The sequence below is a fragment of the Asterias rubens genome, chromosome 1 (genome assembly GCF_902459465.1).
Source record: "Asterias rubens chromosome 1, eAstRub1.3, whole genome shotgun sequence".
NCBI classification, from domain to species: Eukaryota; Metazoa; Echinodermata; class Asteroidea; order Forcipulatida; family Asteriidae; genus Asterias; species Asterias rubens.
This window is the reverse complement of record NC_047062.1, coordinates 3,781,357-3,844,732: the sequence shown is the minus strand read 5'-3', so window position 1 is coordinate 3,844,732 and position 63,376 is coordinate 3,781,357. Positions and strand designations below refer to the sequence as shown.

General features: G+C 37.5%; 1 long non-coding RNA gene across 2 annotated transcripts; it reads left to right on the top strand.

The window, feature by feature from the left end:
• The first annotated feature begins 21,330 nt into the window (after window positions 1-21,330).
• Window positions 21,331-52,162, top strand: LOC117294978. 2 transcript variants are annotated; one of them, XR_004519605.1, is made up of 3 exons: window positions 21,331-21,425; window positions 28,890-29,906; window positions 52,099-52,162. It is a non-coding gene; the product is annotated as an uncharacterized LOC117294978 (long non-coding RNA). The 2 variants fall into 2 exon arrangements; XR_004519606.1 differs by lacking the exon at window positions 21,331-21,425 and adding an exon at window positions 26,387-26,470.
• The last annotated feature ends 11,214 nt before the right edge of the window (window positions 52,163-63,376 follow it).

The following is a 63,376-nucleotide window of genomic DNA, read 5'->3' as shown; positions in this document are numbered from 1 at the left end:
TATGCATAATGTTGAGATACACCAAGTGAGAAGACTGATCTTTGCCAATTACCAATAGTGTCCAGTGTCTTTAAATTGAATCAGTGGATCCTGAACAGTGACTACCACTGTGTGACTCGTAGGCCTGATGATACCCTGTGTAGAGAAGGTGGTGAAGAAATATTAGTTTTAGTTGTGGGAACAGAACCCCAAATATAGTGAGAACCAATGCAATCAGGTAGGTACTGTAACCCCAATCCACATGCAAGACTCTGGCCAGGGATTTGAACCTAGGTCTACTGAGGTGGAAGGCAGGAGAAGTGCCTCTATATTCTACTTTTAATTGAATGTTGTAATCTTCTCGGTCAAGTGGGGTTTTGTTCCTGCTTACTGTGCGTACATGTTGATCCCTTATTCATAAATACCTAAGACAGTTTATCCATTCTGATTGGTCGAGAGGGCATCACATGGGGGTGTTCGAACAGATGATAAAAAGTGTTGAAACATGGGCGTGACATGCGAGCTTGCACCTGTGCTTATAAGACAGTTTCTTCATTCCTATTGGTCGAAAGCAATGGCTGGAACAGTTGTGCCACATCATGCGATACGCGCGACGTGCACAGCAATCTCCTTATAAGGAGTTGTTTACCATTTCATAGCTGGAGGGGTGTTGTGTTGAAAGAAATTATTTAACACATATAATTTTTGCATTTGTTTTACTGTTTGACCAAAAAGTGTTGATGTTTTTTGACCGAAAAGGTATTTATGAATGGGAATCAAAATGTGTTGAATCGGTTTTCAACCAGGGGTTTAAACCCGCCTGGTTTACACCCGCCTGGTTTAAACCTGCCGAGGCCTGGTTCTTGCTAATTTACCTCGACTTTGTCTCGGTAAAATTATCAAAAACCAGGTCTCAGCGGGTTTAAACCGCTTGTTGAAAACCTCTTTACCACACATTGATTCCATTATCAATAATACCATGAGTGTATTATAATGTTGCTTCACAACTTTGTTGCTAAGGGCCGCATTTGCTAATTCTTTCCCAAAGTTTATAAACGCATGAATAGTGAATTTACACATTGCTTGTACTAGCAGGTCTGTAAACAAGGTTTATCTATCAACCCGGATATGTATATATGCATTTGTGCAGAATAAATTTCATTCTAGACTTGAAAAAAAAGTGTTTATATTTAATCACACTAGTCTGTCATATTTATGCAACTAATTATGTTCAGACTTCTTTTTTTTTTTGGGGGGGGGTATTTCAAATGGAATCGTTACAGAGACTTATCTGCAGATCTCATTGTTTAATGAATAGTTTTACCTTGTGTCAAGTTAATTCCTTCCACACAGAACTTCATACGTTTCATCTTTCAATTTCAAGCCAAAGTTGCATATTGTGAACCAAACCGCAGTTGTAGTCCAAGGACTATTGTTTGATGAATATACTTAAATGATTTTGAAATGACATGATTTTCTAAAGATGTCAAGCAATAAACCATGGAGGTCAGTAAATTTTTCTGTGTTCAAACCTAAATTGATTACAAGAAAAAAGGATTCTGGTGGCAGTCTTTGGTTATTCATAGATGTACCATCTCCCACCACAGAGGGCGCTATTGCTTAGTGTAGAGCTGTGCAATAATATGGCTCTATCTGTTGTTGTTGGGTGCACCATGCTGAAGTAGCCTCTCATAGCAACCAATGCTAAATATTTGGAAATACAAGTGTCCAAGTCTGTCGCGAAAAGATGAATCAAATATATTTTGTTGCGATTAGACTGCATTTTTCTGTTCAATTTTGTGTAGGTTATTGGCACGTTAGTAGGTTAATAATTAGTAGGTTGTTATTAACTTCAGAGCTACAGGCTCATCTAAATAAAAAGAAAACCTGAGCCTGAATGAGCAACCTCGTTCCCAGGGGTGATCTATCTAGCCGCGCCATTTTTTCCCAGCATGCCTTGCTTGATCATAACCCCTGGAAGTGTAACTCCAAAATATCCAAATATAAGGGATATTACAATTAGTCCTGTGGTTGATCCGTTCTGTGAACACCAGTCTTCTCACTTGGTGTATCTCAACATAATAAGCACAAAATAACAAACCTGTAAAAAATTGAACTCAATTTGTCGTTGAAGATGCGAGATAATAATAAAAGAAAAAACACCCTTGTCACACTAATTTGTGTGCTTTCAGATGCTTGAAAATCTAATTCTGAAGTCTCCAAATCAAATTGGCAGAAAATTACTTCTTTCTCAAAAACGTTGTTACTTCAGAAGGAGCTGTTACCCACAATGTTTTATACTATCAACAGCTCCCCATTACAAGTTACCAAGTAAGGTTTTATGCTAATAATTATTTTGAGTAATTACCAAAAGTGTCCACTGCCTTTAAAGAAACAAATTTGCATAAAAGGGTGCATATTTGATAATGTACTTTTATTTTTATGGCGTCTCTGAAATCAAAGTAACTTTTGTCAGAAATGCTTTTTCAATTAGGCCTGGGTTTTTTGTACATTATTTTGTTCAAAATATTGTTTTAAATTTCCCCTTTCGCTTGGCTATTGAATTGTTTTATCTCAAAATTCCGCTGAGCATTTTTAGAAATACTCCAAAATACCAAAATACTCAGGTCAGAAGAGATTTTAATCTCTTTATTAAAATGGTTTTAAGTACTTAATATATGGAATTTGAGGCATTGCATAGTGAGGTATCAATATATATTTGGTTTGCTGTAACACCGCGTTTGTATCTACTTGCTGGGTATATTATGTTCCTTTGAGAACTTGCTTTGTATTCTACTACTGTGGAGTATTGAAAGGTTTGCGGAAACACCATGTTATGACTATCTCTAAATGAGTTGGGGTGGTTCTGAAAAGTTGGTTTCAACAGTTCTTTTCAGAACCACCCCAACTCATTTAGAGATAGTCATTACATGGTGTTTTCAACCATGCAAAGTTTCAAATCCTACTGTGGAGTAGATTTTTCAGAATTTGTGAGACTTCTCAGTTCTGTAAAGAACTTTTCTGCTCGTTAACTTGGGCGTAAGGTAGGAAATTGGTCGGGACTACTAATTTCGCTTTAGTTGATCGAGGGGACTTCTATTTATTATCTTCAGTACTCAACGTTTCGACTAGCAAGTTGCTCTAGTCATCGACATATTGTGTACTTGTTGATGAAACTGTATTTTTAAAACAATTCAGAACTTATAGAAATAGTCATCAGCCAACAAAAGTCATCATCAAGAAGTCATCTTTCACTTCCCTTGACTTATATTTGCCTAAACATATTTGCCTAATTAGTGTCTCACGAGCAGTAATGTACTTCGAGAGGGCTTCCTAAAACAAGAGGAGATAGTAATGGCCGTTCACTACGTAACACACATTTTTTAGTGTAATTCTTTACATGACCAAACTCCTTAATGAAAATTTTGTTTAGTTTTTACTAAAATGTTTTTTGCAGTAATATTTTTTCTACTCTTGCGATGTCCTGTGCGCTTTTTATGCCCCCCCCCCCTTTTTTTAATGTCAACCCCAATTTTACTGTTTTCACTGTAAATTTCTGAAATTCAATGTAATTTTGCCTGTGGCAACTAAATTAAATGATTTAATAAACCATGAATAATAATACAATAGACCAAAATAATGGAACACTCTCCCCAACCACATCATGTTAAAGGCAGTGGACACTATTGGTAATTGTCAGAGACTAGCCGTCACAGTTGGTGTATCTCAACATATGCATAAAATAACAAACCTGTGAAAGTTTGAGCTCAATCGGTCATCGAACTTGCGAGATAATAATGAAAGAAAAAAAAACACCTATTTCTCACGAAGTTGTGTGAGTTTACATGGTTGATTTCGAGACCTCAAGTTCTAAATCTGAGGTCTTGAAATCAAATTCGTGGAAAATTACTTCTTTCTCGAAAAATATGGCACTTCAGAGGGAGCCGTTTCTCACAATTTTTTATACCACCAACCTCTCCCCATTACTCGTCACCAAGAAAGGTTTTACGCTAATAATTATTTTGAGGAGTTACCAATAGTGTCCACTGCCTTTAACACTATTCACATTTTCAAGAAACTCCTTAAAATGTTTTCTATTCCAATAAGTGTATCAAAATTAATTTCATCTAACAATCTTGATCGCCTTTGAACAACTTTGGTTGATTTTGGCGCTATATAAAGTCCCTCTGATTGATTGATTGATTGATTGAGTAGGTTTTTGAGAACTTAGCAAAAGGTTTTGGTTAAACATACAATACATGTCTTAAATAATTTTTGTTTGATTATTTTTTATTTTGGGTCACACAGCTTGCGGATGCTTGACTTTGACAATTACCAATTTAAACATAATTAATTGAAGCATTCAAAGTCAAAAGAAAGAATCACAAAAACTCCCAAATCAGTACACCACTGTGATGAAGGAATTTGTCAACTACAAAATCCACCATATTCTATGTATTTTCAGTTAAGCAAATATGAGTTTTTACCAAAAATCTTTCCAAAATTTAAAAAAACACGACCACCTTATATTATTGCAGCTACCTTTCATATGTGATCCAAGTAATATTACACTGAAGTTTAAATGTGTTTAATTGCCTTGTACATTGGATAAATACATGGCTTGACAAATGGGACTTAAACCATTTGTCTTGTGTCAGCTTTTCCCACAAGTGCACAGATTTGTTCCACAGATTCATGGATTTCATTAGAAGATTGCAGTCGTTTCCAAAAAGTGAAGACTGCAATACTGTGATAGCGCCCTCTATTGTTGGTGTTAGTCAAGTACTGAACTTGTGTGAGTCAATAACTTGTTTGTGTAGGAGACTTGCTTTGCTTTGATTTGAAGGGTGTGCACAACATTGGTAAGATTGAAAATAGATTATTCACAGAATTACTCATAACTTACATGGTTTAAAGAATGTCAAATTAAAAAATTCCCATTATTTTCTTTCTTTGCATTAAAAATACCGTGCTTTTGAAGAAACTAGTAAAATAAAGTTTTTATCTTGCGGGTGCAATTGTGTTGTTATCGATGTCAACTTTTAATCAGGATGAAACTATTTCATGTCAATTTTGTTGATCACTAGCCTATATAAGTTCATCGACCGTGTTTCAGCAAGAGGTGTGTTATAATAAACTGTAAATCTTCCATTCATTCTTTTTTTCCAAAAGATCATGAGTATATCTCCTTTTTTTGTCACGTTCTGATAACAATGATTAGCGCCGCAATCACCACAATCATCAACTTTTTGAGATGGAACGGATGTCCTTATAAAGAAGTGAAATTCTATATATTTTGATTACAGGCAAACAACCTGGGAAATTCCAATGCCAAAAAAAGTGTTGCAAAATGCCAAATAACTGTGGAGTTGAGTTTAGAAATATCAATTTTTTAAATTAAACTCTATCGCTTTGCTGATTAATGTTGGTCTTGTAATCCCAGTTATGCAGACCTTCTTAGACTTGCTTGATCATTTGATTTAAAATGTTATCAATGTTAACTTTTTACTTGGGATAAAACTTACAAGTTATCCTCGAAGTGAGTTAATACCTAAATGGTGCAGCTGTCTGTAAGAACTACCATTCATAAATACCTAAGACAGTTTATCAATTCTGATTGGTCGAGAGGGCATCATGTGGGGGTGTTTGAACGAATGATATAACACCAGTAAAAAGTGTTGAAACATGGGCGTGACACGCTACTTGTAACTGTGCTTATAAGACAGTTTCACCATTTTTATTGGTCGAGAGCAACTGCTGGAACAGTTGTGCCACATCACGCGATACGCGCGACACGCACAGCAATCTCCTTATAAAGAGTTGTTTACCCGAGGGCCTTACCATTTCATAGCTGGAGGGGTGTTGTGTTGAAAGAAATCATTAAACAATTGTAATTTTTGCATTTATTTTACTTTTGACCAAAAAGTGTTAATTTCGTCTCGGTAAAATGATCAAGAACCAGGCCTCGGCAGGTTTAAACCACTAGTTGAAAACCTCTTCACCATACATTGATTCCCTTATTGCCAATAATTTGGTTATAATCACTGTACCAATATATTGGTACTTTCATAGCATTATTGAAAATCTATATGACACAATCAGTGTTCAATTATCAACAGTCTTCCTGAAAAAAAGTAATTTCAAAATAAATAAAACCAAATTTTCCGCAATACATTTTGGGTTTTTCCAATTGACATTTACATGTTGATTTTCTTTTCTGTACGGTTTTCCTGAAAGGTGTTTTGATTTCAACACACCATTTCCAGAAACCCCTGATCATGACACATTTTCTTACCACCAGTCCATCCAGGGTAATCCGCAATAACACACAGGCCCCTTTGACCTTGCATCCTTGATGTAGAAAAAGTGCAAAGCAACACTACATTTAGGATGTTGATAAAAGTGGCTCTTTTTGATAAAGGATTTTTTTATATTTTTATTGTCCATGAAATTTGTGTTTTCCTTTTTTTGTGAGTTGTAGGCATCAGATTTTTCTAACAGCACACTCTGTGAAGCAATTATCGTTATGCAGCTGTTGTGATTTGTCTTAAAAGTAAAGTAGTTTTTAATTTTTTTGGCAACAACTTTAGTACTTCTTTGCAATCATTGCCACTAAGGAAACAAATACCTGTGGTTAAGCTTGCTCTTTGGGTTTACGGTGCATTGTTCCTAACTGTTGGCGTGCAAACGTAAAACCAGAAGGAAAACAAAAATGAAAAGAAAATAGAAAAGCTTCTATAATACAGTATTTTTTATTCTTGTACAATTTTAGAAAAGAGTTTACGTTTCACTTGTGACCACAGAACTACATTATAAATGACAAGTTCACCCACTCCAAAATAAAAACATTTATTGTTGCAACCAAATTTAACAAAAGAAGCTTCAACTTCAAAAGCATAACAGATTCAAAACATACTTTGTTTTTACTCTTTGTTCTGTTGTCATTTGCCATTATGTTACGATCAGTGTCTAGTTATTGCTTATAATTTATTCCATTTGCAGTCACATGATGTCATGTGAATATAAATGAATAAGCCTACTTTACTGTGTTGATTTTCTTATGAGAACTGGTCCTGCTTATTGTTCTACTTTACTGTCTTGATTTCTTTGAGAACTTTGTCCTGCTTATTGTTCTATTTTTCCTGTGTCAATTTTCTTTGCGAACTTGTCCTGCTTAGGCCTATTGTTCTACTGCCGGCCCGGCGAATGTATTTTAGTCTTTCTGATGTGTTCTTCTTCATGGAACCCTGCCAAGTCAAGACAAAAAAAAGTGCCCAGTAACTCTTTTTCCCGCCAAAACGTTGACTGCTGGCCATCTGGATGAGTGCGTAAGCTTCCTCTCCAGGGAGATGACTTCCCCTTGGCCTGTCCTGTGCCCTAGCCCTTATCAGGAAGCGCAGGATGTGCCTAGCTCCCACAATCTGCCAGACCTGGATTATGAGTCTCTTATATCAGCAGAGCTTGGCTCTCATATGTTTGCAACAATTCTTGTTGAGTTGGAAGACTTTCTTGTTGAGTTGATAATACCCTAGGCCCAAAACACTCAATGTGCTTCACAAGTCCTAACTATTCCGCCGATACAGGGCGATTCTGTAAGCCGCGATCCCGCCAGCAAGAGTGTGGTGTTGGGATAATCTGGAATTTTTGCTATGCAAGAAATGACCAAGGTGCCAGTCGCAGCAATTGTTGGCTTGTAACTAGCAGATCTAGGATCAAATTTTTCTTCCCCTTTACCACAATTTTGTAATAAAGAACTTTTGGCGGTGCTCTGTTTTGGTTTAGCACTTGTCATAATTATTAGGCTTTGTTACAACTGAACGGTTACACATATGGTTATACTACACTCTTAAATCTTCTTGGCAGAATTGAACCAGAATTTGTAAAGTGACCCAAAAGCTGTTTCAACCTGACACAGAATCTGAGTCAAAAGCCACAAGGCTGACCCAGAATGGGTGACTGTACTACTGGGGTCAGGTATTCTGGTCAATTCTGACCTAGGTGTCTTTAGAGTGTAACCATGCGGAAACAATTAAAATATATTTGTCTGTGTTTTGATGGGTTTTTTTAATCTTATAAATAATAAATTACCAAATATTTTGAAAAGGCAAATCAAATCAATGCACTTGTTCCATTCAGAAGACTCGTGTTTTGATGACCTTCGACCTAATCATAGTCAGTGCATGACCAGATAAAACCAAACACTTGTGGCTTCCAATAACTTAATAACATTCTAGATTGGTTTATTAATTTGCGGTGTTTTCCATTTATTTTCTTCATGTTATTTTCTTTTCTTTTTTTCAGGGGGGAGGGTATGGTAAGGTCATAAGACAGCTGCAGCAGCAAAGTAATGATTTTGACATTAAAAAAGCATGTAAAAAGCAATTGATTTAAATTCCCTGTAAACCTCAGCCCTATTTGGCAGCCTATAATCATGAAATAATCCAATTACTGAGCTCATAATGTGTAATTTAAAACTGGAGAGGGGAGCCCCTGAGTGATTTATGAAGGCAGCATGTGGTTTTCTTCAAAATAGAAAACCACCAGTTTAGTAGGATGTGTCAATCAAAACAAGGCAGTTGTTCTAGGAAATGTATTCTCAGCTGGAGTACAAGAATGTTGTATTTCTCCTCTCAGGACTTAACATGGCCAAGTTATGAATATCTTTTCCTTCCTGATTTGATTACATAAAGATACTACACGTAACTTCTTCTGGCACAATAATTTGAATGAAAACGTGTTGTTTTTACGTAGTGGTGAAAGTTACTAGAAGAAACATTCCGTCTGTGTTTATTTTAGTTGTAAAAAAAGGGAAATGAGCTGTGATCTTGACCCAATATAATCTCACCTGGCTGACCCATGCTCATACTTTTTTTGCTGAAGAAGAATCTGTTGCTGACTTAAAAGTCAAAATAATGTGGGCTTATGTGTTATTAGACTACAGTGGTGGCCATTTGTGTAAATTTTTACTGTTGATGTACAATTGGAATTTAAATTTCACCTGATAGTGACAAATAAAACAATTAAATTCCATTGAATTCAATTCATGTTTTAACATGAATTGAATTGAATGGATAACTATTGAAACAACTGCGGCCAGTTGTTGAACAATTCAATTTTAGTTAAATTTTAGGGACAAAAATTAACTAAAATGAAGTAAAAATTTATTTAAAGGTAGTGGACACTATTGGTAATTACTCAAAATAATTATTAGCATAAAACCTTACTTGGTAACAAGTAATGGGGAGCTGTTGATAGTATAAAACGTTGTGAGAAACGGCTCACTCTGAAGTGGAGTAGTTTTCGAGAAAGAAGTAATTTTCCACGATTTTGATTTTGAGACCTCTGATTTAGAATTTGAGGTCCCGTAACCAAGCATCTAAAAGGCACATCTTCGCGTGACAACGGTGTTTTTTATTTCATTCATATCTCGTTATTTTGACGACCAATTGAGCTCAAATTTTCACAGGTTTGTTATTTTATGCATATGTTGAGATACACAAATTGGGAAGATTGGTCTTTGACAATTACCAATAGTGTCCAGTGTGTTTTTTTACCGGAAGAGATGGTAAAATGTTGTCATCTTGGAAAATCAAAAAATCTGAGGAAAAATACTGAAGAAAAAATACTGGAAAAACTTCCCTGAAAGTATTGCCATTGCAAAAATGAATAAGTAAAAGTAATTTAAATTTTTCATGCAGAAGGTATTGTACAATGAGGTCATCTTGAAAAGAAAAAAAGAAAAAATTTGGAGGAAAACTACAGTGAAAAACACTGAAAATAAATGCATGATTCATCATCTTCAACCCTAATGTACTTCAGCGTAGTAAAGTATACACTTTACATGACTCAATGATTTCTTTACACCAAGTCTGGGTGTGTGATAAAAACGTGATTAGTTTTCAATGACCAGAGCTATACAATGGGCCAGGGATGTGTTTCAGTCTGTTTCAGTCTCTGAATTTCGCAACATTGCAAACAGCTTTTGTTCCCATACACATTCCAATTTTTTTTTGTTTATGTTTGCATTGTTCACTAGAGTGGAACACAGCCCCAGGCAAATAGATGCACTTTAAAAGAACACATTGCCTTGAATCGGTCGAGTTGGTCTTTGCAAAGCGTTTGTAACCGTTTGTTATAATGGGTAGAAAGATGTTGTAATTTTAAGTAGAATACAATGATCCACACAAACATGCCTCCAAATTGCACGGTTTTCCGTTTACCTCATTGACTAACACGGTCGGCCATTTATGGATATATGGCCGACCGTGTTACTTTGCACGGTAAAAGGAAAACCACGCAATTTGGAGGCATGTTTGTGTGGATCATTGTATTGTACTTTTAAAACATCTTTCCAACCATGTGCATTTTAGTCAAACTCGTCCGATCCAAGGCAACGTGTTCCTTTAATGACTTTCTGTGATTTTACAGAGAAGCAACCTGAAGGCCTACACGCTCAGAGACGCTTTTCGCTTTTGCTTTTTCGTAGCCCTTTTATTAGGACACTACCATGTTTTTGTATAGAAGCAACAGTCGGACGCTTTTATTTATTTATTTATTTATTTACTCAAAACCTCCAAAAACAGAGGAGACAAAAAACAGTAGATTTACTATTTCTTTTTTTTAAGTCCATGAAATACAGTTCAGAGCCCTGTTAGGACTCTATCATTGTAATTCTTCAAATGACTGTTTTCCATGCGGGTCAAAAGTCCATGCACCGGGCACTGGCAAGAGTACAATTTCATTGGCCTCACAATGTTCTTAGCCTATCTGTAGGAGCATGATGATATTAAAGCATTGACGTTCAGGTTCAGGCAAAGTTTAAACATTTCAACTTTTTGTTCCCTCCAAGTCAAGTTATGTATGTCATTAGTCAGATAAAGAGAAATAGGGCATGTGATCCTATATATTTCAATTTAACTACACTTACTTCTTGTTCCACATTGGCAATTAGGGCTTACATTTAGATCAAGAAGGTAGAATTCCATGCTTAGATGTAGGGTATCTATATGTGACAACACCCATGGGGTCAAATTAACACCCTGTTGCATTGTACTGTCCCACTGGGGAAATTCATGTGGCATGACAAGTACAAAAAAAGGTGTAGATTAGCGTTGATAGGGATTGGAACTTTTACATGTTGAGTGAAATTTATTTATTCATAAGTGAAAAGGTCAACAATAATAATAGTAATATTAATAACAATAATAATAAATTCTTATTTAGCGCATTTCACAATAAACCGTATCAATGCACTTTACATTAGTCCCCTTTGTCATTGGGCCAATAACATCCCTCTAGTTTAATCTTTCTCGGCGCCCTGTATAGAGAGTATACAGCCCCGAGCTGCTGTGCCACTCCGAAGTCGTTTTCGTTCACATCATCAACCTCTACCCTCGCAGGTACCCATTTATACCCCTGGGTGAAGAGAAGCAGTTATAGTAAAGTAACTTGTTCAAGGACACAAGTGTCACGACCGGGATTCGAACCCACACTCCAGTCAAACTTTCTTAGGAATTTCTTGGAAAATTTCATAAGAAATTTCTCTAGCTAGTGGGAAAGGAATTCTTTGTCTCACTCCTTCCAGTGTTCAAGGGTACAACCAGTAGTACCCAGATTTGGTTTAATATCTTAAAAACATATAGCTTTCTAATCAGATTAAGTGTCCCAAAAGAACCAAATAAACTGTATGCTTGTGTATGGTAAAATCATGGAGGAAGAACACATCTTGTACCTCCCAAATCACCCCCCCCCTTCTTTAGAGGTCATGAGAATTAGGGTAGGTGTCCCATTCATCAACATGGTTGTTGTGATTGAACAAGTTCCTGTGGTCTCTAAGTGCTGGGACAGCTTTGCAGCGTCTGGTAACAATCTCCTGGAGTGGATGGAAACCTGATGGAATATAAAAATCTGATCTTAGGCAGAAATTACCAGAGAGTCATCAGATGGTTTATAGTCCGACACATGGTTGGTTTATTGAAAGAGTTCATTCATTCACTCCAGCTTTTCAAGAAACACAATGCAACCTGATAGAGGAAGAAATATAACCAGTCTCTTTAAGCCTACGTGTAAGTTGAGTGCGAAGCTGTGGACATTTTGTTTTGTGTTGAACCGGTACAAACTTTACCCAAACCCTTTAAGAGGAAACATTTACCTTTGGTTGTTAGAATTCTTTTCATCAAATATTAATGTACCGGTAGATAAAAACCTGTGAAAATTTAATTTCAAAAGGTGGAAGCATTTTTAATATATCGCCGAAAAATCCGAACCGTTGTAGTCCACGCAGAAAGAATAATTCTTAATTCAAATCACCAACCATAAGATTTAAAAATTTAATAGTTAAGAATTGATTGTCCGCTTTATAAAAATACCAAAATTTGTTTTCATTGGCACATAAGAGTAGAACAATCGTTTAGTTAAAAGTAAGACACTCAAACAAAACATTGATTGACAAAAAAAATAATGAAAGGTCAGTAATGCAGTCCACCTGGTTCTTTCTTTGACAAGTAAACAATAGTTGAGTTTTGAAATGGGTTTAAAAATCATTGGGTCTGTTTTTATTGTTTTATTGGCCATAAAATGAATCGGATTCTGATGTAGGATTAGAATGGAATCGAAACTATGATTACAATCAATTATGGAGTTTTGTTTTCCACTGAAAAGGCATGTTAAGTTGTATTTAAAAAATATATAAAAAAATGACAGACTGAGCGAAACACAATTTATCATGTCCATATGTGTCTCGTTATTTTAATGAGAAATTAGAATTAGCTGTGTCTTAACTGCTTACCAACCAAAAGGACCTTTGGTAATAAGTGCAAAAAAAGGTACTGGACTGATGTTTTGACCGTGGCCTTCAAGACAAAAAAATGCAAACAGTTGTGGCCTGATGTTAGGACCCTAGCAAAGTCTTTCTCGAAGGCCAGGGGCGAAACGACAGGCCATTAACAATTGTTAGCATCATTTTAATAACGCATTTTGATTTCCAGCCAGTAACCTCAGGTGAGATGTCACATGGAAGGGTGAGCCTCACACCTTCTCATTATCCCAGAAATCCCAACCTGTGACTGGTGGTACCACTTCAGTGGGTTCAAAAGGAAGTATTTCCAAGTAAAGTCAATGTTATTGTAGGGCATTGTACTCTATTCTAACCACCACACAATGTGGTGGAGTTCCTCAGCAAGCCACAGAAGCAGGATCTCCTGTGTAGTAAGCTTCCCTGGATTGGGTAATGATTGTGGTTTGGGACCCTGGTCTTGATCTAATATCCACCCCCATGTTTGGATCACATTGACAGCAGAGGGTCTGTGGGTGGAGAGAGGTTCAAATGTAGAGTGTTCTTGTGTTGTTCAGGACTGTTGCATGAGGGTTTTAAAAAAAATACTCTGTGTGGTTATATTTCTTTGAAAGTTTTGTTCCATATTTTCATAATTGTGAATGAAGAGAGCAGTGTGTCAGAAACCTATTATGAACACTTCTTTTTGAGAAAATCATCAAGTTGACATTTTTCTTGATAAAAGTTTTTTCCAACTTTAAAAGTGGCAAAAAAAAAAAGTTTCTGTTTTGTCTCAATATTTCTACCTCGGTTTTAAGAAGTTATTTTCCTACTGAAAAGGTGTATCATCAAAACTTTCCTGTTCAATGGTTCATTGCTATTAGGACTAACTGTCTTTCCCGTTATTAGTGACTTTAATTTTTTGTTTCTCTTGATGTGGAGTTATGTTGCTCCGTTTATTCAACAATATCATACATCAAATAAACACACTAATAAGATGCTCCAGTAAATACTTCTAATATATACCAGGCACAGTAAGTAAGTAACAGGAAGTAGCACAGAAATATAAGAATATTGATATCAAACAAATTAATTAAATAGTTAAATGAATGCCTTTAAAGACAGTGGACACTATTGGTAAATGTCAAAGACAAGTCTTTTCACTTGGTGTATCTCAACATATGCATAAAATAACAAACCTGTGAAAATTTTAGCTCAATCGGTCATCAAAGTTGCGAGATAATAATGAAAGGAAAAAACACCCTTGTCACACGAAGTTGTGTACGTTTAGACGGTTTATTTCGAGACCTCAAGTTCTAAATCTGAGGTCTCGAAATCAAATTCGTGGAAAATTACTTCTTTCTCGAAAACTATAGCACTTCAGATGGAGCCGTTTCTCACAATGTATTATACCATCAACCTCTACCCATTACTTCTTACCAAGTAAGGTTTTATGCTAATGATAATTTTGAGTAATTACCAATAGTGTCCACTGCCTTTTAAAAGCCATTGGACACTTTCGGAACAGGAAAAGTACTGTTTACCGAAAGTGTCCAATGGCTTTAAGAGCATTATTAAACAAAAACAAAAAAACAGCAAAACTTAAGTAAAGGCTACAGACATACAAAAACAATTTAGAATTGTTGCCACAAGCAATCGTACAACAAAGACAAAGGTTAAAAATCTGGGCCAGCAGCGACGAAAAGCAACACATTCAAGATTGTTTCATAAATACCATGATCAAAGTTGTATAATTAGGATGTCAATGCAAAAACATTGACCCTGTGATTGTGAAACACCCCAGCAGTTTCTGTCTAGTCAGAGAGTGGGACTCTTGTGTGGGTCAAGTGGTCATGGGTGTTGGAGGTCTGTGGTTGATGACAACACCACTGCCAATCAAGCTTGTGGTCACTTACTGGTGTCCCTGGTGGCCTCTGCTGGTCACTTACCATTGGTATGTAGCATTTCCACACACCTGCTGTGTCTTGTGAAGTCATTGGATTAGTGGTCACAGCAGATTCTCTCAGGATCAATGAGTCCATGAAGTGACCATGAAGACAGTGATTCTTTTCACAGGGTAAAGGTAAAGTATTTTGCTTTCCTCCCAAAGTGATTCAACCTAAAATCTGTTGACAGTGAAGTTGGTGAAATCACTCAAACCAAACACAATTCTCTACATTTGGGTGGCATGGCTACCTAAGTGCAGAAAAGCGCTTGCCTCTCAGCAGTTTTGCCCGTGGCTCGATTCCTGGCTAGAGTAGAGACATGTGCCAATAGTGCGTTGGTTTTCTCCTACGCCTCAAAGGTTTTTTTCTGGGCCTTCTGGTTTTCTGTTTTCTGGAAAAATAGTGAAACATTTGATCTCTGGCTTTTCTTTGTGGTCATGTTGGGACTGGTGGCTGGCTGCCTAAAGGCGCCTTAACATGCCAGGGGCTCAACCAATTAAGCACCCCTGGTAGTGAGGATGATTAGCCTTGCAAATTATTGTTTTATAAGCTGACTTGTTGTACAGTTCACATTAATGTTATACTGTTGACGTTTTTCTCGAAAAAAAAAATGCAAAGCTTCGAACACCATTTACTGTTGACCTTGTCTTTGTCTCGTGGTTTGTTGTTGGTGTTCTTGTGTTGTAGTGTCTGCTCATTTGCCCTGGCTAATTGCTTGGTGAGGAACCAGTAACTTTAACTATTTTTCAAAAAATTATTTTATTGTTTATAAACATATACTCTAATGTTGGAAGAAGAAAAAAAATATATTTCCAAGTGACTTTATGACTTTTTATGATGCTGATTATTCTGATTGTGAAGCCAAGGACTCTCGAAAAGTGAACTTGATCAATGTACTTAACCAATAACCCCATGGAGAGAAGACAAGGGAGGAAGTTTCATTTTTAGATGTGGGAGGAAAACCCTAGAGAAATGTTCCAGGGGGAACACACGCAGCTAGTCAGGTAGGGACTGAAAACCGAATCCCGCAGTGGGATTCGCAGTGGGATTCGAACGGGGTCAGAGGTGGAAAGTGATGAAAGATACCACTTCATAAACCAACAGCCAAAAGCAAAATTACAAAAGTACAACAGAAGAAAAAGAAATCCAAAAGTTAGCAGGCATGATAGTCTTCCTGCTTTTCCGATTTGTTTTTTGCCCTGTGAAAAATCTGAAAAGATTGTGATTAGAGGCAGTGGACACTATTGGTAATTGTTAAAGACTAGTCTTCACTGTTGGTGTATCTCAACATATGCATAAAATAACAAACCTGTGAAAATTTGAGCTCAATTGGTCGTCGAAAATGCGAGATAATAATGAAAGAAAAACACCCTTGTCACAGGAAGTTGTGTGCGTTTAGATGGTTGATTTCGAGACCTCAAGTTCTAAATCTGAGGTCTCATAATCAAATTTGTGGAAAATTACTTCTTTCTCAAAAACTATGGCACTTCAGAGGGAGCCGTTTTTTAAAAGGTTTTATACCGTCTACCTCTCCCCATTACTCGTTAGGAAGTAAGGTTTTATGCTAATAGTTATTTTGAGTAATTACCAATAGTGTCCACTGCCTTTAAATAGCCCGAAATGTCTATAATAAGCCATACATGTAGGTCAGCCCTTGTACTCGATAGTTAAAATATTCCTACATTTTCCAAGAACCAAATATATCATGCCTGTGTTTATCAAGAGACTGTTGAGCAGCAACCAAACGTGAAACTATGCTTTGGATTTCATAAAATTATTCATTCATTCTAAAGGCTTCAATCGGACATTGTGATGGTTTTCCTAATGTTCCTATGCAATTGCCTATGCCCTCATAGGTCAGGTTGGAGTCTTTACATAGTTGGTTGATGCATGGAGGTAGAAGTTGATGTATGTATTGACAGGCCTTACTCTATAGAAAGGTTTGCGGTAACACCATGTATTGATCTAATGAAAAGAACCGTTGGTTTCAACTCTTGAAAGTTGAAACCAACGGTTCTTTTCAGAACCACTCATTAGAGATAGTCATTACATGGTGTTACCGCAAACCTTTCTATATCGTATTCCAACCATGCAAAGTTTTAAATCTTACTCAGGCCTTACTCTGCTCATCTTTCCATGTGTTGTTTCCCACAGCACCAAATCTGATAGCTTCTCTTGGGATGCCCAGCGAGTCCCCTTTTTCAAATTTTGTAGTGATTTCAGGTAGTTGTCCATTCAAAACTGTATCAGAGTAAAGAAAGTTTTGTGCACGTTTCTTCCCCCACACTCCCCCCCCCCCCCAAGGAAAACCCAGAGATATGTCCTATTTGAAACATGAACCATCATGTTATTATGGTTATCCCATATGGACCCTCTGCCCCAAAAATCTCACTTCACTTCTACCCAGAGGTAGTACCTGAAAGTGTCATATTTTACCATCTGGCTGGGGTGCCTTGTTTCTCTTGCAGTTGTCTATCACCACAATGTGGGAGTCGCCTAAAATAGAAAGGAGGTGTGGCTTAAAGTTTTGTTGGGATGGGGGTGTTTACTTCCTTTTCCTTTCTATATATGCAAGTTCTACTTAAAGTTTTAAGGAGCCAATGCAGTGACAGCATTAGTCTTAGTTCCAAGATGATGGTTTTTTGCGCGCATCACATGCAATCAATGTTCAGATCCAATGCAGTGACAGCATTAGTCTTGGTTCCAAGATGATGGTTTTTTGCGCGCATCACATGCAATCAATGTTCAGCTGTACTTATGTAAATGTACACCCCCACTGTATGTTTGTAATGAATAACCATAGAGGGCGCTTTGTAATTCTGTTCCCCAGATCCGGATGGCGCCTTCTATGTTTGTTCATTTGTTTGTGCACAAATATCTGTATGTTGGTTGTTGTGTTCGCGCAAACACCAGTTTCTTGGAACCAAGACTAGTACAGCAGGTATGTGTACATGTAGGCCCTACATGTGTTAAATATACATGTACATGTACATGTTTGCATTCACAACATTGGACATAATATAAGGCCCCTAATGACTTAATGTCAGAGTGAACGATTTTAGAGAAGGTTTAAATGAACCAGCCACTGTGCAAACAAAACAAACAACTTCGGAACTCCAATGTCATGTCAATTCATCTCACATAGATGTAACAGGTGGGCGTATTTAAGCTGTTAACAGAGTAGAGGATCATATCAAATTTTTGAGCCAATTATTATCTCCTTGTTAGAAAGGGGGCGTTAGGTGCAGAGGAAATTATCTTAAAGCGTACTTAAAGTTGTATCATTGTATAGGCCTCTGAACATCCTGATAAGTCATACAGTCTGACATTATGTCAAATTTGATAAGTTGTGAGATGTGCCCTTACAAAAAAACTCTATAGAATTCTATAAAAAAAAAAACTATAGAAATTCTATACAAATTTCTATAGAAAAGGGTATAGAACCCTTGTAAATAATTTCTATAAAATTTCTATACAGAATATATACAATATCTATACACATATCTATACAAAATCTATACAATTTCTATACAATTTCTATAGACATCTATAGCAACCTCTATAGAATGTTTAATAGAAATGTATATAGATATGTATAGAGTTCTATTTTTTATCACAGCACTCAGGAAAGAAATTAAATGTCCAGTAGAATGAAAAAAGCCAAGAACAAATTGAATGATGCAGTGTTCCTTTTTGTTTCTCATTGTTTTCATAGTAATGGTTTCTTTAAGGTTATATTTGTATAGTTAATTCTAAATCCAGCCAAGTTGTGCAGTGGGGGTGGGGGAGATAACAACTCAGTCTATTTTTCGTGTTATGCTGAATGATTAGAAAATGGGAAAGCAATAGGCATCTTGAATGTCCTTTGATTTTATGATGGTCCAATCGTGGTGGGCTAATTACTCATTAAAATTGAGATTACACAATTACAAATTAAAACGCATCTAACGTTTATTTTAGTCAATTCGCTCAGTTAGCAGCTTGGGTTTTCAAAAATCAGTACAAAATCTATTAAAGAAGACTTTCTCTTTAGAGAAATTCAGCGCTTTGTAGAATTCTATAGGACATTTTCTTTACTGCAATATAGCACTACAGAGAATTCTATAGAACATTAATGTCTTTACTGCAATAGCACTACAGAGAATTCTATAGAAAATTTTCTTTACTGCAATAGCACTACAGAGAATTCTACAGAACATTTTCTTTACTGCAATATCACTACAGAGAATTCTATAGAGAATTTTCTCTATAGAGATTTTGCCTTCACATTTCTATAGACATCTATAGAAAATAATTATTCTATAGATTTATTTTTGCCTTTCTATAGATTTTCAGGATTTCTATAGAGCTCTATAAAGCTCTATAGACCCTTCAATAGAGTTCTATAGAACTTTTTTGTAAGGGTGGGTAGACAATAATAAATCTGAAAGTAGATCATCAGCATGAAAACCATTTCCAATGTAAGCAAAGTTTTTTTATTGATCACTTTTTGTCAAGTTATAGGCCGTAACCACAAGGGGACCACTTTTTTGTAACATGTTTTGAAGCACGTACACACTTCTGGTTGGTGCCTTTTCACTAACTGTTGGTTCCCCCCAAAAATATCTGAGTAAATCAATTTTCTATATTGGTTAATTACATGAAGTCTCAACCTTCTCTGGTAATAGATTTCCAATGCCACTAGATTGGAGACAAATTCGCACCTATTAAAAAAGTTGTATTTTACGGTACTTTTCATTTTTCATAAATCCAACAGTTGCAGCTGTACCCATGCTGTACCATAGTGCATACTTATACATGCAATACATTCCTCCACTGGTAGCGCTCTTGCCAGGGCCAATTCATGGTCATACATCACAGGCAATGTCACCCTGGGGAGATATCCCCTGGGGGTGGGGGACTGACCCAAGGGGAAACGTTGCCTCAGCAACTCGTTCTCGTTTCCCACTTTGATTTCCTTCAGGAACCCCAGAGTAACTACCTTCACTATCATTCATCAGAGACCATCAAATTAAATCAACTATTGGACAGGACAGACACACTACGACTGTTTCATGTCGCATCACTCAAAAAGTGTGATACGTTTAAGTCGTTTTCCAAAACAATGAAACAGAACTTTTGAAATACTGAGCTGAGGGCTTTATTTACAAATGCCGTTTGCTAGCGGTACCTAAGCTTGGAAAAGGAAATTTGTTATTGCAGACATTTGTTATTAGAGCTAAAGAGACAGGTGCTTGGAAGGCAGTTCATAGTGGGTGCTATGCAGGGCTATTATTGCTAATACACCCCCTTCCCCCCACTCTAATAACAAACAAACAACTTTTTGAGAAAACATCAAATGTCATATAATAGATGTTAAATTTGCATCAGGGATAAAGAATATTGTTTTGTTTTTTACCCATACACTGATGTGAGTTATATGTATCGTTGCGGTACCCGCTGCCAAAACATAGGATTCGAACTGCCTCTATCTACCGGGCAATCTCGGTAGTCTAGTTGGTAAGACACTGCTCTAGAATTGCAAGGGTCGTGGGTTCGAACCCCACCCGAGTAATATGCGTGTGATATTTTTTCAGAGGACTCGGGGGAAAGTACTAAGTATACAGTGCTAACACACATATCGGTGTATAGGTAAAAACAATATCCATCAAATGTCGTTTTGCACATTTGTGTTTTAGGTACCCTGTTTGCATGTACCACTTTTTCCGGATGTTACTGTAAGTCGGATTTGGAATCATAGTGGGTGTACACCCCCTTCCTCCCCCACTCTAAAAACAAAAATAAAAATGTTGAGATACCATCCAACGACATTTTGCAATTATGTTTGCGTTTAGAAACCCTGTTAATAATAATGTGTTGTGGATGCAGTTAGAAGTGAACGTCATCAAATAGTTCAAGGTGTCTAAACATAAAGCAGAACAATTGAGTGCGGCATATGACATGTGTCGTTTGTACGCCCCCACAGGACATGAACTTCACTGGAAATCTTCAAGAAGTAGACTTTCAATGAGTCTTGTCAATTACCCTCAATAAAAAAAATAGAAAAGAGTGTATGATCGTTGCTTTACAGTATGATAAGGGCTTTGCATCCTTTGGAAAAGGTGCTTTATAAATTCGGTTATTATTATTGTTATTATTATAATACCCTAGGCCCCGTAGTACACTCAAGGCTACACACTTCACGACTATTCCACCAAAGGGCGTTTTCTGTTCAGTGCGATTCCGCCAGCAATAGTGTGGTGTTAGGATGCCAACAGCGCCATCGTGGGATAGTAATGTTTGGGGAGTGTGGTGTGGGTGATCTGGAAATTTTCCTACAAACTTTGAAAAGGGTGGGGGGGGGGGGGGGGGGCGCGGATTGCGATTGTGATAGTTGAGTGATAGTGAATAACAATGCTTGCATCAAGACTGAAGTGGGTTTTAAGTGTTTAAAAGAGACATCCAGTGTGTGTTTCTTCCATGGTGTGACACTGTTTTGTCTTGGTGTAAGACAATGTTGTTTATAACACTCTCAAACACTCCACTTTCCACAATGGAATACAAGAGTTGTTTTCAGATAGTATCCCAAATAAACTGCTTGTTATAAATCCCTAACCTACAAACAAATTCCTCTCTTCCATAACTGCAGTTGTTTCTGCTCATGAATGCTTCAGGCCTGGTATTGAGGAGCACTGGCTTGTGATTATTAGTAATGCAAGAATGTCCTGTTCTTCTAAGACTAGCCACAGGTATGTCGGCGCTATCTGTTCTTCCTACTATAAAGTCTGATTCCAAAAAGTCCATTAAAACCTACACCACGTTGGTCAGAAAATGTTCCTTCTTTTGTCCAAGAGCCAAGCCTGGGCTGTGCCAGTGAAATACCTTCTTGTAACATGTTCTATGAGGGAAATGAAGTCTAGCATTGAATTCAGTCTGTTTATAGAGAGCAAGGACCAGACCTGAGATTCCACACTGTATGATTTTCTGTGCCAATTTGCAGCTAATTTATTGTTATTGGTCACTGGATATGCCATAGTTAGACCACCTGTTGGCTTGCCTAGGGATTCTCCCATGGGGGTTAGTGGCTCCCAGAAGAAACAGATATTGGATGTGGTTTCCCCTTTAATTTAGTTTGAAGGAATTTCAATGGTAGAGAAAGGTGCTTGTTATCATACCACGGACCATGGTTTCCACCAATGAACATAACGGGCAGTTTAAAGGGAAGACGCAGTATTGGTTTTGCTAAATAAATTTTAAAAAATTCATTCCATTCAAAGTATAACAACTTCATAAGCCCTCGCAAATATTGTTTGCAAGAGGTTTTCAGACCTTTGGAAGCAAACATGCTACAAAGAGTGACATGTTTTGGTATGTAGGATATTTACTAGGATAGTGTTCGAAAAATTGCTTCGGGACTCACTTTTCTTTAAAATTGAAAGCACCCAAAATGCTAATTTCTACCTCTATGATGATCACACCACAGTCTACCAATACTGCTTCATTTAACTGTAAGACACTTTGCAATAGTTATGCATTTAATGCTATGTTAAATTTGCATCATACATATAAAAGAATATCAAGTGTGTAGGTAGCACTATACTTTTTCATAAGTCCTGTGAAAAACATTCACCGTAGGCATATCCCATCTGAGTGTACATGTTGGTGTACCCGTTAAAACCAAATGATGTTGGTTATAACTTTGAAATCATCACAGAGGAGTGGGTAGTTTTCTTCTTAGTGATTGCATTAACATATGTTAATGTAGCAACACAACCTGTTTAGGTATCATTATCAAGTCATGACCAGATGATGTGAATAAAATTGACTCTGACTTTTATGACCTTGTGTAAAAAGGGAAGACATGTTTTCTTTAAAGAGAACTTGCTGAGAGATTTGTATAGGCTATGGTAACTACTCTCCTGTTAGCTCTACCATGGCTCTACACAGCTCTACAAACCCTATGGACTGTAATCAGCTTTTCATTCTTGAAGGCTAGCAATTAGTGGTCATGTTGGTTTAATCCAAGCAACTCTTAAATCATTTTAGCAAAAAGGGGCAAGGATGGTGTATGTGTACATGTTTTGGGAACTGTGCTAATTGCAGACATCAATTTGCAATGTGTGTGTCTGGACCCATTGACATTCATCAGAACCATAATTGAGTTTTGGTTACTTTTGAAAACTGTTTTTTTTGTAGATGACTGGAAAAAACTTCAAATGCCTTCATTTTTTTGTGAGAGTGCAACGTCTCCTCCATGGTACAACTATAACCTCTTTTGGGAGAAGTGTTGGCTTTCTTAAAGTAAAATGGAGCTGTTGTTGTTTAAGATGCTTGAAAAAAAAACAAGGTCTGCAATTTTGTTACTCTTTTCATGAAAGTCATGTATGGGCCTATGCGCCAGATTTTTTACCATGTGAGGGCGCTCTCAAACATTTTGTATCACTTCTGACATCAAATTCATCATGGACAATAATACCTTCAGAGGAAGCTATACGATATTTATACTATTATTTTTTTTATATCAGAGGCTACCTTCATGTGTGATAAAACATTTTTGTTTACTTTCTCAAAAAGTCTGAAATGTTTGGAGGTAGTTGGTTGTATAATGATTATTAAAATCTAGCTCTGCAGATAGGAAGGAATTCACTTCTCTACAATGTTTCATACTTTTCTAGATCTCTTCAGATAACAGTGGACACAAATGCCAATTCCTTTAATGGAATGACTGTCCTTTACATTTGTATGGATAAGGTTGAGACCACAGTTGCTTCGAGGGGTGTCATTAGTTGCCCCTCCATGCATGCTGTGCAAGGTATCAAATGTTTCCCCCTCTGGCAAGGTGGGAGTCCCCAACTGTTGCCATAGACCACATGACATCAAATTTGTTTTCCTCATCATCAGCGTCTGCACACAGTTGACAGTGGTAGGTTGTGGCCAGATGAAAACTTCTTCATGTTTCTCACAAAATTCTCGAGAGGAGCATGAGAAGTAAAACTTTTGAAAACTTCTGATCACAGCAAAACTGTAATTTAAAATAGAAGCCAGCATTGAGAGCCCTTTTCACAATAATGGGATGCTCATGGGCAGATGAGTTGTCCTGTGGTATGCGTTTGAACTTGTCAGTTAATTACTTCATTAAATGGAGGTATAATTTTGGTATTTACTCAAAAAAGTACTTTAAAATCCCGCTTGGTAAGAAGCTATGTAGCTGTTGATAAAGTATGAGAAATGATTAATTCCTTAAGGAGTTTAGAGAGAAAGAGATTACAAACATTTCCAATATGAGAAACGTTTTTAAGATTGTGAATTCCAATACCACGAGGTATTCTTCCTACTTGACATAACCGCTCCAGATTTTTTGTGATATCTCAAAAGCGCTACCACCATTGGAAATTGTATTTTCAAACATTCTATTGTATTAGGGGCCTTAGGCTTTATAAGACTAATCAATCAATCAATTCCAAAACCCAAAGTATTTATTGCCTATTAAAGACATTGGACACTATTGGTAATTGTCAAAGACCAGTCTTCTAGCTTGGTGTATCTCAACATATGCGTAACATAACAAACCTGTGAAAATTTGAGCGCGATTGGTCGTCGGAGTTGCGAGATAACTATTGAAGAAAATGTTACCCTTGTCACACGAAGTTGTGTGCTTTCAGATCCTTGATTTCGAGACCTCAAATTCTAAATCTGAGGTCTCGGAATCAAATTCGTGGAAAATTACTTCTTTCTCAAAAATGTTGCCACTTCAGAGGGAGCCGTTTCTCAAAATGTTTTATACTATCAACCTCTCCCCATTACTCGTAACTAATTGAGGTTTTATGCTGATAACTTTTTTGAGTAATTACCAATAGTGTCCACTGCCTTTAAGAAGTTAATAGTCAACCCATGAAATGTACTTTTAGTAATGATAGAATGATTATTTATTGCCTATAAATGGGTTGCATCCAAGGACGTTCTAAACCACAAATGAAGATAAATTAGTGGTCTCTGGGCCAATTTGTCTGCTTTTAATCTGCTTGGGATTTGTCCTTTCTTGATGAATTCTGCAAGATTAGCGCAAGGAGCTCAATAATGTTGCTGCAGCAAAATCTAAGTTGTTTTGATTATCATCATTCAGCAAAGACTTTGTGCGTTGCCGCCTCATCCTAAAATTGTATAATGGGGGCGCACTCCTGGAGTCGCCTTCATCACCTGATCTCTTCCAATCGCTGCTCTTCTCAGATCTCCTACGCTTGAACCACTCTTCTTTGTAACAATGTCTATCCAGCACAGCTTAGGGCGGCCTCTGCCTTAAATTGTACCTGTAGGCAGACCATAGGTGTTTTGGATTTATAAAAATAAAAATAAACTGTGAAACAGATCTTGCTGAAATGTCAGGTTTTTAGAGAAACACAACTTTCTGCAAAGGTATTTGGGCTGACACTTGGTGGGGTTTGATTCATATTGGTGTAAGATTACATAAGCAAAGGGGAGATAATAAAGTTACTTCAGTGAAACCAGATGACTATTTGATTTGCGAGATAAGATCAGACAGTCTCAACCTGAACTTTGATTGTTTTTTACTTGGAAGCAGATACCCCGTTTTTTTTTAGAATGGGAGTCCTGTTCAAATTCAAGACCAAAAGCCACATAGATCAGTGTGGTAAACCATGGAGGTAGAAATCGTACATGGGTAAACCATGTAGCTATAGCTCCATGGGCATGGGTTAACGCGGAACTTCATGAAATTAACCTAAACCTTATTATACTGGGCTCTCGCAGAAGTTATGGACACAGGCTAGATGATTTTTGTAAAGCCTTAAAGGCAGTGGACACTATTGGTAATCACTCAAAATAATTGTTAGCATAAAACCTCACTTGGTGACGAGTTATGTAGAGAGTTGGATGGTATAAAACATTGTGAGAGACGGCTCCATCTAAAGTGATGTAGTTTCGAGAAAGAAGTAATTTTCCATGAATTTAAATTTTGAGACCTCAGATTTAGAATTTGAGGTCTCAAAATCAACCATCTAAACGCACACAACTTCGTGTGACAAGGGTGGTTTTTTTCCATTATTATCTCGCAACTTCGACGACCAATTGAGCTCAAATTGAATGCATATGCATATGTCGAGATACACCAAGTAAGAGGACTAGTCTTTGACAATTACCAATAGTGTCCAGAATTGTATTGTAACATATTGGCTGGCATAATTATAATGTAACATATTGGCGTGTAGTGGCTACACTGGTCTAAGAGTTCAGCACAAGATATTTGTTTTTAAGAATCAGGTCAAACTCTTTAAAAAATTAAGGAAAACATTCCTTTCTAACTATGTCCTGCAGTTTTTCAATTTTTTTTTCTTCCTTTCATTTTAAAAGGTCTTTGTACTAAAAAGTATAGTCATATTTGAGGCCCTAGGCAAAAACAGACTGGTGGTTATCTGTTAACATTATTTACTTTCTACGCAAGGTCTCAGAGTAATTGTAAAAGGGGGAAAAGGACAAACCATGACGCTGTCAACTTGCTCTAAAAACTTCTGTTGACCCGTGACATTTGAAACTGAACACAGTCATAATTGAAATGAATTCCAAACGAAAGACATGAATCATTCTTTGCTTCATGTGAACACACCCAACAGTGGGCTCATAAATATTACAGTGTTGTCAATGAAGAAAGTCACATAACACATTTCGTGATGTCTCACACAGGCTAGGGCTGGTCTTTCCTCCGTCCAGCCATGACAGAGAAGACTTTCAAATGTTGTTCTGCTTTATGTTTTGAATACAGGTTTCTTAGCAAAAACAGGTACAGCCTTACTTGGACAAAAGTTTTAAAATAAATCATGTTATGGGTGTGAAAACTTCATTCTCCTAAAACAAATATCGTTAACTTGAATTTTTTTTTTTTCAATTTTCTTTTTGATAGTCTGACCTTTTTTTTGTACTTCAGTTTATTAAAGACAGCAGTTCACAAAGCAGTTCACCTTTAAATATGTTGGTTTTTGTTTGTTTGTTTGTTTGTGTGTTTGTTTGTTTGTTTGTTTGTTTGTTATTGTTTTTTTGAGGGGGGGGTGGTTCCTTCACCCAAAGTCGGATTGGTGGAAGGTGTGGGAGGCGGCGGTGCTGCACCGAAAGTCGGATTGTAGTATTATACTTATCTGTTTGTTTTTAAAGCAGTCAGTTTTGTGAAGCAGGACACCTGGACGCTTCATTGGTCCTTCAGACCTTTATGTATTTCAACAATGAATATTGTTTTAGGATTATGAAGAATCTGATTGTGGTACATACTTGGCTAGTATTTTTCTTAAACAGTGCTACAGGCTGAGATGTTTCAAGGGAAGTACATGTATTGTGCCTTCTCAGGCCTAAATAAATGTTGTACTGGAATAGATCAAGCTATAACTAAACCAACTAACTTGGATCAGTTATGTCATAGGTTTCTAAGAACATGAGAGATATCTAGGCATACTGTATTTGAACAGTGGTCTCACTCCAGTCTTAAAAATCAGTAATGTTGACATTTTCAAGCATTTTGACAAGAGCTGGTGCACAGTTCCTTCCTGGACATCTGCCCTTCCCCAACCGGTAAATTTACCCTTCTATGAAAATGTAGCTCTCAATTGGCAGGATATCCTGTCATTACCATCCAGAGAGTAGATAACATCAGTATAGCGTTAGCGCCCATGCATCTGTCATAGCAATGCCATTGTTTGGCTGGCCTGTTTTGTCTAGTCAATGCTAGATAGTAATGGCTCATGAATGACTCCCACTATGTACCAAGCATTTTTTGAGATTACAATGCACAATTAACATTGTAGTGTTGGGGCAACATGACCATTACACTTTTTGTTTGGTCATGTACGTGGATGTTCATCAAGTGGTTTCAAGCATCAGAGCCTGCAGCGAGACACAATAAGCAACTTACAGAACATTTGAACAATGCACGTTTTTCAGCATGTATATACACACTGTCCTTAATTTGGGTTGTAACAAAATCTGTAACAAAAGTGTTTTGTTGTTGGGTTTTGAGGGGTTATATAAAGGGGTTGAGATGTTTGAGGGGGGGGGGTCAGATTTAGTTTTCTTGAATATGACTTAGTTTCAGAGGGAATATTTCACACACAAAAATTGTTCTATAATTGAAGCCCAAATCATAGTAAAGGACTTTTATTACAAGTAAGTTCGGGTAGGAACGATGTTGGCAAAATAAGATGGTCACACCGTGACTTCAACAAGGACCCAAGAGGCGATGATGCACATGAAGCAATAAGTGATAAATCAGGAAATGTACATTCAAAACCAATTCCACTTGAAAGAAAACATACAAAAACCACATGTCAACCAAAGGTTGGTATAGTTAGGAAAATGAAAAGCAAAAAAAAAAAGAACCAAAATTAATAAAAACAAGATGTGTGCATGCAACTAAAAAAATACCTGACACTGACTGGTATTTCATCTGAAATCCTTGTGACTGGAGACAAATTGTGGTGGGAAATGTGTCTGGAATTGAAATCATGACTGGCTCCAACAAAATGAAAGTTTGTTAATTCGGAGAATACATTTTTGTCTGTATACTGTACCAGTAAACGTGCTGAATTGGTATCTTTTTCTAGCACATACTCTATGCTTAGCACTATACATACCATTATGCCACCAAACATTCATGCACTAACTTTTATGGTGGGTGATAATTTGTAATGTAGTGTGTCTTTCATTTTACTCTTGTTTCATAAAAAGAGGCCACAATTAAACTTGTGATAGAGAAGCTCAATTGAATGACCCTTCACCCACACATGTTTCAAAATATTTTTCTTGGCCCATTTTCTCTCTTTAAAAAGTCCAAAGGTTAGCAATGATTGACAAAAAATGTTTATTGTTTTGGTGGCAATTAATTTTCATTAATTGAAACCCTCTAATTTTGTTTTCCCTTTCCAGTTTTATATTCTCCTTTCCTCTCATACTTCATTCTCTGGTCCTGTCCCCCACCCCCACCATCTCATCCTCATCAACCTCCACCCCAATCCAACTGTCTTTCCATCTCCCTCAGTGTTGGTAATAGGACACTGCTCTACAATTGCAATGGTCGTGGGTTCGAATTCCACTCGAGTAATGTGCCTGTGGTTTGTTTTCAGAGGACTCAGGAAAGTACTGAGTGTACAGTGCTAACAAACATCGGTGTTAGGGTAAAACCAAAAATTAACATCCCTTAATTTCATTTCATACAGATGCTGGAGAATGCATCCCTCCAACCGTCAACCTTGGCACCGATCCCGGTTTGCAGAAAATCCGCGTCCGGACTTCTCTGCCTCTACTTCAATAATTTTGAAGCTTGGCATCAGGTCCCGAACACATTCCAAGAAAAAGGAGGATACCTCTTGGATTTGAGAGGGACTTGGTGCTGTTTTTGTGTGCACTTGAGATGGTCCGTGTCTATGCTTTATTTTTATTTTATTTTTCACGGGATAAGGCATGATGAGATGTTTGTGAACTGAAAATATCCTTGGAAGCTGCAAAACTTAAAGTCATCAGCAACACCATTCCAAACCATTCAAAGTCCAACTTCATATTTTGTTTGATTCTGTCGGACTGTGGACTGCTTTACATGGGATCAGGAATGCCATCTTTAGGGTTCAACGGCTTGGGTACGGAGTTAGGGATGAGTCCTCCGTGAAATGACAATTTTCTTTTGGATCTTTGGAAGCTGCATATTGTGAAAGTCATCACCAACCCATAAAATCAATTCCCAATCCTTCAAAATCCAGCTGCATATTTTGTTTGATTTCTGTCGGACTGCTGACTGCTTTACATGAGATCAGGAACAACACCATCATTTAGTTTGACAGTTTGGGTGTTGGATTTTGTTTGTTTTGCTAGAAAATCACTAAAGGAAGTAATGCGGAAGAAATTATGATGAAGAAGAGCTGCTTAGTTTGTACATAGAAGAGTGAATATAAACAGCAACAATTTTAAGGAGACGTTTTAAGACTGTCATGGCTGTGATATTATGTGTGTGATATGGAGGAAATCCATACAAAGAAAGAGAACTTTTAGGTGAAATTGAACCTGTGGCCGCCTCCTCAGTATTATGGTCAATGATGAAACACAGTGGCTTATCCAACCGTGGAGAAAGGAAACAGATTGCGCTGATGATGGCAGGGTATTAAGATGACCCACCAAAGGTCAATGAAGATTTGTTCGAAGGATGGAACTCTTTGGAAACAACCCTACTTATTGAAGTTGAGGTGAGTTGAAACGATTTCTGTTGAACCCTTTTTAATGCTGCACCGCTTCAAGGTCGGGGGGAGGGGGAGTCAAATCACCATAATTTGATTTATCTTTACGTCAAGCAATACAAGCATCATTAGAACCACTGTTAAGGTTAAAATCTATCATTGAGAAAGGAACTATTATCTTTTATGGTTTAATTTAACACCTCCGCCAACCCCCGCCCACAACTCCCTCTGCACCTTCTCCGAAATGGCAGGTACCTTTCCCTTGAAACGGCAGGTTTCCTCTCCAACCCCCTCCCCAGCTCCCTCCCCAGCTCCCTCCCCCTCTCCAACTCCCTCCCCCCTCCCCAAAAATGGCATGTATCCTTTCCAACCCCCTCCCCCCACTCTCTTCGTCCAACACCTCAGCCCCTCCCCCAAAACGGCAGTCCAGTCTCTGTGCTGTGTCTGCAAGACGCCGATCACTAGGTTGTGAAAGTCACAATGTGCAGAATTAGGGCACTCTGCCAAACAATTTTTTTGCACTGGGTGAAAAAAATACCTCTCTGACTCACATGCTTAGTTTGTTGCTGTGCAATAGTATGAGTCATATGTGGGGGAGTAGGAGGGTCCTGCTCAAGGAGTGGGTGCCACATATTGAGTATAATCTTTTAGGATAATTAACATGTCAAAGTTTGGCATGCATAAATGTCGCCCAATACTTCACCAAGTTGGATGTAAATGTTGTTGTCTTGACTTGAATTTAAGATAAACGTCAGTGCTGTGATAGAAAATCCCATTCGATGACATTGACTGTTTCTGTCTACTACTTCTACACTTCTACAACTTAGGGTGTCTTTGCCGAGTGGTTTAGAGCATCAAATTCAAGTTCTGGTGGTTAAGTCTTCGGAGTGTGGGTTCAAATCCTGGTCGTGACACTTGTGTCCTTGAGCAAGATACTTGACTATAATTGCTTGGTACCTGCGAGAGCTTAAAGGTTGATATTGTGTATAAAAAAGCCTTTGGGGTGCTATGCTCGTCAGGGAGCTTAGAAATAATAAAGGAATGTTACCATGCCACTGATGTTAAGCGCATTGAGAAGGTTATTGTGAACTAGTTGTTGTTATTATTACAACTAACTACGGCATTTAGGGTCATTGTCATTGAGATTGTAACTATCTTAAACAGGATATACTTAAAACCTTGAATGGAACCCTCTCTCCCATTGTAGACTTTAGTTTCCCCAATCAGGAAATCCTTGGACGACAATTGATATATCTTCTGCCAAACTAAGCAGGGCCCATTATCTGCACTTACGATCACGATTCCCTGCTTACATGCCGAATTTCTGCGCAAGCCTTGTAAAAGTAGAATGCCTAGTGACGATGAGTAGGCACGGGCAGAAGCCAAAATTGGTCGCTAACCCGTGAAATATGCTTGCCATGAGCACAGAATTCCCTGCTTCCGCAAGCGCCGATTCTGTGCTTACGGTAAGCAGAGCCATGAAATTGGACCCAGCACACAATGTGGATGCAACCCAACCAAACAATCCAAACTGAAACACATGCCCATTAAACAACTCTGGGTTGGTATTCTGAGCAATTTTCTCTGTGTTTTGGTGCTTCCAGAGTAAAGCTTGGCTCATACTTCTAGCTAATGCGAGTTGGATACAAATTTTGACATCACATGGCTGTTTCGCAGGAGTTCAGCACAGGTCAACTGATGCAAAGTATTCGTTCCGAATTGATGTCAACATTTGTATCGCATTTGCAGGAAGTATGAGCCAGGCTTGTTCCAAAGTTCCCTAATCAGATAAACTTTTGGGCATGGAGTACCTGGGTTTCTTCACTTTCTGCCCTACATTAATTCTGACCTTAGTGCTTTTCCCAAAACAAAAAAAATCATCTTAATCATATCATTTCTTTCCTTTTTAAGGTTTCTCAACCACTATTATTTTGTATTTTCCTCTGAGAAGTCACCCCCCCCCCTTCAGTCTGTCAGAACTAATCTCAATTCAGTCCAGTATTGAGTAAGAGCATGGGAAGGAACATTACACCATAATCCTTCACTTGTCCACAGGGGACACCATATCCCTTAAACCTGGACCACATGTTTTAAAGGGAAGGTCTTCAAATTGCTTCATGATTTTTGGAATAACCGTAGACTATATTTATAAAGGGATACTTCCTCAAACAGAAATATCTCTTGAGATGATTGATACCTTCATTAACTGAAAACAAGGCAAGGCTTGTTTCACATTGATCAGTTGGGTTTCTTTAAAGCCATTGGACCCTTTCGGTTCAGAAAAAAAAATTAAAGTTCACAGATTTACAAATAACTTACAGGGTTTAAAGAAGGCAATGGTGAAAGACTTCTCTTGAAATATTATTCCATGAAATGCTTTACTTTTTGAGAAAACAGCAAAACAATATAAATTCTCGTTAACGAGAATTACGGATTTATTTTAAACACATGTCATGACACGGCGAAATGCGCGGAAACAAGGGTGGGTTTTTCCGTTGTTTTCTCCCGACTCCGATGACCGATTGAGCCTAAATTTTCACAGGTTTGTTATTTGATATAGAAGTTGTGGTACACAAAGTGTGGGCCTTGGACAACACTGTTTACTGAAAGGGTCTAATGACTTTGAGTAATTTTGGTATGACAAAAAACACAACGTCAAAACACAGATTTACATCAAACTTACATGGTTGGAAGATAATAATGGTAGAAAGCTTCCCTTTGGAACATTACTTGCTGATGAGGTGCTGTAGTTTTTTAGAGAAATGAGTTAGGCAATGTTCCTAAAATAATTTTAGAGACGAAAAATATTTTAGCATGTACAATGTTTTTTCGCGACTCTCCTGAAAACTTTGCACTGTGATTTTCACCTTTTTTTCTCTCTCAAAAACTTGAAGACAAATGAAGCTGAAACTTTTACAGGTAATAACTTTTAAATACATCTTCATTCACAGTGAGTAGGGATTCATGCCATGGCCAAAAATTTGATCTACAAAAGGTATCAAAACCCTTTAAGAAAGCAACAGGCGTTACAGGCACCTTTAGTAGAAACCATGAAGGGAATGTTCAGGCTTTCCCTGGTTGAGGCATGTTGAGGATTCCCTGAAACCTTCAGGGCATAAATGAAATAGCTTACACTTGTTCTTGGCACCAATCTTACAACATTCAAGTTTATAGATGCCTGGTGGCCTTAGGTGGTGATGGAGCAACCATTTCAAGCCTGGTTGGTTGTACTTACAGAATCGTAATTCAGAACATCTGTATCAATACCTGGGCTCAATTTCATAAAGCCTGCTAGCACAAAATGTGCTAAGCACAGACATATCTTGCTTAGCAGAAACTGGGCTCCAGCCATAATTCCATGTTGTTTACATTGTTGCAACTGGTACCCCATTCGTTTTTGCTTAGCAAAGAAACTTGCTAAGCAATATTTTCTGCTGAACAGCTTCATGAAATTGGGCCCAGGAATAGGGGGAATGAGGTCGCCCACTAAGCATAGACGAATCTTGCTTAGCTTAGCAACAACTGGGTACCAGCCAAAGTTTGCTATGTTGCAACTGGTGCCTCACTCATTTTTTGCTTAGCAAACAAAAATTGTTAAGCAGTATTTTCAGTTCGACGGCTTGATGAAATAGGGTCCAGGAACAGGGAGAATGAGGTCACCATGTTTGTGGGCAACCACCTGTATTAGAATACATGTATACTGTTCTGGGAGGACTGTTGCCTTGGGGCATATGTCAAACCATGGTCAAACCTTGGCTCTTTAATGATCCATTGGAACACATGGAAGGTTTCAAGTGTAGTGTTGGCAGCTTATAAACAAGAAAACTGGTCTCAAATGATCAAACTCTAGAGAGAAAACGTAAAAAAGGGAAATACTTTATGTTTTAATAGGGGTCAATTCAAGAGTATGACAGGAAGAGGGTGGAGGACCAGGTATGACTTTAATGGGTGTGTAAGATACTAATACTTAAATAATGTTCAAGTTTGGTGTAATGTAACAGTTTTGAAATTAAGACAATTTTTGACAACTTTGTAGGGGAGGGAGGGGGTCCTCAAATAAGAAGTACTTTTAGGTAGGACCTGAATTTTTTTGACAACTTTGGATGGTCCCAAAGGGCGATGATGGCATTGATCTGATGTGATGAGATTTAGATGAGCTGTCACGATTTCAAAAAGAAGTTGTGAAACTAGTTTGTCAGTTTGAATTTGTAAGCTTTTCCGTTTTTGTTTTTAAGGATGAACCACCATGTTGGATTGGTTACTATATCAGTTAAGACCCAGTGCTGAGGATGCCTGGTAAGTTTGAGAACTGATGAAGAATTCTTAACTTTAGATTGGCTGTCAGAATTTCAAAAAGGAGTTGTGAAACTAGTTTGTCAGTTTGAATTTGTGAACTCAGTAAGCTTTTCCGTTTTTTCTTTCTTCTTAAGAACGAACCACCGTGTTGGATTGGTTACTTCATCAGTTTGGACCACAGTTCTAAAAATGTCTGGTGACTGGGAGGACACTTATGAAAAGAGAGTTTAGATGGGCTGTCAGAATTTCAAAAAGGAGTTGTGAAACTAGTTTGTCAGTTTGAATTTGTGAACTTAGTAAGCTTTTCAGTTTTTCTTCTATTCAAACGATGTTGGATCGGGCAGTTTGCACCCAGTGCTTATAGGACGCATGGTGACTCTGAGAACGCTGATAAAGAGTTCACAGTTAACTGCTGGGTCTTCTCAAAACCAACGCAATTAATGTCTAAAAAAGGCAAATTGACTTCAAAGGTTGCTGATTGCCAACAACTAATTGGCTACATTTACGTACGTTTGAAACTCCATAATTGATCAAAGCTGTTGAAAAAAAAAATTACATAAATCCTCTCACATGTTTTCCGATGTCATTGACTTGTATGGATGTAATCCTAAGTTGTGATTTAATCATCACTATTTAATCAATCATGTCTGTGAAAACGGACACTCTCCCCTTTCCCATTCTTTAATTCAATTCCTCTACATCAACCATGAGGGACCATGCGGTTCTGTGGATCCATCTCGGGCCAGCCATTCCCATCAAGTTTATTTCCAGACCGCCAGGAGGAAACAGTCTTAATTCACTTTCTGATGTCTTTACTCTCTGGCTTCATAACTTGAACTCAAGGGTGCAGTATCACCCCCACTGGCAAGATTACCTATTAATAATCCAGAGGCAATTATCAGGGTGAACAGGTCCCTGCTTGAAGACCCTGGCTGATGTCCTTGCGCATAAACAAGTTCGACTGGAGCTCCAAATGGAAGTAACAGGCGAAGATAATGTTTTTAGAGGTTTTTATTTTTTAGTTCCACCAGAGACACAGCATGGACATTTAGATCATAATATGCAGTCGTCCTGTTTTAGCATGTCAGACCAACAGTTGTTTTATTTAATGCTGTCGTTTCTATCTCTCTCTCTCCAGTCGACCGAGGTCAGAATCATGTTGAGATTTGCCCAGTCTTGTATAGCCCTCATTAAGTTGGGGAGATCAGTCGAAAGGCCCTAGCAATGTATAGCTGAGCTTCTGTCTTCCCCTTTTGCTGTCATTTTAAGCTCAAACACTCGGAAGAATGATCTACCTGAAATCCTCCATACAGGCGTGTGATCGGGGACAACTGCCCTCCCATAAAAGTTGGATAAAATAGGGGGGAAATTCAGGCACAGCAAGAAGAAAAGCAAATAGACAGAGAAAGCAAAAATACCTTATGCCCAGTACTTTGTTTTTCTGTATAAATTAAATTAAACTGTGACAGTAGATAAGTGGTATCATTTATTGAATTTCTTTCCTACATTCTGTTCTGTCATATGTCATAAATATGGACCGTTGTTCATTATTTGGTTTCTTCTTGTTATTCCCTCCTGTTATCATGAATGTGACACCCAGGAGAATAGTTCATTCCTCTCATGGTTTGGTGTGATAGTGTCCAGGCATTTCATGTAGGTACCAATAATATCAAAACTTCAAGACATAACCCAGGTATATATTAAAAGTCTTTGGGCACAAAATATACAAAAAGTATGTTGAATTTTAATTGTTGTTAAGACCTTGACTGAACATGTTGCTTGAAATGTACACGAATCATGCATTTACACAACAACTGTTCCACTAAAAGATTTTTTTTAACTAAGATATGTAACAAATTAATGAAATAAATAAAAATTGTCGCAATAATGCGCATAAGTATTATTTGCAAGGGTCTAATTTGTAATATGTTTATGTTTTTAATTGCAAAAGGTTCATGTCTCTGCTTACCACCGCATTCTGCAGTTACGATCACCTTCTCCTTTTGCAAGCAAGCGCCGAGTTTCTGCGTTACTTGTGTAAGTGAAGAATGCCTAATAATGTGGAGAACGCTCGCGCACAACCCCAATTACCTGCTAACCCGTGAAATACACTTGACGTAAGTGTGGAGTTCCCTGCTTCTGTAAGCACCTCTTCTTTTAAGCAGAGCGCTTATTCTTTTAAGTAGAGCCAAGAAATTGGGCCCAGGTATTACAAAAGGAGATGGGGGGGGGGGTCGGACAAAATACTATTTGGTAAGATGGCAAATTACTTGCATGGTCTGAAAATGGGCATGGTGGAAAACTTCTCATCAAATTTTTTTTTTTGAGAAATTAGTGAATTAATTAGTCTGATCATGTCACCATTATCTTGAGACTCGGATGACCGATGGAGCTTAAACTTTCCCAGGTTAGTTGTTTCAAGTATAATTATCTGGTGAGATGAAGTGTGGATAATGGTCTCTGACTTATTACCAATGTTGTCCATGTGCCATAAGAATTGTTAGGGTTTTTAGTATATGTTGTTTTTCCTAAATGACATCGAGTCATATTCCCAACGTTTGTTTTCTTATGACCAAGAAAAAGAGCAGTCGTTCTTTTTAACCTTTGACACGCTGTTCCAGTTAACCTCCATGGAGATTCCAAACCCATCTGTTGAAGATTTTGTTTGGTAGGAAATCGAATCCGCAGTAATTCAACACAATTTTAAGTGCAGGGTTACTTAGTGCCACTTAGTCCCAAAATAACTTGACTTTAAGGGGTGGTAAAACAATAACAAAAGTTTAAATACTTCTGCTTAAAAAAATATTTGTTAACTGTAACACTAACAGCTGGACTGCCTAATCATAAACTTGAGATATTTAAGTCATTGTTCAATATAAATAATCAAACAAGTACATTGTAATAAAAAACTAAAATAAGTAAAATTAAATTAAAAATCTTCCAACAGACAGAGTAAGATTTTTTAAATATCTCAGTTATGCTTTTCATTTAATTTAAAGGTTTGGGTACTTCCAACACAATCAATGTCCACAGATTTACATTAAACTTACATGGTTTGAAAATAATGTTGGTAGAAAGCTTCCCTTAAAATATTATTACTTTACTGCTGAGGTGCTGTAGTTTTTGAGAAATGAGTAAAACAATCTCACAAAATTAGTTTTTGTCTCAGGAGACAAAAATTATTTTAGCATATACAACGTATACTGGTCCTATACAAAAAGCACCCCTTGAACATGCAACCCTGTTTTCAGTAACAGCTCTAGCGTTGCAGTTTAATCTTTCTTTTTTATCCTTTTTTAAACTGATAAAAATGACATATGCTGATAAAGCAGTTTCCTTGCATTCAACCTTGTGGACTATTAGATGACTATATCGTTTGTGGTATCTTGAAAAGCATTCTGTATTTCACCCCAGAGAATGCATAAAACTTGGGAAGGAAACTTCAATTAGAGAGTGAAATAATTTTGTTGAGACCCACAAAACGAAAGTGAATGTGGAGAAAGCGATAGTGCCAAGGCGAAAACTTTAATGTGGCTCACCGGGAATTCTCCAAATAGTTTTTATTTTCTTGTTTGGTGTAATATTTATCTCTCGACCTGTTTGCTATGCAACTCATTTTGTGCTGATTGCACAATCTCATTGACCCTTCAAGTTTTTATAAAAGAAGTAAAGCAGTCGATCAGGGAAGAAAGAAATAGTCCACATTGTGTCCAAACCTGTAGCTTTGTATTTCTGGTGATTCACCTTAGTTGGTAAACCTCCTTAATTTCAGTTCAACTGTTTGTGGTCATTCACTCAAGTACCTTTTCAATTCAATTTAAATAACTTCGTACCACACCTATTTCTCAACATGATCTTTTAAAACATTCAAAATAACAAGGTGTTAAAACCTCTTAGGATGCTTGTTACCTATTCACAAGTACTGTTTGTTTTTAGCCAGACATTACACTTAAAGAGGTTGATTCTGAAATACACTACATTCATAACTTAAAGGCACAGACACTGTTGGTAATTACTCAAAATAATTGTTAGCATAAAAACTTACTTGGTAAATGAACAATGGAGAGCTGTTGATTTAGTTACTGTTGATTGTATAAAACATTGTTAGAAATGGCTCCCTCTAAAGTAATCTAAAGACTCTAGGCCTGAAGCCTTTTCAGGCATCTAAAAGCATACATGTTTGTGCAACGAAGGTGTTTTTCTTTCATTATTCTCTCACAACCTCGATGGCCAATTGAGTAAAAATGTTCTCAAATTTGTTATTGTATGCACATGTTGGGATACACAAAGTGAGAGTACTGGTCTTTGACAATATTTTCAAAGGTGACCAGTGCCTTTAAAGGGAAGGTACACATTTGGTAATTACTCAAAACAAATATTAACTTAAAAACTGACTTGGTAACGAGCATTGGAGAGCTGTTGATAGTCTAAAACATTGTGAGAAACGACTCCCTCTGAAGTAACGTAGTTTTTGAGAAAGAGGTAATTTCTCACTAAAATAATAAAAGACTTCCAGCTAGAAGTCTTGTATTCTTATCTGAAAGCACACAAACTCGTCCAACAAGGGTGTTTTTTCTTTCATCATTTTCTCGCAACTTCGATGGCCAATTGAGTCAAAATTTTCGCGAATTTGTTATTGTATGCACATGTTGTGATACACCAAGTGAGAGTCATGGTCTTTGACAACATTTTCAAAGGTGACTAGTGCCTTTAAGAGGAAAACCACCTGTTGGCAAACATTCAGTAATCAGTCTTCCAGAAATAATTCAAACATTCCCTGGAACAATGTTTTATCATGGAGTTACAATTTACAGTTAACACAATCTTCAAGATCATCATCAGTTCCTTGTGTTTATAGTGCTCCCATTTCGTCAATTTTGCCTTTAAACAAAATAATACGGTGGGTTCAAAGCTTTCAACTGCTGAGTAATTTGTAATAGATCTTTCAGCACGATAAAATTAATAGTCATGATGTATGCCCTGCAGGATTTGTTTTCATGCTACATTTCACATGTTGAGTTGTCGGGATGTTTAGTTGCTTTTTACTGGGAACTGGTGTGTATTTTAGGAGATGAATTCCAGATTTCAAAAGTTAAGTTTTTCAGGCAGATTAGTAACTTTATCAATAAGTAAGATTGTAGGTTAACTACTTGTGAACTTGACGTGTCTTCAAATTAGGTAGGGCCTACACCACTCTCTTAAAAGGTTTTGAGACCCTGTGTAGATCAAGTTTTTGCCCATGGCATGAATCCCTACTCACTGTGATTGAAGATATACTGGTATGTAAACAAAAAACAAAAAAAATTACTTATAGAAGTTTCAGCTTCATTAGTCAACAGGTGTTTGAGAAAAAAGTAAAAATCACAGAGCAATATTTTCAGTTGCATAAATACTTTGTGCTAAAACGTCTCCTGAAACAAAATATATTTTTGTGAAATTGTTTCACTCATTTCTCAAAAACTACAGCACCTCAGCAGGTTATGTCTCAAGGCAAGCTTGCTACTATCATTATCTTTAAAATCTGTGGTTTTTTTGTGTCCTACTATTATAAGGACTACCCAAACCCTTTAAAAGAGTCTTGAAGCAGTTGATGCTTGAGCAGACCGAAGAGCCCCCTAAGGCAAACGTTCTCACATTTATGCAGATAAAACTTGATAGTCTGCAGTTGGTCTTGGAAAGATTTGATAGAGTCACTGGAGAGATCTCGAAGGAAATACGAAACAAAACTTTCACTCTGTTATTGGCTCGAAGCCCAAGATCATAAGTGCTATAAAAGTGCCATATTAAGGTCTGCTGGCAATATTTAATTGTATACAGTACCCATAGGTTTTTCTAGTGTGGAGGTCAGAGACAGATTTTCTTTTTTGTTCCCCAAATTTGTTGTTAAAGGCAGTGGACACTATTGGTATTTCCTCAAAACATCACTTGGTAACGAGTAATGGGGTGCTGTTCACAGTATGAAACATTGTGAGAAACGGCTCCCTCTGAAGAAACGTAGTTTTCGAGAAAGAAGTAATTTTCCCTGAATTTGATTTTGAGACCTCAAGTTTAGAATTTGAGGTCTCGAAATCAAGCATCTGAACGCACACAACTTAGTGTGACAAGGGTGTATTTTCTTTCATTATTATCTCGCAACTTCGACAACCAATTGAGCTCAAATTTTCACAGGTTGGTTATTTAATGCATCTGTTGAGATACACCAAGTGAGAAGACTGGCCTTTGACAATTACCAATAGTGTCCAGTGTCTGTAAAGAAGACGGTTGCTACAGTAGTCCTCACTCTCTGTGAATGATGTGTTCAAATTTCAATTATCAATGAATTTGAATATTGGGTATGTTCAGACAGCAAACTAAGTTAGACCCGAACCGGTTTAACTGTTATAAGCAGCAGGGGGTGATCGTAAAAATAAAACCCCTTTGCGTTCAGACAGCACTGAGTTAAACCCGATCCGGTTTATCTTTGGTTTTAAGAGGTCAAAGAAAACGCGACCCCGTTACTCTAACATTCTGTTTATTGTCCTCTTCATTGGTCACCGTGCGTTTACGTAATGATTACGGAGGTCAATGGGTCGCCTGTTGTGAGTTAAACCGGATGTGGTCTTTTTTATTCTGTCCACACACAGTGTTAAAAGATAAACCCGAAGCGGTCTAAAGATAAACCCCCTCCCTGGATGGTTTATCTTTTGTGGGTTGAACTCAATTCGGACTAACTTTAGATCCGTTCAGACACACTGAGTTGAACTCGATCGAGTTGAACCATGAGTTGAACCAACTTTAGTACCGTGTCTGAACGCACCCATTGTGTGTAAAACTGTTTTTATTCACTGCAGACATTTGCAGGAGGTGGATACAGTGGGAACATAGAGTACTCTGCTCAATTGACCACAAGGGACCACAATTGAGTGATTTTCCCGTTGTTAAATTGTCTTACACGATTGTCTAACTCCAACCATTTTGTCCATCGATGAGCCACAAAAAGTTACATGAACCTCATGTGAATTCTCTTTATAGAGAAGTACTTGTTAGAAAATGGCCGTTTTCTGTGTGTCACCAACATTTTCCTGAAATTTAATCCGTGGCACGCATTATTTTGGAACCCATGTTTGTATATGTAAATCTACTTAACCTTTCACATTGAGTCCAAGATGGATCTCAGTGTTTGCTACATTACCAAACAATACTTTCTCAGAAAAAAATTGTGTATAGTTTACACTTTAAGAAATCATAAATAATTTCTAAACTTATATCTCGTACTCTTGAAGGTCAACTCAGCTGTCCCAGAAAGGAGGTCTAAAGATCATTCACACAAATCATAGACGCCGTCCCAAAGGAGAATTTTTTTGTTGATACAACACTTTTTTTCTGAACAATTTTTTTTTTATTTCAACCAATCACTGTTAGGATCCACTGTCAAGAGATATGGAGAATGTTTTGTGTTCGTTTTTCGTCAATGCTGGTATTTTTTAATTAGGTCTAAACAAACAACTATATAAATCTTAACTCAAAACTAACATTGTCTTTTTGATTTTGATACTTTGGAAATAAACTGATTGATTGATTGATGTCTGAAAGATATAGTTGTTGAATTGAGGATTAATGGGAGAGTTGGTAAATCAAAACGGAATACGGGGCCAGAGTTTGCCTCCGCAATTTTTTAAAACCAAATTCACTATTCCGCTATATCTTAAATACTAATTTCTATTCAGAATTTAACTGACTATTTCTTACTAGGTAAAGAGAAAGTGGCGAATCAATGTAATCATTTATCACACCCACTCCTATCTCTTCCTCATTCTCCAACCACCCCCCCCCTGTTCTTCATGGCCCACGCACACCCACCCACCCTTTCCATCTCTGAATGTATGTCACGCCAGTCATGTGAGCACATCATGATCTAGTCTCCTCTACCCAGACTGCTAGACTTGTGAACAAGGCGTTAATGGTCTGTCGCAGTGATAGTTGAGTTGTGGTGGTGGCGTTATGATACAGTTTTCCGAGATCTGCTCTCACACGAAGCTGCTGGTTGCCGACTACGACCCTCCAATAGTCATGAGAGCAATAAGGCCTTGTCACTGGAGGCAACTTTTACAGGTAACTGGGAGGCAACCAAATGCAGTGAAGGTTTCAGACCACTTTGGTAGCACATAAATAATTTTTCAAACAATGTCTTACAATCCCGAAGAAAATGAAGCGACCATTCAAAAATGAATGCCCTTTCTTTTTGGAGATCGCCTGGAACTGGTTGCCTGTAAATTGCCTCGTTTGACATGGCCCTCGCGGAGGCAAGCAGTCTCGCGAGAATACCACCAGTGCGGCAGGAATCGTGGAGAGAGTCGAAAGCGCGGTGAGGGAGTCGGAACACTACTGACATTTAACAACTTGTCCACAAGTCTAGTCTAGTGTGCAACTCATCATGAGCGTGACTTGGCTTCCTACCAAGTCGGATCCCACCACCACCACCAGCAGATTCATGTCTGCCAATTATATCAGGACACCCAGGGTCATTATGTGATCCAGCAGCAAGTCAACCCAGTTATCATCCCCCACCCCATTAACCTGAATCTCCATGTGGAGAAAAATATCATATTTCACTTCAAGTTTCATAAATCTTTGGGTTGAGTTCTGCTTGTTGTACATTTTTCTTTTTTTCTCTTTTCTTTTGGATGGGGGCGTTCATGTTAGATTTTGTCACGAAACAAAAATACGAATTCCATGCTATACACCATGCAAAATTTACAGTGAGATTTCCACTCTGATCATAGTTACAGTGATAATTTGATCAACTTTTGACGTAAAAAAAAGTAAGTGCTGTTTGTGCGAAAGGAAGGTGATTGTGATTTACTATATCAAAAGTAAAATATTACAAAATTTTACTGCTATACAATATTATGTCATTGATTTGTTAACAAGGGTTTGGGTAAAACACAAAACACAAACTTCCACAGATTTATATTTAATTGACACGATTTAAAACAATGATGATCGCAAGCTTCCCTTCAAATATTACTTGCAGAGGTGCTGTATTTTTTTGATAAATGAGTAAAAAAAAATCACAAAAACAATTTTTGTCTTAGCGAGTCGAAAAATTAGTCGAGCATGTACAATGGATTTACTTGACTCTCCTGAAAACATATCTGTAGAAGCGGAAACTGGTACAGGTAAATTATATTACATACATCTTCATTCACTGTGTGTATGGAGTAATGTCATGGCAAAAACTTGATCTTCAAAAGGGTGTCACGAAACAAATTGAGGTTGACCGTGTCTAGTTTTGAAGTGCACCAATGAAAACAGACTCTCCACTTTTTGAAATTAAAGCGGGTGTGCCGGAAACCACTGTCTAGACAAACATCATGGAGGATGAGAACTTGTGAGGTACAATATTCATGTAGAAGTGTCATTAAAATACACTGAAAATTATGTTTATTAAGAAGTAACATCAACAAATTTTACTATATTTTAAGGGAAGGTTTACATTTGGTAATCGGCTATGAATTTATTGCCAGTAAAAACCTTAGCTTAGAATAGCAGCCTATAGATGTGTTTCATATATAAAGCGTTTTGAGATACAGTTCACTTCAAAGTAATGTGTTATGTAAAAAAGATAAAAGTTTGTATGCCCCAAAAAGCGTTACTGCGAAACACTTTTCAGATATTCTAGGGATTATTCTTGCTATGTATACACTCGCTCTAATCTTGCAGGCGCCATTTTGATGGGCAATGTCATTGTGCGTTATTCAGTGAAGTGCGCAGTTTGGGCAACGCAGCAGTTATACAAAAACCTATTGCCAACCAAAATGGTGAGCATGGCACAGTCGACGCGTGTGATGGGCGTACAAGGGGTCAATAGGATACAAACAATCAATTCCAAACTAAAAAATCATTGCATTTTTGTAACTATTTATCTCACCGTCTCGACATGATCATACTTGAAGCGCTTCCCTTCTGACCTACAATCAATGGGGACAGACGGGCCTACTTTGGTGTCTTCCTTCCCCTCTCCCCTCCAGACCCAGTCCAGAAGAATAACAACACTCTCCCCTACCAAACATTAACCAGGACTGTAACTCCTCCTGGCTTATGGTCTATAAACCTATTCCTAGAGAGCCTAGCCACTAGATTTCCTTGATTGTGAAGGGGTTATTCCTGTTAAGCTTTGATCCATCTCTTTACTAACAGTACCTCAACCCGGCCCCTGAAAGTGTCTTGCCATAATCCGTATGCACTTTTTGGATCTGTGCCTTACTTGTTTTTTTTTTTTACAAAAAGTTTTTGTGTAAGACAGTGGGTTTTAGTGGGAGGGATGATATTAAGCAGATTTGTTATCCCCAAGGCTACAATTAGTCAGAGAGAATGGAGGGGATTGTTCCTAAGCGGGATCTAAATTCTAAACAATAGGATTTCTTGAGTGCACTGTACTGGTTTGTGTAAAAGACACTGTCTGAAAGGTGGTTAAAGTAAACGTGCCATCTGAAGCTTTTAAGACTTGAAAGTTGTAGAGATTTTAGTGTGTCAACCTTTTTCAACTTAAACACACTTTACAAAAAGTTTGTTCAGTTGCAATTTAGTGTAATCAGATGTGTGCGGGTTTTTTTTAAGGTTTTTATTTAGTACAGTTATAACGAGTGGAAAATATTTGACAGAAAAAATTGCTCTAGACTCAAATTAAACAATGATGTTTTTATGCTTACCAACCCTGTATTTTTTTCCTGGAAGTAGGCCTATATAGACATTTCAAATTCATCAGGAACCAGTGATGGAAAAACTTTTGAAGTCAGGCCTGCTATACTGTTGACTTCTGTTCTTGTTGTGAACAGCGCCCTCTATTGTCAGCTTACACCATTCCCTCTGGATTCCAGAAATACAAAATATCATTAAATGCTTTGCACCATCCAGACAAGTGGGCAAGATTACACCAGGCTTTCTTTGAGAATCCCATGAGAATAGTTGGCTTGTCAGTTTTGGGGTTTCCCCAATAATAAGCACACACAGACCCTGTGGTTTCTGTGGTCAATGTTCAGTAGACCATTTGATTGCACTCAAAGCCCTTCGGGTCTAAGATAATCAAAAAGCCTGAGGAAAGGTCAGTCCATAGTATTGCTCCGAGATTGACTTCAAAAGATTTCCTCGCCAAACATTTCCTTCAAACTATTTTTGTTTGTGAGAGAGTGTGATTGTTCACAAGCAAGGTCTACTCATTAGCGAACCTCCTTGTTCATGTGTTTTTTGAAGTACAGCGAACCAAAAGGCGTCTTTTGTGTTTGGGTTAAGGCATAGTTGATGTCCACATGTACCATGCTGACCATCATGACCTCTCTAAGGAAAACCTCAAGCTCAAAAATGCTTTGAGACTTGCTTGTCAACAGAACGTGTTGAACAGGTCTGAAGGTTGAAGGTTGATTGTTGGCGAGCTAATGAAGCAATAACATCAAAGAACAACCACATTTTGAAAGTGATCAAATGATTGGCTGAATAAACCTTTTTATGAACAACTGATGCAAGTATAATTGCTTCAGGGATTTGTTATGGTATTTCCTCTCACGTTTTGTACAACATTTCTGATTACACGTTTTGAGAGTGTACTTTAGGACAACTGTAGAACAAATTATTTTTGAGTGAAAGATTTGTCTATTATTGTTAAATTTTTGGATGAGGAGTCTGTGTCCAGAGCAAGAGAAACATTACGAGAAACACCAAGAGAAATTACAAATACCTTTCAGTAGTCAAGTCACATTTTCAAATATAATGATTGTTACCATGAAGGAAGGACATTTCCATGGTCTTTCTAACAACAACCATGGCATGCATCGAGTAGAATTCCCATTCAAAAATAGCCTTCTGTTCGATTTGTGACCAAGGTGGGGCGGAGCTACCGAAAGGCTTCCTTTTAGACAAGTAAACAGTAGTCATAACTCATGTAACTCGGACATGGTAAGTGCTCTGGAATGACCAAAGGAAGACCAGGAACATGGAAAGCTTGAAGGACAAATCGTGTTTGTGGAGTATTTACTTGTACTTTGTTTGACAGTTAGTGCCCTCGGGACTCTAAAGACAATGAATGTTGTGGTGGGATTTAAGAGAACACTTAGAACCTGTTGTCACAAAATAAATACAAAATACAACAGGAGTGGTTGGATTTGGAGGGAATGCAGCAATCTTGGGCATGGTTTATTTACATTATCAGAAGTCATTCAAAGTTACTTTGTGTTCATGTAAGAGTTAATTGTTGTGTAAAATTCTAAAACCTATTGTTAACAAAAACAGACAAGCTGAAGACAAATACCTACAAGTGTCAGTTCTTCTGAATTTGAATAAATAGATCCCTCAATTTATTTATAGAGACCTATTCGGTCTGTTGTCTGTTTATGACCAGAGCAATTAGGTCCTCCTACCCTTTAATCAAACTATGTGGTCAATGTTTCAAATGATATTGTGGTTCACACTTTATCGTTGCAAATCTGAATGGATAATTAAGAATCTCCATAGTTCATTTTCCCTGTTATTTTGTTGACTTTTGTCTCAGTGCTATGTGCATTAAGTCTGTTGAATTTTTATATTGTTTTAGTGTTTTCTCAAAAAGTAAAGCATAACATGGAATAGTATTTCAAGAGAAGTCTTTCACCATTACCTTCTGTAGTATACCCTGTAAGTTATTTGTAAATCTGTGAACTTTTAAAAAAAATTCTGTTCCGAAAGTGTCCAATTGCTTTAAGGCAATACAAATAATCAAATTCAAGTACTTTAACTTCTGTATATAACATACCATAATGTGAAAGGTTTTTGGTACAAATAGTTTTTTGTTGTTGCAAGCCGTCCCTAGAAAGCAATTGATACGACTGACACTTGAGTATTACTTAGATAGTAAGGCAACATTTTATGTAGGAAATAATTATTGAGCTCCATGGTTATACAGTGTTAAAAGACTGCTTTGTGTCAAAAAAAATTTCAGTCTATTCATACTGCCAATGTTTTAAAAGGTTTTACTAACTAAAAACCTTGTTTTGTCTCACTAGGTACCTATCCATAACTGTATATTTTCAAGAGTTCACAATTTGTTTTGTTATTGCCAATTCAGTTGAGCGACAAACTCAATTTCCGCTATCAAACAGGTAAAATGACAACACAATGTGTACTCACAGACGTGCACTCCAAATGCAGTGATCATTTAAAAAACCACCGTAAACAAAAATCCTGTACCAACTGAATAACACCACCAGCATTGAGAAAGAAGTCAATTTAGCCATTATGATTGGCTGAAAGTGTTGCCATCTTCAACCAATGGCCTTGCTGAGATTATTTACACTGACGATGTCATTTCTAACAATAGAACTGGATTGGGAATTACCTTTCCACTCCAGACAGTGTTCATAATAGATATATAGCTGTATAAAGGTCCTTGACAAAATTCCAAATGACTCTGTCGTAGCTCCGCCCACGACCAAATTTGGCAATGTGTACCCAAAGCTCTTTTTCTGTCCACAAAAAACGTCACATGTGTGTGCAGAGGACCAGCTCTAGTTCCAACATGTGGTTTTCTCTGGAGATAATGTAAATATCTCCTGTGTCAGGTGGCTGTGTGGAATTTCAAACAGGGCTCTTTCACTTCAAGCCTTAAAACAGCTGGCACCAAGGGCAGGGTTGTTTGTCAAGTGATGAGGACTGTTGTAATGCTCAAAATGTGGTCTTATACCTATATACTCCAAGTGCTCTAATCAGCAATTCTCTACTCCAATGCACTTGTTAATGTGACCACTGTGGGAATCAGTGTACATTTCTATACTTGAAATTCCATCAGGTCTTTTTTAAAGGTGTTGAACAAGATTTGTACTCATAGTCACTGACAGTTTATGCTTTGTGTGATCACTGAGGAAGAAATGGTGTGATCAACCATGAATCAACCATACAATTAGAGAGGGGTTCTCCTCCATGATACAATTTAGTCCTACAACATGAAATGACAAGCCTGTGCACATTTGGACTTTGATCCGTTGTGTGAGTCTGGAGAAAATAGTGAAAAACCAGGTACAAATTGTTCAGCATGTAAACACATTGTCCTTAATTTAGTTGTAACAACCCAAATCAGCTGCTGGCTGCATTGTTTTTAGGTTTTTAGACTGCATTTTTCCTGAGTTATAACTTCATTTCAGAGGGATTTATTTCTCAGAAATATTGTTTTTGCTTCGCTTATCACAGACTAAAATATCTCAGCACTGGGTGTTTTTTTTTTGGGGGGGGGGGGTGCCTACATGTTTTTATTTCAAATCCTAGACAGTCAGTTCAATGCAAAAGTTATTGTCAACAACCAGCTATCGGGAAATACTTTTGTGTTTGATTTTCACCACAATACATGTTAACTTTTGAAAAGTCAAACAATTTAGTTTGAAAAGCCATGGTGCGTTTTTTGACACTTCAACTGTGTTGGAGATCAGTGCGTGTGATTGATGTTCCAATTCTCACTCACCCTGGATAATAAACAAGTGAGTTTATTTTGTTACCTGACATGACTAGATTGAATGGTGAAGGTCTAAAATAGCACGGTAGCATTGTGGCTTATTGTTATTATTTTCTAACGAATGTTTGTCTCAATGTAAACAAATGTCGTGAACAATTTTATCGCCACTGTGACATCAATCTTCTCAACTGTGATGAGAAATATGCTACTGTGGAATAATTTTTCAGGTGATGGTGCGAGATTTGTTATTTCCATACCTCTCTAACTTAGGGAGATTTTTAGTTTAAATAAAGTCTTCTTTTTTTCGGTAGGGATAAAAGTTAATTCATCTGTATTTGCGATTAAATCTCACTGCAGCCGATTTCACAAAACGCTAGGATTAATCTTGAGTTAGGACAAGTAACCTGTCCTAACCATGGAGGAAAGGTTCCATGCATCCTATGTATTTGTATCTGGAATGGAACTTATCTTGCCTCTAAGTCCTGAGATTAATCCTAAGTTAGGAAGAGTTTGGTGAAATCGATGGCTGGGCACTGCAGCCTAACAACAGTAAATACCACAAATGCACTTTGTACATAACAGGCGATTCTGCAGTAAAGAGCTACTGGACTGTTTATTTTTTAAGTTAAAAACCGAAACTGCATCCCAATAACCTATATTTTGGTATCTGCAACTGATTAATCACAATGAGTAGTATTTACTCATAGGGAGTGAGGTAAAATAAGATCAGCAAATAAATCAATAAAACCCCGATAGTCTCAGGGATAAAGTATTGAACAATGTTTGAGTTGATGATTATAAAAGTTTGCACAAGGGGAGATTTTGAACGTTTGAAATCTTTACTGAATGTTTGAAACCGGTTACTGCTTCCCTTTGAAGAGTTTTTGTATCTTTTGTAGATCACGTTTTTGGCCAAAACATGAATCCCTTCTCATTGTGAATGAAGATGCATGTATTATTATTTACCTGCTCTATTGAGTTAGAAAAACAAACAAAATCACAGAGCGATGTTTTCAGGAGAGTCGAATAAATACCTGGGATCGATCTCATAAAGATCAAATGTTTGGCCAGTCCCTTCTCACTGCGAATGAAGATGTATGTAATATAATTACAAAGATACTGACAAAATAGGGACAACACCAACATTGGGATTGATACTGACAGCTCAATTGGTAGAGCGCCGGCACATTAATCCGGAGGTCGTTGGTTCGAATCCTAATCTAGTCAACTCTTTATTCAACCTCCAAAATAATATAGTTTACCTGTTAGTAGAAGTTTCAGCTTCGTAATAGTCCCTCAAGTTTTTGAGAGAAAACAAAAGAAAATCGCAGAACGATGTTTTCAGGAAAGTCGCGTAAAAACCAGTACTGGTAAATAAGTTGCTAAAATTAGTTTCATTACATTGTTTTACTCATGTTAAAAAACACTATAGCACCTCAGCAAGTAACATTTTAAGGGAAGCTTTCTACTATCATTATCTTCAAACCTTGTAAATGTAATGTTAATCTGTGGACATTGTGTTTTGTGTTACAAAAAGTACCTAACCCTTTAAGAACCCATTCAGGCCTTGATGAAGTCTCTCAATGGTTTAGTGTGCCACCAAACAACTGTTCTGTCCAGTGGACATAATGAATGACACCAGCCAATACAACAGACAGCTCTTACAATAATAATAACACTGCCTTAGCAAGCATCCTTGAGAAAATAAATAACATCCTTTCTTGAGGAATTCCTCACATGAGTTGTGGAATGTTTACCATGGCCCTGAAGGCCAGGGACTACCTGTTGTTTATTGTGGGGTCACCCAATTTCAAAATGCTTGACTGGAGAGATAGTTCCATATTGTGGAAGAATCTCCGCTCTGGTTCCTGTTTTGAGAGATTGGCAGTTGTCTATTTGTAACTATGATGAGAATAGTGTCTTAATTTTATGTGTGCGTTAGCACTGTATTCTCTGTACTTCTACCGAGTTCTGTAAAACAAATCACAGGCATATTACTCATATCACCCGAGTAATATGAGTGTGGTTTTTTTCACAGAACTCGAGAGAAAGTGCTGAATATGCAAATTTTAGATGAGTATGCAAACGTAACATTTATAAAAGAATAGTGGCCATGGACCAATAGGTGCTGCTTTTCTTACTGGGATTATCTGCTTCAATTGGCAAGTTGGCCGCACTGTGCGTGAAAAAGGAAAATGAGAAATGTCTTGTACCAAGACTACATTTTGGTCAGTGCGCACAGCTGATAAATAAGAACCATGCCTTATTCCATGCTAAGATTGAACAAAAGATGCAGTTTTTAGTGTGTTTGTTCCTCACTGCTGAGCAATGTCCTCAGGATTTTTTTCATCACAACACATAATTACCATGGGTGGGAAATGAGAAGGTTGGGAAGTGAGTCAGGCTACATTTGTTTTTGTTTTATAAACAATTGTTTTATCGCTGATATAATTTTTGACCAGGAAGATACTTATAGAAGAAGTGACGTTTGTCCCACTCCAAATATTTCATGGAATGTGTCCCAAGAATTGAATCAAGGAAGTTTCAAAAGGAAGGAAAGCCCTACATGTGATTGTTTGATCAGAAAAACATATACATATTATATAATTATTCAGTAAGTGAGTTTTTTTCCATTTCAAGTATTTCATGGAATATTTCCCAAAATTAAAATCAGGGAAGTTTCAAATCAAAGTGAAAGCGTTACTTGTAAAATGTTTGTAAAAGTTTATTTTATTTTATGTCATCAACTTTTTCAATTTTTCTAAAAGAAAACTTGTGAACTGCTTTTATTTGGGCAATGAGTTTGCAACATTGCCAAGAACTGACATTAATATTATTTGATGTAAACATTTGATATCAAATTGACATGAATGTCTACATATCAAAGGAAGCAAGTTGGTTGAGTGTGTGACATAAATTTCAAAGTAATACTAAACAAATTATGGATATGAAATGGATAATGATCATCATTGTTTAGTGTAATCTTTTCAGGAATACAACATGAGCATAGCAGATTACAAAGAAACTTTAGAACATTTTCTTTACAATGTACATAAGTCTTTTTATTAATGCATTAAAAATACATGGAATGATTGGAATTTTTGTTTAGTTTAAAACATTGTGAGAAACGGCTCTCCCTCTGAAGTAACGTAGTTTTCGAGAAATAAGTAATTTTCCACTGAAATATTGTGGATTTGATTTTAAGATCACGAAATCAAGCATCTGAAAGGACACAACTTCTTGTGGCAAGGGTGTTTTTTCTTTTATTATTATCTTACAACTTTGACAACCAATCGAGTTCAAATTTTCACAGGTTTGTTATTTCATGCATATGTTTGGATACACTAAGTGAGAAGACTGGTCTATGACAATTACCAAAGGTGTCCAGTGTCTTTAAAACTTGAAATCTTCATTCTTCTCGGACTTAGAATCATTTCTTTATTTTGCCTGCAGGGAAAATCTTGATACTTGAAGGGTGACAGATGGGAGATACAATCCTCCCTGCTGAACCAATGGGTGAGTTTTCCAGTTTGGTTTTATTTTCTGGCTTATTAAAAACAAACACATGGTTGGCAACCACACAGTTGGTTGAAACAACCTTGTTTTTCTACAAAAACAAATAATTGTAAACCAACTTTGAGAGCCAAGAAGTCCATTATTGTGAGCATGAATGTTTTGATTGGTCCCAGAAAGCTTCTCATTGTTTTGGTCACGGCTGCTGCTGTAAAGGATGGGCATGCTCACTGTCTTGCTCTATGATGATATATAGCGCAGCAGGACAATTAAAAAGGCCATGGAAACAATGGTGAGGAGGTCTCTGTTCCCAGATTCTGGAAGTGACTTGTTTTACGACTGAAAAGACCATGGAGCTAAGACTAATAAAGTGATTAAGCTATGACATTGCCTCTATGAAGAAAAAGGTTTGCTTTATTTTATTTGATGAAGACTGGTCATGGTACATTCTTACTGATTTTTTGCTGCATGGCGGATTCACCATAGAGCAAGGACCATCGTTTCACAATGACTGTCACAGAGACTCAGCACAACAAGACCTTCCGCTCAAGGCCCTATATCCTGCCAGCTAGTAATCCAACCCCTTCCCCCTTTCCCCTCACTGTATCCTACCAGGCCCCAATCGAAAGCAAGTTTGAGCATACCCCATGTAATTTAGTAAATAGGCTACATAAATTAACACAAAAACTATCCCACATGAGTGCTTCTGTATGTTCCCTTTAACTCATTGTTTCAACGTTTGTCTATGTCCTCGCTCTATGGGATTGAGAGGAAGCACATGGCCATCACCTTGCTCTGGTTCTAAAATGTGTTTATCCTGAGTTGACCGGCCCAGTTTTTGCAACCCTAACTCCCACTCCCCATAATGAAAACCATTTTTATAAGGCATTGGACACTATTGGTAATTACTAATGTTATCATAAAAATTTACTTGGCAATATGAGCAACGTAGAGCTGGTGACAGTATTAAGCATTATGAGAAACGGCACCCTCTGAAGTAGCGTAGTTTTTGAGAAAGAGGTAATTTCTCACCCAAGTAGACTTCAGGCCTGAAGCCTTTTTTTAAGAGTCTGAAGTTGCCAAATTTTTGCAACAAGGGTGTTTTTCTTTCATCACTCTCTTGCAACTTTGATGACCAATTGAGTCCTAATTTTCACAGATCTGTTATTTTGTACATTTATTTTGGGATGCAACAAATGAGAATACTGGTAAGTGGTATTTGCAGTTACCAAACTCGTCTAGCGCACTCTGGGTAGAGAAATGTCAATAATTATATTCACCATGTTTGTGTCATGTGGGTACACACATGGTAGAAGGCCGTTCCCTTTAAACTCATTGTTTAACCTCAGTCTTTCACCCCAAGAGATAAGCCTGACAGTTTTTATCAATGAAAAAAATGCTCACTGGCCTTGGAATCTGGCCATGAACACCTGTCAAACAAACTACAATCAAAAATGAAAAAAAAAAAAAAAATACTTCTTTTATCATGAAAGGTTTACAGTGTTTTCAGTTCTGGTTTGGTGCTTGTTTTTGGAGCGCTGAGTATTGTTTCCTGTTTGTGAATTTCCAAACATTGGTATGGAGTCAGCTGACAAGAAAGAGTGAACAATTTCAACTTGTTATTTCCTGACTACAATGTCAAAAAGAAAGAGAAAGTTTGATTTAAATTTCTTTTTATGTATAAAAATAGCCATGGGGAAAAAAGGACCACATGATCAGTGGCTCATTGCTACCTGACTTTGTGGAGTTCTTCCCCTCATCCGTTCTACTGTCACTGCAGTAAAAGTTTTCAGTGTGGCTTGTTATACCTCTGTACAAATTGTAAAGTTTGATTAGTCGAGAACCAATCACGTGCCGTGCAACAAATATGCATGTTACATGGCTCGACGGGCCAGGTAACATGAAAAGTGATGTACACCGGTGTACATCACCTTGATCGTTCCCAGCGTTGGTCGATTTCCAGCGCTGTGTACGAAACAACCGCGGGTCCGAGGGAATTGTTTCTTGTTCGTCTGCTTATTTAACAATGAATAGTCCGTCAGAATAATGTTTGAAGATGACAACAGAACTTCGAGAAGAGGAATAATAATGTAACAAAGGTATAACAAAACAATTGTTGCACGCTGTGACTGGGGTCCATGGGTTTTGTACACCCTTGAAGGAAAATGGCACCCTTGGCTTTGCCTCGGGTGCCATTTTCCCCCTCGGGTGTACAAAACGCCATGGACCCCGTCACAGCGTGCAACAATTGTATAATGAACATCACAAATCCTATAGGCCTTATTCAATTCAAATACACATTTACTTTCATACATGTATTACGGAGTAAAGCAAAACAAAATAAATGTAATAAATATGGGGCCATTTTTAGTTGCTTTTCTTAACCCCCATGTTTTCAAGTTAAACAATGTTTTCCTTGTCATGTTGTCTCTGTGATTTTTAATTGTTTTTAGTACACTCCTATATTACGTCCTCCATACCTCAAAAGGCTTATTGCCTACTCCTGGGCCTAAAACAGTGTTACCCCTTCACAGTCCATAATTATGAAGGCATGGGTATCATCCTGAAGCAATAAATCTAGATTATTGCCCCTAGGTATCTCATCCAGTAGGAGTCTGATGAGCAGAATGCACTACTTCCTTAGCTTTTTACCAAGCATTTAACAATAAGTGCCTTGTTTAAATGTCATGATGACTGGGTATGGAACCCATCCTCTGCTACTGCAAACGTGCAAACTAACAACACCAGAGCTATAGGTCCGGTGAAGTTTCAGTTGTTATAAGGTCGCCCAACACCTCAATGCATAATGATAATGACGTGGAAATCAAGCTGAAGCCCTAGCTGGTTACGTCCCTGGTTAACTTGTCCTAAATAGACACTCATTATTTACAAGTTGTGTTTTTTTAAATCCAACAGTTCAACACACCTGAGGTGAATGATTACAGGCATTAATCAAGTTTGATCCAACCTAATTATTGTATGTCCTTGCTGTTTATTTACACACCGTTTGGCTCCACCTGTCTTAAGTTACAGCCTTCAGATTCCTGTCAAAATGCCCTTGGGGGGAATTACAGGAACTGTTGAAAGCTCAATTTAATCTCTCTTCATTTTATTCAACAGCAAGCACTTCAGAATTGCACATTGAAAGAATCAAAATAACATCATTGTTTTGTTTCTTGTCAATCTCGTAGTGGGCATGGGCACAGCATGCAAGTTAACATGGACACCATATCTTTACATGTTTGAAATTGACTCTCAAAACCGTGGACAATGGGCAGAAATTAGAGAGATGGGGACGTCAGGGGTCATTAAGCTGTGCCCTCTTCTTCCTTGATATCCCCCGCATTTATTTCACCTCAGTTTCTTGTTGAGTTTCTATAATACACAGTTACATTAGCGCTTGAGTTAGCAAGTAGGGATTAGAGAGCACCCTGTGTACCCCGAACCAAGGAAAACAATGTGTTTTTTGTTCGGAGAGCGTAATGGCAATGAGAGTTTTTTCCATTAGTTATGTGAAGAGTGACCAGGGTCTATGTATCAATGAGGCTATGTTATAAAGCAAGGACTGGCTGGAGGGTCTATGGTCTGTTCCTCCATGGTCTGTGGCAACCACTGCCTTCAACCATTCCCCTGGCTGGCTCACTCCATCTTCTATCACAAGTCCTGAAACAGTGATGAAAGAGTTACACCGTAGAGCAAGGCTTAAGTTTTGTTACACTGATTTGCTGGCTTATTTTCATTCTTCAACAAATTGTATTGAACATTTGAGTAGTTTCTTATTGTTGTGTAAGTAGGATATATGTTTTACTGCAAACATGTTGTGAACAAAAGCAATGGATATTGACTGACTGCTAAATTTGTAAATGACAATGAGCTTCTACTCAAGTTCTACAGTGTGTTTGGTGAAGATGTTATGGGGGTTGACCCCTAAATACTTTTGTGCATTGTTGCCGCTACGCGGCGCTTTATGATTTTTGGTTGTCAGTAATTTGTGTGATTTTTTCATAATGTTATACTTTTAAAATACATCAAATGACAAGGATCTATATGTCAGTTATATAAAACAAATATTGAGTGGCTTTAATTCATGGAATGGAAGGAATATTATCGCTCGGTAAAATTTGGACTGTTCCATTTCACTCGGCTTCGCCTCGTGAAATGGAACAGTCTAAATTTTACCTTGCGATAATATTCCTCCCATTCCACTCTGAGCCACTCAATATTTGTATACTAGTATCCAGCTCATTTTTGCTTAGCATCAAATTATTAAGCACTATTTTTTTGCTAACAGCTTTATGAAATTGGGACCTGTGGTCTGACTGCTGTACAACCAGGGCAAAAATCCCCCTTGAATCATGTGCTTGAACCACTGAGGAAGGAACTAGTACAGCGTCTGCTTTTCGCCTTCTCCCACTTCTGAACTGCTAATTCAAAATCAGTGTTCAAGTCCAGTAACACATCTCACACCCCTAGACCCTGATGTCACTGTTTTAACTACCGTTGAAATTCTTGGATGTATTATGTGTCAGAATCTGCATTTGTCATACATTGTGTATACCTGGACTGGTTGATGAAACATTTTATTACTTCAATGCATTCCTGTTGGAAATTGTGTTAACCACTTTGACGCCCTCCCTTGGGGGGCATTTCGACTTGGCATTGTTCTTAATTGCATCACCTATCACCAGCTGTGGTTGGGACCTCAGAGTGCCTCTGTCTGTGCATAGATAGTCTGTGGAGCTGTACAGGGAAAGCCTTGTTGAGTTTCGCTGCTCCGGTAGTCTTGGTACAAGACGCTGTTGTTCATTATCAATTATCTCATTTATCGCAATTCGCCTTGCACATTAAGAATTAATAGGGATCACTCATTGCCAGACCTCAGATGATAATTATCAAGCAAAAGTTTTGGCACAGTGCCAGTTGTGAGTCAGGTGTAAGACACTGGACACTATTGGTAATTGTCAAAGGCCAGTCTTCTCACTTAATGAATCTCAACAAATGCACAAAATAACAAACCTGTGAAAATTTGAGCTCAATTGGTCGTCGAAGTTGCGAGATAATAATGAAAGAAAAAGATCCTTGTCACATAAAGTTGTGTGCTTTCAAATGCTTGATTTTGAGACCTCAAAATCTTATTTTGAGGTCTTGAAATCAAATTCGTGGAAAATTACTACATTCTCGAAAACTATATTACTTCACAGAGAACCGTTTCTCACAATTTTTCATACTATCAACAACTACCCATTACTTTCTTACCAAGTAAGTTTTACGCTAATAATTGTTTTGAGTGATTACCAATGGTGTCCACTGCTTTTAATACATCTCAAAATAAAAATATTTGAGTTGGTGGCATATGATGGCTATGGCTAGATCGCGAGTCAGCATGTGTTGAAGTATTGGAAATTCTTAGTAGCACCCTTAATTAGTAATTAGTCGTAGCTGTAGCTTTCAATTTGGATTCGGCCTTCTTCAGATGGATTGTATGGACTCAAGAAGGTTGGTATATTTAAAGGCACTGGACACTATTGGTAATTACTCAAAATTGTTGTTAGCATAAAAACTTACTTGGTAACAAGCAATGGAGAGCTGTTGATAGTATAAAACATTGTGAGAAACGGCTCTCTGAAGTAATTAGTTTTTGAGAAAGACGTAATTTCTTACTCGGATATTAAAATACTTCAGCTGAAGCCTTTTTTAGCAACTAATAGCACACAAATGTGTGCAACAAGTGTGTTTTCTTTTACTATGTTCTCTTGCAACTTCAATGATCCAAATTTTCACAGATTTGTCATTTTATGCATATGTTGGGATACACCAGGTGAGAATACTTGTCTTTGACAATTACCAAGTGTCTGGGGAATCATTTCACAAAGAGTTTGGACTAGTCCTAAGTTAGGCACTAGTCCTAGGAGGGAAGGCTGGTGCTAAGTTAGGGCGAGTAACTCACTAGTGCTTTTCCTAAGTGTTTTTTAGAGAAATTGTTTTTTTTTTCATAACTTTGTTGACTTGAAATACCACCAAAGTAATTGTCTTCACCAGTTTTTAAGCATTGGAAACAAAATGCCACAGAATCCCTAAACCGTGACAAAATCAACGAGAAAGCGATCTCCCCTTTTAACAATACCACAACTATTTTGCCAAATCATTCCCTTTTTTCAATTTGGACTCTACCACTGAATAAGAGGACAAAACTCTAAAACCCATGGCCCAATTTTTGCCACATACGTCATTTCATTGTCCTATTATTATTTTTAACTAATTCAATTGCTCAGTAGTAGCTAGAAAGAGAAAGTGGTTTATCGTTGACATGTGCTGTGGCCAGATTGCAAAGTTTGTTGGTCCTAAACATAATTTATACATTGCTGTGGTGATCAAATAAACATTTCAGTAGTAAGCCCCAAGAAAAACAAATAAAACTACCCGCAGTTTCAAACCACGTTAGAGATCTTGAAAATGTTTGAGATGTTGCCTTTGAAAACAGTTTAACTTCTTAAAAGAAGTTGCTCTTATATGTTTTGTCAAGATGTGATTGACAAACTCCAAAATCTCCCAAGGGAATTGTTCATATTCAAACAGCGCCCTCTATTGCCAGCAGTTTTTTGCACATATTCTAGTTCTCTCCAATTGCAAAACCTGCATAATGTATCAAACTTCATGTGTTGCAACATGGGTGACGAAACACTCGAGTGGTAGACACTCATTATTGCTGCTACAATCAGTTGAAAAGATACTTTATTTTTTTATTAACAAAATTTTGTAGTAAAAATATAGCTATAGGTTGTTTTTTTTAGGGGGAGGGGGCTCACAAAACGTCACCTCTACCTACTCTAGTACTCTTCAACTGAGCTATATTTGCACATACCTACATGGTCAAGTGTTTATCTGTTAGCTGTTGAGTTGATTATATGTTTTACAACCCACTGGCAGTCATTGGAAGGTCTTCCATTTACCTGTAATCCTGCCTGCATTTGACCATTAAATCCAATTACGCAACACCACTTGACCATGGACAATGTGAGATAAGTCCATAGTTTGTGAATAAATGAGATAGAATTGTTGGTGACATTTCTAAAGGGATAGGAAAGTACTCAATTTGTCTTCATGTCATTCAGATGTTTTGTTGTTTTTGTTGTGTGTTTTTTAAAGCATGTTTTGGCCACAAACTTTTGAGAAATTTCTTGGAACTTCTAGTTGAGTGTACAAGTGTTTCCCCACTACAGAGCTCAGGAGAGAGTGCATAGGTTTATAAATAAGGAAACATGTGGATCACGTAGGGGAAATTTATATAAGTGGATGTAATCATAAAGTGAGCAGGTTGCATGATTTTTAAGACAAACTATTTGTGAATTTGAGCGTATGAATCTGTTTCCAATCGACTCAATCTATCTTAATTGAAAGCTTGTAACTTTCTTGAATCTTCAATAATAGCTATTTAAAACCTAAATGTTGGGGTCAAATCAGTAACAAACAAGGACCTACCCAAATTGCTTGGGCCACCCATTCGCAATGTTACAAAAAACATTCCCTGTAACCCTGACAATAAACATTCTTTCCCCTCTCCTCTGTCCCCCGCACAATGTTGACTGGAATGTAGAAGACCACGCAGTGAGAGCCAACATTGAAAAGGGGCACGGGGGCCCAAGCTCTATGCAGCTTCCATCATCCATCTGACAGCTTCCCCCTTTCCACAAACGGAACATATTTATAGAACCTTTGCTGTAAAGTATTATGTGAAGTCAATTCTACTTAACTTGATTAAGGATTCCAATGAATAAATAAAACTACCTTAGCTATGAAATTGCTGATTTGTTTTATAGGTGCTACACAGGGGTGCTACTCCCATGAAAAACGGTATCTCTGGGGAACCGGGCAAAAACATTGTCAATTGAAAAGGATGTGTAAAAACAATGTTAAATTTCACTCCTCTACACATAACAATGTTAAATTTCACTCCTCTACACATACTGCATTGGGGGTGTATGCGTTGTGGTCTTTTACAGTGAAAATATTAGGATTCTTTTTACTGCTCATTGGAACTTCTGAGGGTGATACCGTGTTTTTGAGTGCAGCATAACAGTGTCTGCATTGGGCCATGTCCTATCGGATCACGTCTGATGTGCCCAGCATGGATATTGAAAATCCTTCCATTTGTACACAAGTTTTGTTATTTAGCGAACCTATACAAACTTTCGGTAAAGAAACTCCACCACGATCGGCCCCTTCAGAAATCTCTCCGATGCGTTCTGGCAGAGTACTAACAACCCTCGTACACAATCGGCTTATCGTTTTTTTCAATACGTTACACAGATTGTCACTGGCCATGAGTAATCATTTCTATAAACAAGTTTCTAATCAAAATGTCCAGTGACCATACCAATTTTTCATTCCCCCGAAAAATAAAGCAGGAGGGGAAAGCATTCCTTCCTCCATGCCTCAATGGGGGTACAGAATAGGCACTAGTGAAGGTATTGTTCCGTGCATAGCGACACAACATAATAGTTTTTCACAGGTGATCCAGTTTTAAAAGCTGCGCCGGCCAACCAAATACGCTGAAGTTGTTAAAAGTTCTAGTGTCCCCAACAACTTGAGTAGAATGAGAATTACAGTCAGTTGTCCCACAGTTGGGAATAAAGTACCGATGAACTCACTCTTTTTGAGGGATTTTCGTGCGGCGTAAGAATAGCCCGGGTGGTTATTCAGACAGGGAGGTGTCATAGATCTGGGTGTAGAATGGAACCCGTTAGGGCGTACCTAATTCTAACAAAACAAAAGCGGAATGATTCACGTGGCCAACTTGAATGGTGTCTCATAATTCACACCATTATGCAGGAAAAGCTTGTTTGATTTCTCCTCAGTATTATGCTATAGTATGAATATACACATGCCAACATCTCGGAGTGATGTAAAAATAAGTTTTGGATTTTTTTTTTATTGTGAGGGGAAATGTGGTATTATTTTTATTTCAATACACAATCAAAATAATTATAAGTCTTGTCCAAAACTGGGCTGTTGTTGGTGCCTTTCCAATTTTCAATTTTTCCAGAATTTTTACAATAAGGAGCCAAACAAGTAGAGTTGCAGCGGGATAACTCAGTAGAATTTGAAACTTTCTTTTCAGATTTCCATTTTTTTGGATGTTTCAGATCTATTGATCAATTTGTCTTGTTTTCATCCATTTAAAAAAAAATGGGTTTGTTCACTTTACCAAGAGATGGTGAAGCACCAATGTGTATCACTCACTCACTCAGTCGACCTAAATTGTCACGTTGTATTGAGTCGGGCTCAATGTCTCAATGTGTATGTCTGTTGTAAATTATTGTTTTGTTGAAGTTATTGTAGGTTTGTTTAAATGACGGCATAACCAACCCCTCCCCCACTCGGAGCTTTTGCTCCCTCAAACGTGATTTTAAAAAATGCAAAAATGAATGGTTTGATACATGAATATGCCCCACCCAAAATGACATCTTGGCCTCCCCAATGAAAGATGTCTAGTTACACAACTGATTTGAAACAATTCTTCTTCTTCTTACAGAAAAAAAACATAAATACAAATGAAACATAAAAGTTGCTGTCTGTACATTTTTTCAAACTTACTAATGTGCGCCCTGTATCATTTATTAGTCAGAAAGTCACAGTAGAATGTCTTGGATCCACTGTTTTTGAGGGTCAGCCCTGACTAAGCAGTGTGTGGCTTCATGCACAGATCAAGATTTCAAAAAACAGTGCGGCTGCAATTTAATAAAAGCACGGATCATAGTTATCAAAGTTACAGGGAGGACGACATACCTCACATGTGGTAATATGTGACCAAAATTATCCATTTTATAATGGTAACATACTATGATTGCAAAAGTTATCGGTGGGAATTGTTAAGGAAACAGGAGTCCCCGCCATGAGCGCTTGACTATAGTCTTCGTAAATGAAAATTTAATATTTCCAATGCTGTGCCCTCTGGTGTGTTGAGTTTCCCCACTCACTGTTTGGGAAATTGGGTATTTGGACACCTGAAGAACGCGTCCTGCCTTGGTCTTTTCTTTATACAGAGAGGAATTCCGAATCCAGTTAGCGATGAAGTCATCGCCAATAGGGCATCCTGCTTGTATTCTCACTGGGTAGGTTTCCCTGGCCTTCTGAAGGTTCTAATAGCCACTGGGCATCCAGCGTTCTTTCTCCCTAGGTAGACTTCCAAATTTCATCAGGATTCATTTAGTATTTAAGGAGAAGATTCCTCAGCTTTTGCAAAGGTTGCACTGTGGGAAAAAGTTGACTATAAAGAGGGATTCAGATCCAGGTATAAATGTTAAATTTGCATCGGGATGAAGAATTTGGTTTTACCATTCCATGGATGTGTGTAAAGAACTGTAAACTATCAAATAATAAAGAGGACTGGGATGAATGTTTGTTGGTATATTATATGCGTGTGGTGAATGTAAGAACAATGAAACAACTTAAAAGTAATTGGTTGTCTTTATTGGTTCTCAGTGCCTTTTCGGTACATTTTCTGATCATCTGGTCATTAACAAGTTATTACTTTGTTACCATTTTAACATTTACAAAAACTGAAGCAAAATCTTTCATTTTTTTAAGCTGCCATGTTGAGAAATTGGAGTTATTTAAAAATCTACTGGACTGGAATGGTATACCACTCTCTAAAATCAATGTTGTGCCATCCGTTTCAAACCAAAGGCTAGCTGATACCCCACAAGTACGATATGTAACTTTTTTCTGAAGATCAAACTTTGCAGAGATAAAAGGAAAACATATTTACTTTGAAAGTTTGGAATGCTCGCTCCTCTGCCAAACAAAGACGAAAAATACGTCAACAAACGTGCACCTCAAAAGAAGTTTTCATTCCTTCATTTGCAATTCCATAGAATAAACAGGATAATCAAACATTAGTCTCCTCGGGGACTAAACTGACAATGTTGTGTTGACTTTTCGCAAGAAAAGTGTCTGCTTTTTCTTCTTGCCAACCACTGTGTGCAATCTGAATGCTGCAGCGTAGTAGCTTCTCTAATAGCCCTGTTTGTTCTATTCAACCAACTTCCATGAAATAAAACCCCAAGAATGTCCTGGGTTTTTTAAACACCACTGCCACCCCATGTTCATGACAATAAACACTGGGTATGTTAATTAATCTCAGGGTTGTCTCACTCCTGACCAAAGGAAAGTGTTAACCCAGGTCCAAGGGGTGCAATTGCAAAATAAGTTTTTTGTT